The sequence below is a fragment of the Eleutherodactylus coqui genome, chromosome 9 (genome assembly GCF_035609145.1).
Source record: "Eleutherodactylus coqui strain aEleCoq1 chromosome 9, aEleCoq1.hap1, whole genome shotgun sequence".
Classification (NCBI taxonomy): domain Eukaryota; kingdom Metazoa; phylum Chordata; class Amphibia; order Anura; family Eleutherodactylidae; genus Eleutherodactylus; species Eleutherodactylus coqui.
In genome coordinates this window covers 80,480,063-80,552,151 of record NC_089845.1, presented here as the reverse complement: position 1 = coordinate 80,552,151, position 72,089 = coordinate 80,480,063, and positions in this window count along the sequence as shown.

Below are 72,089 nucleotides of genomic sequence, written 5' to 3'. Positions count from 1 at the left end.
CTAGTGGCGTTTGGCCACTTGACTGCTTCTGCGCTGTGAATTCCACTAGCTGAGTCATACGCACCTACGTCTCACTACAGGCGTGCGCTAAATTGTTTCCTGGCTCTGCGTTGCCCGTGACATCACCGCCGTTATCCCGTCTAGAGGGAACCAGTATACATATATACGCTGCCTACAGTATCTGTCTGCTGTCTCAGCTCAGCCTTTCAAAAAATAGAAGCAAAATACTTAAGGACTACTAGTGGCGTTTGGCCACTTGACTGCTTGAGCGCTGTGAATTCAACTAGCTGAGTCATACGCACCTACGTCTCACTACAGGCGTGCGCTAAATTGTTTCCTGGCTCTGCATTGCCCGTGACATCACCGCCGTCATCCCGTCCACAGGGAAACAGTATACATATATACGCTGCCTACAGTATCTGTCTGCTGTCTCAGCTCAGCCTTTCAAAAAATAGAAGCAAAATACTTAAGGCCTACTAGTGGCGTTTGGCCACTTGACTGCTTCAGCGCTGTGAATTCCAATAGCTCAGTCATACACACCTACGTCTCACTACAGGCTTGCACAAAATTCTTTCCTGCCTCTGCTGTGCATTCCGTAAGCGAAGTCAGCCTCCAACCACAGGCCAATAAGCGGCACATTTAATTACAGCGTTCTGTTTCTGCACTACTGGTAATACAGCATGCTGAGGGGTAGGGGTAGGCCTAGAGGACGTGGACGCGGGCGAGGACGCGGAGGCCCAAGTCAGGGTGTGGGCACAGGCCGAGCTCCTGATCCAGGTGTATCGCAGCCGACTGCTGCGGGATTAGGAGAGAGGCACGTTTCTGGCGTCCCCAGATTCATCTCACAATTAATGGGTCCACGCGGTAGACCTTTATTAGAAAATGAGCAGTGTGAGCAGGTCCTGTCGTGGATGGCAGAAAGTGCATCCAGCAATCTATCGACCACCCAGAGTTCTACGCCGTCCACTGCTGCAACTCTGAATCCTCTGGCTGCTGCTCCTCCTTCCTCCCAGCCTCCTCCCTCCATTACAATGACACATTCTGAGGAGCAGGCAGACTCCCAGGAACTGTACTCGGGCCCCTGCCCAGAACGGGCAGCAATGGTTCCTATCCCACCGGAGGAGTGTGTCGTGACCGATGCCCAACCTTTGGAAAGTTCCCGGGGTCCGGGGGAGGAGGCTGGGGACTTCCGGCAACTGTCTCAAGACATTTCAGTGGGTGAGGAGGACGACGACGATGAGACACAGTTGTCTATCACTCAGGTAGTAGTAATTGCAGTAAGTCCGAGGGAGGAGCGCACAGAGGATTCGGAGGAAGAGCAGCAGGACGATGAGGTGACTGACCCCACCTGGTTTGCTAAGCCTACTGAGGACAGGTCTTCAGAGGGGGAGGCAAGTGCAGCAGCAGGGCAGGTTGGAAGAGGCAGTGCGGTGGCCAGGGGTAGAGGCAGGGCCAGACCGAATAATCCACCAACTGTTTCACAAAGCGCCCCCTCGCGCCATGCCACCCTGCAGTGGCCAAGGTGCTCAAAGGTCTGGCAGTTTTTCACTGAGAGTGCAGACGACCGACAAACAGTGGTGTGCAACCTTTGTCGCGCCAAGATCAGCCGGAGAGCCACCACCACCAGCCTCACCACCACCAGCATGCGCAGGCATATGATGGCCAAGCACCTCACAAGGTGGGACGAAGGCCGTTCACCGCCTCCGGTTTGCACCACTGCCTCTCCCCCTGTGCACCAACCTGCCACTGAGATCCAACCCCCCTCTCAGGACACAGGCACGACCGTAGCCCGGCCTGCACCCACACCCTCACCTCCGCTGTCCTCGGCCCCATCCACCAATGTCACTCAGCGCACCGTCCAGCCGTCGCTAGCGCAAGTGTTTGAGCGCAAGCACAAGTACGCTGCCATGCACCCGCACGCTCAAGCGTTAAACGTGCACATAACCAAATTGATCAGCCTGGAGATGCTGCCGTATAGGCTTGTGGAAACGGAGGCTTTCAAAAACATGATGGCGGCGCCGGCCCCGCGCTATTCGGTTCCCAGTCGCCACTACTTTTCCCGATGTGCTGTCCCAGCCCTGCACGACCACGTCTCCCGCAACATTGTACGCGCCCTCACCAACGCGGTTACTGCCAAGGTCCACTTAACAACAGACACGTGGACAAGCACAGGCAGGCAGGGCCACTATATCTCCCTGACGGCACATTGGGTGAATTTAGTGGAGGCTGGGACCGAGTCAGAGCCTGGGACCGCTCACGTCCTACCCACCCCCAGAATTGCGGGTCCCAGCTCGGTGCTGATATCTGCGGCGGTGTATGCTTCCTCCACTAAACCACCCTCCTCCTCCTCCAACGCAGCCTCTGTCTCGCAATCAAGATGTGTCAGCAGCAGCACTTCGCCAGCAGTCGGTGTCGCGCGGCGTGGCAGCACAGCGGTGGCCAAGCGTCAGCAGGCCGTGCTGAAACTACTCAGCTTAGGAGAGAAGAGGCACATGGCCCACAAACTGCTGCAGGGTCTGACAGAGCAGACCGACTGCTGGCTTGCGCCGCTGAGCCTCCAACCGGGCATGGTCGTGTGTGACAACGGCCGTAACCTGGTGGCGGCTCTGCAGCTCGGCAGCCTCACGCACGTGCCATGCCTGGCCCACGTCTTTAATTTGGTGGTTCAGCGCTTTCTGAAAAGCTACCCACGCTTGTCAGACCTGCTCGGAAAGGTGCGCCGGGTCAGCGCACATTTCCGCAAGTCCAACACGGACGCTGCCACCCTGCGCACCCTGCAACATTGGTTTAATCTGCCAGTGCACCGACTGCTGTGCGACGTGCCCACACAGTGGAACTCTACGCTCCACATGTTGGCCAGGCTCTATGAGCAGCGTAGAGCTATTGCGGAATACCAACTCCAACATGGGCGGCGTAGTGGGAGTCAGCCTCCTCAATTATTTACAGAAGAGTGGGCCTGGTTGGCAGACATTTGCCAGGTCCTTGGAAACTTTGAGGAGTCTACCCAGATGGTGAGCGGGGATGCTGCAATCATTAGCGTCACCATTCCTCTGCTATGCCTCTTGAGAAGTTCCCTGCAAAGCATAAAGGCAGACGCTTTGCACTCGGAAACGGAGGCGTGGGAAGACAGTATGTCGCTGGATAGTCAGAGCACCCTCATGTCTATATCTCAGCGCGTTCAGGAGGAGGAGGTGGAGGAGCATGAGGAGGAGGGGGAAGAGACAGCTTGGCCCACTGCTGAGGGTACACATGCTGCTTGCCTGTCATCCTTTCAGCGTGTATGGCCTGAGGAGGAGGAAGAGGAGGAGGAGGAGGATCCTGAAAGTGATCTTCCTAGTGAGGACAGCCATGTGTTGCGTACAGGTACCCTGGCACACATGGCTGACTTCATGTTAGGATGCCTTTCTCGTGACCCTCGCGTTACACGCATTCTGGCCACTACGGATTACTGGGTGTACACACTGCTCGACCCACGGTATAAGGAGAACCTTTCCACTCTCATTCCCGAAGAGGAAAGGGGTTCCAGAATGATGCTATACCACAGGGTGCTGGTGGACAAACTGATGGTAAACTTCCCTTCCGACAGCGCTAGTGGCAGAAGGCGCAGTTCCGAGGGCCAGGTAGCAGGGGAGGCGCAGAGATCAGGCAGCATGTACAGCGCAGGCACGGGAACATTCTCTAAGGCCTTTGCCAGCTTTATGGCTCCCCAGCAAGACTGTGTCACCGCTCCCCAGTCAAGGCTGAGTTGGCGGGAGCACTGTAAAAGGATGGTGAGGGAGTACGTAGCCGATCGCACGACCGTCCTCGGTGACGCCTCTGCCCCCTACAACTACTGGGTGTTGAAGCTGGACACGTGGCCTGAACTCGCGCTGTATGCTCTGGAGGTGCTTGCTTGTCCTGCGGCTAGCGTCTTGTCAGAGAGGGTGTTTAGTGCGGCTGGGGGAATCATCACGGATAAGCGTACCCGCCTGTCAACCGACAGTGCCGACAGGCTTACACTCATCAAGATGAACAAAGCCTGGATTTCCCCAGACTTCTCTTCTCCACCAGTGGACAGCAGCGATACCTAAGCAATACGTAGGCTGCACCCGCGGATGGAAGCATCGTTCTCTATCACCATCAAAAACGGGGACATTTTTGCTTCATCAATCTGTGTATAATATTCCTCCTCCTTCTCCTGCTCCTCCTCCTGAAACCTCACATAATCCCGCCGAACGGGCAATTTTGCTTAGGCCCACAAGGCTCAGTCATATAATTTTTGTAAACAATTTTTATAAGTTTCAATGCTCATTAAAGCGTTGAAACTTGCACCTGAACCAATTTTTATTTTAACCAGGCTGCCTCCAGGCCTAGTTACCAATTAAGCCACATTAACGAAAGCGATTAAAGGGTTTCACCTGCCCTCTTGGTTGGGCATGGGCAATTTTTCTGATGTACATTAGTACTGTTGGTACACCAATTTTTGGGGGTCCTCGCCTACAGTGTAATCCAATTAATTTTTTGCCCACCTGCATTACAGCTGACGTTACATCAGCTGTGTTGGGCACTGCAATGGGATATATTTATGTACCGCCGGTGGGTTCCAGGGAGCCACCCATGCCGTGGGTCCACAGGGAGTTGTTACTGCATGTGTCCACTTCTAAAGAACCCCAGTCTGACTGGGGCATGCAGTGTGGGACCAAGCCCACTTGCATTAAACATGACATTACCTCAGCTATGATGGGCAATGCAATGGGATATATTTATGTACCGCCGGTGGCTTCCTGGCACCCACCCATGCTGTGGGTCCACACGGAGTTGTAACTGCATGTGTCCACTTCTAAAGAACCCCAGTCTGACTGGGATATGCAGTGTGGGCTGAAGCCCACCTGCATTTAATCGGACGTTACCTCAGCTGTGATGGGCACTGCAATGGGATACATTAATGTACAGCGGGTGGGTTCCAGGGAGCCACCCATACTGTGGGTGCACACGGAATTCCCATTGCGGAGTTGTACCTGCCTGTGACAATTTATAAAAAACCGCGGTCTTACTGGGGCATGCAGACACCTTGACAGAATGAATAGTGTGTGACACATAGGTTCCCCATTGCTATGCCCACGTGTGCAGCTCCTGATGGCGGTGGCACAGGATTATATTTCTCATTGCTTCTGTACAGCATTGTGGGCTATCGCCCCGCCCCTTTTAAAGAGGGTCGCTGCCTAGCCATGCCAACCCTCTGCAGTGTGTGCTTGCGGTTCCTCTGGCAGACGCACTTATAAATAGACATGAGGGTGGTGTGGCATGAGTGCAGCTGAAGGCTGCGCAGGGACACTTTGCTGTGCGCTGTGGACACTGCGTCGTGCGGTGTGTGTGGGGGGGGGGGGTTGGTGAGCATGTAACCCAGAAGAAGTGGCAGCGGAGTGTCATACAGGCAGTGATTGTGCTTTGTTGGCGGTAGTGTGGTGCTTAGCTAAGGTATGCATTGCTAATGAGGGCTTTTCAGAAGTAAAAATTGTTGGGAGGGGGGGGGCCCACTCTTGCCGCTATTGTGGCTTAATAGTGGGACCTGGGAACTTGAGATGCAGCCCAACATGTAGCCCCTCGCCTGCCCTATCCGTTGCTGTGTTGTTCCCATCACTTTCTTGAATTGCCCCGATTTTCACAAATGGAAACCTTAGCGAGCATCGGCGATATACAAAAATGCTCAAGTCGCCCATTGACTTCAATGGGGTTCGTTACTCGAAACGAACCCTCGAGCATCGCGATAATTTCGTCCCGAGTAACGAGCACCCGAGCATTTTGGTGCTCGCTCATCTCTAATACTTATGTGTTGGCTGGTTGGGGTGCTTTTAAGACTCCTATGGATTTTTTCCTTTTTATAGGTTTCTACCATACTGTCGATTTCCAAATGAAATATTAACAATTGAATTTAATAACTTATAGATACATTTTTTTTATTTAATATTGCAGTAGAACAATCTCACAATTGTAGATATCAGTTTGAAGCTTCTAGCACTAATATGCAAAAAAAAGTATTTTTTTGTTCCTCCTGAAATTATGTCTTAGGCCTCGGACAGACGGGCATTTTTTCGCGCGATTTACGCATGCGATCTGCGCATAAATAGAACCATTGCTTCGCAATGGCATCAGACACGTGGCCGTTTTTTATGTGGATGTCCGATAAATTATAGGACACGAGGAATTGCAGATCGCGCCTATCTGCGATTTGCGATTCCTTGTGTTCTATTATATGCGCTCAATGGGGCCGGCGGCAGCAGCGCCGACCCTATTGAGAACATATACTACAAAGATCATTCTCCTCTGCCACAGCTGTTACAGAACGATGTTCGCCCATTGAATTCAATGGAGCCGGCAATACAGCTATTGAATGACAGCTGAGAGCTGCCCCTGATTGGTCCCTGCGCTGAGCCAATCAGAGGCAGCACTCACTCACCCATTGATGAATTCATGAATGGGTGAGTGAGAGCTGCCTCTGATTGGTGAGGGCTGTGACCAATCAGAGGCAGCCCATTCAGCAGGCGGGGATTTTAAATCCCCGCCTGCTGAATACTACGCAGAGCAGTTCAGGAGAACTGCCGGCCAGCCACGGCTAAACTCCAGCTGCAGGGACAAGGTGAGTATATATATATTTTTTTATTTTTACACATTTTAGGATAATTTTCAGGGAAGGGCTTATATTTTTAAGCCCTTCCCAAAAATTCATCCCGCGCTCACCGGTAGCCCATTGCTTTCAATGGGCGAACATCGTTCTTCTCTGCCACAGAATGATCTTTGTAGTATATGTTCTCAATGGGGTCGGCGCTGCTGCCGCCGGCCCCATTGAGCGCATATATTAAGACACAAGGAATCGCAGATAGGCGCGATCTGCGATTCCTCGTGTCTGCCCGTTTCGCCGAAACACTGCTAGCTGCAGATTTTTCGGCCCCAGTCACGCGATTTGCGGATTCATAAAGCCCTAGAGGTAACGGCTTTCAGAGAAATGACACTGTCAGTGATGCTATTAATTCCTATGCAGCATAAAAGAGAATATATTCTATTTGGTTTTTCAAAAGAAATATCTTGATAATAAAACATGATATGGGGCAAATAATGTGATGCCAACTTTCAGTAAGCTGACATGCAAAACCTTGAATTATATATATAATCTTAAGAAACTCAACAGAAGACAAAAGAATCCATTGAGTAGCTTTGTTTTATTTAATTTATTTTTCCCTGTTTTACTTGGTAATGTTAGCACAAAATAGATTTTCCAACTGTGAAATTCTTATGGGTTTTAAAAAAGAATGATGCAAACTTCATTCACAGCAGGCAATTTCTAGCAGGTTGGGTACATAATTCACTTTTCTATTTAAGATTTAGTTACCTTTCCTAAAGCTCAACACATGGTAATATGTATAATAAAGGTAAAGGATATTTTTAACATAATTAGAAAAGATGCTGCTGGCAATAATTAATGTTTTGTTAAATATATTAGGTCTCATAGAAAGTTATGTTTAATTATAAAATATAGTTTGACGTATAAAAAAAACAACCCTTTGCGTAATGCATTCAGTATAAAGAGGAGAATGAGAACTTTAAAATACTATACAAGAAAATAGAGTGGTTTATATTTTGATACAGAAAAGTACTCAAATAATATGTGCAGCACTTTCAGGGTAGAAAGCTCAAGGGGATTGTGAGAAATTACTACTTGACAGGAAGATTGCTATTTACAAATAAAGTCCCATAACACATTCTTAGAGTAGCATTGTAACAAAATGAACACAAAATTTGACAGTGCATCAAAAGAAAGTCATGACTCAAGAAAAGTATTTAGCTTCATGGGAAGGAAGAATCATTACCAAGTTATTCCGTTTTTTAAATGAACTACAACTGTGATCTGTTCTTCATGTTCTTGTTCACTCTATTTGCTGTAATAATGTGGTGTGGGGTATTTCAGGTCACTTCCTTGTCCATTTTTTTCCAGTTTTTTGTTTTCTTTTATCTGTGGGTGGCCGTTTCCTTTTGATATACACTTCACTCTTTCTATAGGTAAACAATTTTTAAATGTGGTTCTTCTGTCTAGGAAATCATGAAAAAGAGCTGCATGAGCTCAGCCTGAAACACATAACTATTTCCTAGATGTGTTCCTTAAAATTAGGCTTAAATAAAACTTTCAGTTTTTGAAGATTTGGGTGCTGGATCCTAAAAGTCCTTTGCAATTGTACTGAAGCTGAAATGGAATTTTTGGGGTTCTTCTGCACCAGCACAGAATATCTGGGTGTCAATGTATCCATATGTGGGTGATTTGTTTCAAATTCTCTTAGATTATATTCAACATAATGTAACAGAGAACGTTAATGCTTGGTATTCCTTTAGTAGTTGCTTAAGGTTGGCTTGATAATTTGTTGCGTAAAGTGATGACACCCGCATTAATCTTTTTTTACACTTATACTTCATCAACATTTGATCCTGAGTTTTGTACAGAAAAAAGTTGTAGCTTTATCTCACATATTAATGATAATAATAATTATTATTATCATCAAAATCACCATCTTCTTCCTCATCAATCATCATCATCATGATCATGGTTAAAACTAATGAACTTTAGTAGTGGAATTGAAAGTTTCACAGCTACAGTATCCATTTACAGTTTCTAAATTTCATTAACTAATATACCCTCTATTTGTCATCTGTTATTGCAGAGCTGAGCATTTAGTAACACTCCCCTACAATAAACTGTGCAGCAGAGCAATCAGTTATAGCAGTAACTACAACATCTTTCTAAGAGAACACCTTATGTGAAGTTAATGTACTCTGACTTTATTGAAGGTTATATTTTTTTATATTGTATCTATGTATTATGTCATTTTTTTATTTTTCCAATGAGAAATCTCATGGTAAGGAAAGTATCAATGTTAGCTTGAACCTAATGTTAAAAATATGTTCACAGAAGATCTGAAACTCTGAAAAACATATTTACTTTTTATAGTGAATTTACTGAAATATACTGAAATGTTTTGAAATTGTAATAAGACAGTGGATAATTAAGCATAAGAACAAAGTGCCCACATACTGAAAATAATTTGTACCCTACATTAACCCCTTAACGACTGCCCCATCGGGAAACTACGTCCTCAGAAAGTGGGCATTAATCCTAGAGGACGTAGTTTTATGCATCCTCTTTCGATTGATGCCCATTGGCCTGAGGACGTGACAGCTCCATGCTGTCGGTGCCCGCAGGTAGCCGACAGCATGGAGCTGTCATCCCAGGATGCGGGCAGTCCCCCCCGGCATTGCGATCGGCGCTATCCAATCGATAGCGCCGATCGCAAAAAAGTAAACAAAACTGTGTAAAAAAGTAGTAATTCAGCTGCTCTGATGGATCAGATCCATCACCGCAGCTGAAAATACTCACACGGCTTGTCGGCGGTGTCCCCCAGAGATCTGGTCCTCCCGGACCCGCCGGCGGCCTTCTGCGCATGCGCGCCAGGCGATGACGTCACGCGCAGAAGCCCGGGTGTCCCCGTCAAATTTAAAATCTCCTGGCTCCCGGCTCGTGAAGGTAGCCGGGAACCAGGAGGTGTTACCGGGGACCGCTGTGAGCGGTCCGCGGGCCCGCGATCGCCGCTATCCATTGGATACCGGCGATCGCGAAAAAGTTGAAAAAGTAAAAGAAAAGTGAAGTTTCCCCTCCCCTCATGGAACAGATCCATGATTGGAGGTGAAAATACTCACCCCCAGTCCTCTGCGATGTCCCGATGTCCCGGGACCCGAAATCCCTGTCTGCGCATACGCGCCCGGGCTCAAGCCTCGGGAAGTTCAAAATTCCTCTGCTCCTGGCTGCCATGTGTAGCCAAGAGCAGAGGGATGTCACTGGGGACATGATCACTGTCATCCAACAGTAAAAATAAAAAAAGGGTAAAAAGTAAAAAAAAAAGTTTAAAAAAGCTTGCGTTTCATCTCCCCCCACGGATCATATCCATGAGGGAGGATGAAATGACGTACCTAAGGCCCGCGGATTTATCCGCGGACCTTACTCCAGCTTCTGCGCACGTGCCCGTTGCCAATATGGCAGGCGCATGCGCAAAAGCCGTGGTAATTTAAAATCTCCCTGCTCCTGGCTACAAAACTTAGCCAAGAGCCTGGAGATTTCACGGGGTGCCGCGGTGAGCGGTTCCTGGTCACGTGTTCGCCGTTATCCAATGGATAATGGTGATCACGTAAGAGTAAAAAAAAGTGAAGGTTCATCTCCCCTCACCGATGCAATCGGTGAGAGGAGATGAAACTTTTTACCGGAGGCCTCCGTATTTGCACCCCGACGCAATCTTCTTCCGTGAACTTTCCCGTATTCTGCGCATGCGACCACCGGCAAAACACCGGACACATGCGAAGGAGTCGGGGAGCCCAGGAAACTTAAAATCTCCTTGCTCTCAGCGACCATCGGGGGGATACATGGTTTTATTGCCCCATGTACCCATCCCAACCAGCCTCCGTAATTACCCCTGTCTTTGGAAATACCACACAGTTCACATTATTACTTTTATCTAAGATTTGGGGAACGCCGAAAAGGGCGTGGAGGGGGGGGGGGGGGGGATATTTTTAGGGAGTCAATTTTTATTCCGTACAAATGAGCAATGGGGCCTGGGATTTATTCAGTTGAGCCCTGCAATCCAACGGGTGTTCCCTCCTTTATAGGCCTTGCCATGTTTCCTGTAAGTAGATTAGGGCCACAATGGGTATGTTTCTGAACACGGGACAAACGGGGGTATCCATTTTGGGGTGAAGGTCTTCATTCCTATGTACACTGTACAAAAATAAACAGTTTTTAAATTGACAAAATTGCCAAAAAAAATGAAAATCGTAATTTTTTCCTTCTGCTTTGCTTAAAGGGGTTGTCTCGCGGCGAAAGCGAATTTTTTTTTTTAAATGGACCCCTGCATTATGCCCTGTGAAAAACAAAGCATTTGTTAGTTTTTAAAAAGCACATTGTGCTTACCTGCATCAGCGTTCTGCTGCTTCTTCATTTCTTCTTTTAAGATGGCGCCGCTGGTCTTCTCCCACGGTGCACCGCGGGTCTTCTCCCATGGTGCACCGTGGATTTTCTTCTCCTTCCTTGCGTTCCATTGCCGATTCCAGCCTCCTGATTGGCTGGAATCGGCACACGTGATGGGGCGGAGCTACGATGACGACGCGGTGACCAGCTCTCCGGCACAAGCGGCCCCATTCACCAGGCAGAAGACCGCACAGCGCAAGCGCGTCTAAAAACGCCAGAAGACAGCGAAATTAGACGGAGCCATGGAGACGAGGACACCAGCAACGGAGCAGGTAAGTGAATAACTTCTGTATGGCTCATATTTAATGCACGATGTATATTACAAAGTGCATTAATATGGCCACACAGAAGTGTATAACCCCACTTGCTGCCGCGAGACAACCCCTTTAAATTTATTCAAATACTGTGGAGTCAAAATACGCAATACACCCCTAGATGAATTCATTAAGGGGTCTAGTTTTTAAAATGGGGTCATTTGTGGGGGTTCTTTATAGTTTTGGACGCTCAATGGCTCTATAAGTGGGCAATGGGGCCTGGAATTTATTCCGTTGTACCCTAAAATCCAACGGGTGCTCCTTCCATTATAGGCCTAGCCATGTGTCCTTTAAGTAGATTAGGGCCACAAGAGGTATGGTTCTGAACACGGGACAAACAGGGGTATCAATTTTGGGGTGAAAGTCTTCATTCCTATGTGTGCTGTACAAAAAAAACTGTTTTTAAATTGATACAACTGCCAAAAAAATGAAAATTGTAATTTTTTTCCTACTGCTTTGCTTAGATTTATTCAAAAACTGTAGTGTTAAAATACACAGTACACCCCTAGATAAATTCGTTAGGGGGTCTACTTTTCAAAATGGGGTCATTTGTGGGGGTCTCTGTCGTTTTGGCCGCTCAAGGGCTCTACAAGTGGGCAATGGGGCCTAAATCACCTTCATGCTAAATTTCTGTTCTGAAAGCCACCGACTACTCCTTTCATTTTGGGCCCCGTTGTGCATCCAGACAAAAGATTTGGGCCACAATGGGTATGTCTCTGAACACGGGAGAAACAGGGGTATCCATTTTGGGGTGCAAGTCTTCATTCATGTGTGTGCTGTACCAAAAAAACAGTTTTTAAAATGACAGAATTGCCAAAAAAACGAAAATCACAATTTTTTCCTTTTGCTTTGCTTCAATTCATTCAAAAACTGTGGGGTCAAAATGTGCAGTACACCCCTAGATAAATTCGTTAAGGGGTCTAGTTTTCAAAATGGGGTCACTTGTGGGGGTTCTCTTTGGTTTTGGCCACTCAAGAGCTCTACAAATGTGCTATGGGGCCTAAAACGCCTTCAAGGAAAATCTATGTTCTGAAAGCCACCGACTACTCCTTTCGTTTTGGGCCCCGTTGTGCATCCAGACATAAGATTAAGGCCACAATGGGTATGTCTCTGAACACGGGAGAAACAGGGCTATCCATTTTGGGGTGAAAGGCTTCATTCATGTGTGTGCTGTACAAAAAAAGCAGTTTTTAAAATGACAGAATTGACAAAAAAACGAAAATCACAATTTTTTCCTTTTGCTTGGCTTGAATTCATTCAAAAACTGTGGGGTCAAAATGGGCAGTGCACCCCTAGATAAATTCGTTAAGGGGTCTAGTTTTCAAAATGGGGTCACTTGTGGGGGTTCTCTTTGGTTTTGGGCACTCAAGAGCTCTACAAATGTGCTATGGGGCCTAAAACGCCTTCAAGGAAAATCTATGTTCTGAAAGCCACCGACTACTCCTTTCGTTTTGGGCCCCGTTGTGCATCCAGACATAAGATTAGGGCCACAATGGGTATGTCTCTGAACACGGGAGAAACAGGGCTATCCATTTTGGGGTGAAAGGCTTCATTCATGTGTGTGCTGTACAAAAAAAGCAGTTTTTAAAATGACAGAATTGACAAAAAAACGAAAATCACAATTTTTTCCTTTTGCTTGGCTTGAATTCATTCAAAAACTGTGGGGTCAAAATGGGCAGTGCACCCCTAGATAAATTCGTTAAGGGGTCTAGTTTTCAAAATGGGGTCACTTGTGGGGGTTCTCTTTGGTTTTGGGCACTCAAGAGCTCTACAAAACTGCTATGGGGCCTAAAACGCCTTCAAGCAAAATTTATGTTCTGAAAGACACCGACTGCTCCTTTCATTTTGGGTCCCGTTGTGCATCCAGACATAAGATTAGGGCCACAATGGGTATATTTCTGAACACGGGAGAAACGGGGGTATCCATTTTGGGGTGTAAATCCTCATTTTCATGGGTTCTATAGGAAAAAAATATATCTTTAAAATGACATATTTGCAAAAATATGAAATTTTATTTTTTCTCCCCTAAATTGAACTAATTCCTGAAAAAAACTGGTGGGGTCAAAATACTCATGACACCTCTCAGTGAATACATTAAGGGGTGTAGTTTTTTAAATGGGGTCATTTGTGGGGGTATCTATTATTCTGACACTTATGAGCCTTTGCAAACTTGGCTTGGTGCAGGAAAACAAAGTGCTCCTCAAAATGCTGAAAAGTAATGTTAAATTTGTACGTCCTCTAAATGGCTAAAAAAAACACAAAAGTTTTTCAAGTGTGCATTCAGAATAAAGCAAACAGATGGAAATACATATCTTATCAAAAATTTGTACAGTATGTTTGGACATATTTGAGATATTACGGTTGAAAATGTGAAAAAATGACAATTTTTTCAACATTTTTCCAATATTGGTACTTTTAATAAATATACACAAATTATATCGGTCTCTTTTTACAACCTAAATGAAGTACAACATGTGGCGAAAAAACTGTCAGAATCACTTGAATATGTAAAGCCTTTACGGAGTTATGCTACGTTGAACGACGCATGTCAGATTTCCAAAATTTGGCTCCGTCACTAAGGCGCAAACAGGCTTCGTCACTAAGGGGTTAAAGGGAGCCTGTCATTAGGTTTCAGTGCTATTAACCAAAACCATATTGTAATATATCTTTATAAAGATTCCCAAGTATAATCTGAAGAATTATGCTGTAGAAAAACAACTTTCAAAGTGCTGCACACTGTATGCAAATTATTTGAAGAGAGACATTTTGGTAAAGCTGAGATGTAAAAAAAATCAGGCAGTCAACAACATGACTTTCCAGACTTGATTAACATTTCCCATGCCATGCTTTGTCATTCAAAGTCCACTGAGTATCTCACACATTCGCCATTGCACTGTACTTCCACAACCTGCTAAGTGATGTCCACCAGCTTTATTTGTGTACTGAGCAATGCTTTGGTTTATCAGCCAGGTAATATAGGGGTATACAGAAACATTTTTATTTCATATATTGCAATGTGGTTAGTTAATAGCGCTCAAAACTAGTGACAGGTTCCCATTAACCTTCTTATATCACAAGCAATTTTGGCTATGAAGACCAACAGTAATATTTGTTTTTGCTTTTCCACGGTTCCCACTTTTTTGCATTAACATTTGTATGTAGCTTTTTTGGGACAAGCCACATTTTTGTAGGAGCCAATTTGGGGCACATATAATATTAGCAGTTATTTTATATATTCTTAGAGAAAAACAAAAAATGTACTGCAACAAAATAATGTGTTAAATGCATTATTTAGTGTGAATCTTGACCCCAAATTAACCATATTATTTCAAATGCTAAATATGCTGCAGATGTTGAAAAATGTGGATGTTGGGGGCGGAGCCTGACCGCAGAGAGAGATGGCCGCACGGTAAAGCTGCTCCATCGCAGAGGCAGTTATACAAGCACCCCGCTGCAGCTATCATCTTCCGACATGGGGAAACTCAGTAAGGAAAGGAGCGGAGACCCCTCGGGAATCTTTTTGATAACTTCACCCTTAGATCATTTGCACAACTACATGTTATGTACCTGTTCCCTCACAGAGATATCTATAAATATCTTCAGTTAAGGCACTTACTTTCTTCACTGCCTCCTCAGAACAAAAGTCCACTCACAAGCTATGAAGCATACTTTTATGGCAAGAAGAAACCAAGTAAGGGTATAACTAAAGCCTATGAGGGCCTGGTGGTGACCCCGCATCTCTCCAAGCTGCCATGTATGGAGAGATGGGAACAAGAACTGCAATGTTCATTCAGTAATGAGCAGTGGTCCCTAGCGACCCAACTCAATTCTAAATTCTAAATTGAAACTAACAGAAAACTTCTATATAGGTGGTATTTAACCCCACATCGACTGGCAAAAATATCAGCACAAAATTCTAACATATGCTGGAGATGTAATAAAGAAATTGATTCCCTTCTACATGTGTGGTGGTCATGCAGCGCCATCAGGCCCCTATGGAAGCAAATACATTATGGAATTTGCTCAATCATTCAAACTGATCTTGAGTGGGAGCCAGGCACAGCATTACTCTCATTGGGGCTTAAGAGATGTGATCATGGGGATCTTCTGGTTGTCTCGCACCTCCTTACTGCTACAAGGATAGCTATAGCTAGAGAGTGGAGAAGGACTAAAATTCCAGGCATATCTATAATCTTCTCCATGACTCAATACAACTGTGTAATGGAGCATATGATTGCGTCCAAACTAGAATGCCTTGAGAAATATAAAAAACTGTGGCAGAATTGAAGTCCTCGGGCTATACTTGTTAAATCCTCATACTCAACCCAGCTAGCCATTTAGAAACCACCGATTATAATCCTATCTTACTTAATTGAGTTAAATGAGTGGTGAGGCTGGACGCACCCCAACCCCTGACACACACAATTTATTTTTCTTTTTTGGCACTCGGATTCTGACATATGTCAGATCTCAGCTCACATCTTAGGCTGTTAAGGGTGACTAGTTGTTGTCGCCCCTGTTTTCTTGCTCTCCCTACCCCAATTTTGTTCTACTCTTCAATACAGTAAGACCCAAAGGAATGCGCTAACTCTTGGTTGGCATCCCGCAGAGCATGAAGAGCAGAGTGTAATTTTTGAACCCCTACTGTTTCTACCAAGTTTAGAAAGTTTATTGAAATAAAATCTATGAGAACAATTTGTTAAAAACCTATGCGATAGAAACTAACAGCAAGGATTTGATTATTTAGATTATAGATGTATTTTACATCCTTCTCTTTTTCCCTGTGTTATGGCGTTATGCGCTCAGCTCATATCTATCATAGTGTGCTTCGTTCAATAACTATGTAAATCTGAGACAATTGAATTGCATTTACTGTATTTTTGAACTCTACTCCTATTGAAAACTTTAATAAAGTACTTGTTAAAGAGATGGAATGGAAGCCCAAGGTTTATACAGCATAAGCCCTCAGTCACACTAGTGTTTTTTTGCGCACGAATAGGTGCAAAAAGATCGCCCCTCACGTGTGACAAAACGTCACTTGAACAGGGGAAGGGAGGTAATAGGGCGGGGGAGGTGAGTAGGAGTAGGGGGTAGGGATCTAAGGTAAAGGATCAAATCCAATTCGCCTTTAATTTAGTGTCAGAGTATACATCAGAGTTGGAAGAAGATTATAAAGTAGTCTCTCATCACCTATGGAACCTCTCTAGGGCCTAGAGTCCAACCAGGGCCTCCAAGTCTCCTCGAATTGTCCCACCCTGTCCTGCCTATAATCAAACAGTTTTTGATAAAAACAGTGTTCTGAGAGAATCTGCGATATATCTGTTGATGAAGGAGTAGAGTTTGAATTCCAATTCCCAGCAATCAGCAGTTTGGTGGCTAGGAGGCTATGTATAATTAATTTTCTAATATTGGATGGGATATGATCAACCCCTATCAGGAAAACCGCCATTTCAGGAGATAGAGGAACTCTATATCTAGTCACCCTCTGCATCAAAGAGGATAGATCCTGCCAGGCGCCCCGTATATATGGGCAACTCCAGAAGATGTGAAGGAGAGATCCTCGACCCCCACAGCCCTTCCAACATCTGTCGGACAACTCTTGGAAGAAATCCGAGAGCCTGACCGGGGATCTATACCATCTTGTGATCACTTTATTATGAACCTCCAGTAAAGTTGCACATGAAGAGGCTTTCATTAACCATCTGTGTGCCAAGTTCTATTGGTTTGATGAAAAGGAGCGCCCAAGTTCCTTTTCCCAGTTCAGGATGTGTACTTTCTTATTTGCATTAAAGGGGTTGTCCCGCGCCGAAACGGTTTTTTTTTTTTTTCAACCCCCCCCCCCGTTCGGCGCGAGACAACCCCGATGCAGGGGTTAAAAAAGAACACCGGAGAGTGCTTACCTGAATCCCCGCGCTCCGGTGACTTCTTCCTTACCTGCTGAAGATGGCCGCCGGGATCTTCACCCTCGGTGGACCGCAGGGCTTCTGTGCGGTCCATTGCCGATTCCAGCCTCCTGATTGGCTGGAATCGGCACGTGACGGGGCGGAGCTACAAGGAGCCGGCATCCAGCACGAGCGGCTTCATTGAGGAAAGAAGAAGACCCGGACTGCGCAAGTGCGGCTAATTTGGCCATTAGACGGCGAAAATTAGTCGGCTCCATGGAAACGAGGACGCTAGCAACAGAGCAGGTAAGTGAAAAACTTCTTATAACTTCTGTATGGCTCATAATTAATGCACAATGTACATTACAAAGTGCATTAATATGGCCATACAGAAGTGTATAGACCCACTTGCTGCCGCGGGACAACCCCTTTAATATCAAATTCTCCTTCACCACAGAATGTCTCATATATGGTTTTGAGATTTAATTTATAAGGGGAGGAATCAAATATGAATTTGTATAAATATACCGGTAGTGATAGTTTTAAGGATGGAAGGGATGTCCGTATGCTACATATTTGGGAGTAAAGAAAAATTTCACAATCTGGGGGATCATATTCTACTTGTAGATCTTTAAAGGATTTTAACTTGTTACCATCAGCTATGTCTGATACCCAAACAATACCCTTATTTTTCCATCTGCAGGTCTGTAGATTGGAGGTTGTTTTTTACTGTATTTACTCTGTCTGAGTAAGGTCGCCTTCACATGTAGTGTAAATGATGGGGAATTTCTGCAACTGATTTTGCTGCAGAAATTCTACAGCATTTAGTCTATGTCTACATGGGACAGATTTTCTGTGTGAAATCCACTGTATTTACAGTAGCATCAAGGTGGATGAGATTTTCAAAGTCTCACCCACATGCTGTAGAAAACAATCTGCACAAAACCACATCTGAAATTGACACATGGTGCGGAATTTAAACCTCTTATGTCAGTTCCTTGTATATAGTGATCAACTTTGATTACCAGATAAATGATGTTAAAAAGCAAATATCAGCTGTTTCTATAGTTTTTGAAATGAGAGGGATAACGTTGATCTTTATTACAGCTGTTGGTTCACTCCTGTTCATGCAGACACAGCAGAGGTTCACGTACAAGCATTATGATTCTCATGGTTCGTCAAGGGGTTAAAGCTCTCCTGTTAGCAGCTAAATTGATGATCTTAATAGTTTGCTGAGGAGTGAATGTTAAAAGCAAACATGAAACATGTCCATCCCCATACCATTATTTTCTATTAGAGCATTCTCACTACAGAGTTGCACCATTTCATCACTGTCCCTGATCATACCCCACAAGCCAAGATTTCTAGAAACATCAATTTTAATATTTCATACTTCACAAATACATAAACCATGAAACATAAAGAGGTTCTATAACCTTCTACAAGGACATTTTATAAAGATAAATCCTCTTTCGGACACTTACAGTAAATTAAGTCAATGGAGATCATCGAACAAAGTGAGAGACATTTCAAACAGTACTTTCATACATATACATCTTTCATAGTTGCAAGAAAAAGTAAAGTAACCCTTTGAAATCACCTGAATTTCTGCATTTATTACTAATAAAATGTGCTTTGATTGTTACCTAAATCACAGTTATAGACAAATACAATCTAATAAACCAATAAAACGCAAGCTGTGAGGGGCGTGACTTGCCAATGCAGGAGTAAGCCGCGCTTCTGCCGAGCTCCCGGCTCCCCTATAGCACTGACCTGCTAAAAAGCCTGATCCCCGGCACAAAAACCCATCCTGCCCGACAATGGGAAAGAGGAGACCCTCCAGCAAGCCCCGATCAACGGGAGAAGACGATCCGCCAACTATCCAGCGATTCTTCGGAGCGCGAGGTGCGGCGGCTCCCTCCCCCGAGATGGCGCCGGACCATGTGCGCTCCCTCTCTGTTCCCTGCAGTGGCAGCAGCATGGAGCCCCGCGGACGAGCGGCTCTCAACACGGACGGACCCGGCGGTCTCCTGGAGCCAGATAAGTGCCCTCACATGCAGGGAGGACTCTCACCCCAGACAGGCAGCGCAGGTCTCTCCCCTAGTCCCCGCAGCTCCCCTAGTCTCCACAGCCCTGATAAGGAACACAAGACCCGAGACAGTCGTGGCCCCCCGGTGGTCAGTGAGAGAACTGCAGCAGGCACACACTCACCCTCACTGGAACCCAGACAGAGTGTGAAGAATAAAGACTCCAATAGAAAAACACAGGGATCACAAAATATGACCCCCTACGCCGAGAGGTGTAGTAGTCCTGCCCGCCAGGGAAATCCCAGGGGACACTCAAAAACTGCAGCAGTCCACACGACTAGTCCCCCATCATACAGCGACTCCTCGTCAGATGAGGAATGGGATTGGAAAGTGCACTTAAGATCCCTCCCGACCAAGAGAGACTTCCAACGCCTAGAAAATTCGCAAAAGGAATCGCTGTCCCTCATCCAACAAGAACTTAAAAGCATGGGAAACCTCATAAATGTCGTAGAGGAGACGCAAGACGAAGTCCTCTCAACACTCGAGATGCACAGTCAGATCATAAATGCGCAAGCTCAGCAAATGGCGGATATGATGTCCCACCTCGACGACCTCGAAAACCGCCATAGACGCAACAACCTACGCCTGAGAGGCCTCTCAGAGGAAATCGCCCACTCACAATTGGAAGACTGGGCCCGCAACTTCTTCAATTCCCTACTACAGCGCCCAATCGAAATCGATCAGATACACAGAACCCTCGACCAGACGACCCAGGGAAACCAAGAGACATAGTATGCCGCATCCATTTTTTTAGGAACAAAGAGGCCATCCTGAAAAGCGCTCGAGACAGGAAAGATCCCCTCATCCACAACGGCACCCCCATAGCGATCTACCTGGACCTGGCTAGACGCACCCTCCAGCTTCATAGGGCCGTCAGACCGATCCTCGATTTACTGCGCGCCAACAAGATACTCTACAGATGGGGGTACCCCTTCCAGCTATCCGCCTCAAAGAACGGGAAGACAGCGATCTTTCGGTCCCCAGCTGATCTCCCAAAATTCCTCGGCACCCTGGAACTGCCAATGGTCGCGATCCCAGGCTGGCCACTCATCCCAGCACTACCCATCACAGCGCCCAGAACACCCTGGCAGGAGGCTAGGACAAGGCGCCCGAAGAGCAGAAGCCAACCGGCAAGAGGATATTAGATACATGGAGGAGCTGAGAGCCAAAGACGACGACAAATGGTCCAAATACTACGCCCTATGGGAGGTATGGATGACGTTCCGTGGTTCCCCCAGGTTCGAACTATGGCTTGAACATGGGGTCCTGCCCACTTAAACAAACACACAAACCCCGATAGGGGCATTCCTCCAAGACGCTACCTTTCTCTTACCCTATCTTTTCTCTTCCTTTCGCTCTCCACTCACTTCCACTCCCCCCCCCCTAACCCACCCCCCTTCTAGACTTAACCTCGGTCACTCTTTCCTGCTCCCCGTCCCCCTTACCCCACAGTGCTCCTCCCCTTTACACTACATCACCTAGGAGCCGAAGCTCACCCTGAACGGCTCCGGCTCCTACGTATTCCTTAAGGCATCAACATTAGAGATGAGCGAACGTACTCGTTACGAGTACTTACGCACCCGAGCACCGCCATTTTCGAGTACAGCAGTACTCGCGCGTAAAGATTCGGGGGGCGCCGTGGCGGCACGGGGGGTAGCAGTGGGGAGTGGGGGGGGAGAGGGAGAGAGAGAGGGCTCCCCCCTGTTCCCCGCTGCTCCCCCCCGCACCGCCGCGCCTCTCCCCGCCCCCCGGCGCCCCCCGAATCTTTACGCCCGAGTACTGAAGTACTCGAAAATGGCGGTACTCGGGTGCGTAAGTACTCATTACGAGTACGTTCGCTCATCTCTAATCAACATCCAACAAGTGACGCACATAGTTTAATAAACCCAAGTTAGGTGTATCGACGTTTCTTGGCTATCAACCTTAAACTCTGAAGCCTAGCAATAATTAACTAAGCAGCAGAACCTGAGGAGACACGGTTGTCTCATATACACCTGCCCACACACACGGTTCTCTTGTTGGGTCACCGAAGTGACCATCGTAAATGCTACCAGTACTTTTCCAGACGAACATGTTATTTAGACTTCGAGGCTTGTTATTTTGAATGTCACCTTATTGGTTTTCTTATTGTAAAAATCTCAATAAACATATTTTGAAGTAAAACGCAAGCTGTTTTACTGAACATGTCTTTTATTCATAGTTTTTGTATTCAGAGTCCATAGTAATGACTTAGAAGTACAGTAAAGAGTAAGCACAACAAAAGCCAGTATATTTCACATTGTTCATGTCGGAGCCTATGTCAAGTAGATGTAAGATAGTATTTTTTTAGAAACTTTGTAAACTTATTTTAATGTTGCTTAAAGTTACAATACTACTACTCTGACTTAGGCCTTATTCCCACGAGCGCTGTCGGCGCGCACAGAACGCGCTTCTATAGGAACCAACGTGTTGCTATAGAAGCATTCACATGAAAGAATGTTAGATGCGATAAATGTGTGCACCTAACAAAGATAGAACATCTAAGCTCCGTGGTGCATGCAAAGATAGGACCTGACTAGAGATGAGCAAGCCTACTCTGCCACGCCCCTTTTTTGCCCGAACACCGAGGTTTTCAAGTACTTTTGTACTCGGGCGAAAAGATTCGGGGGGCGCCGTGGGTGAGTGGGGGGTTGCAGCGGGGAGTGGATGGGAGAGGGAGAGAGGGCTCCCCCCTGTTCCCCGCTGCTACCCCCCGTGCCGCCACGCCGCTCCCCGAATCTTTTCACACGAGTACTGAAGTACTCGAAAGTCGCGGTGCTCGATCGAGTAAATACCCGAAATGAGTAGATTAGCTCATCTCTAGACCTGACCTATCTGTGGTGCGTGCTTTCCATGGACTCCTTTCGGAGCTGGAAAGCATGCACCATGTACCCCAGATCGTGTGAATGAGCTACTTCAAGTAGCTGGAATTAACCCATTCACTCTCAGATCTCTGTGCTTTAGCTCCTTATATCAAAGTTAACTAAGAGTCTGAGAGCTGAAATATTGAGGCATGAAATTGCCATAACCACTTGCTAGCTTAGTTGAGGAAAGGCATAGTTCGGTGAGCACAAAGTACTCTTATTGCAGAAAATGGAGTTGAAGATGCCTACAATGGTGCAGTCAGCATTGGCATTCTTTTCTGTGAAATACAAAAAGTAGCTCCACCTGGATTCAAGGAAACACCATGTCAATATGACAATGGGTGGAAGAGAAATTGGTCACAATCATGTAGCCATATTAGACATCTCTTCAATATTACTCTCTAAAGTGTTCAATAATTTCCAAAGTGCATCTGTGACCAAAATGCTGTCTTATTATGTCTTTGGGCTGAACCATTTTATACTTAGAAAATATATACTGCAATTTACATTGTCATCCTTTTGAATTTCATCTTTGTATCTTTATCAAAATATTGGCTCATAAATATCCTACCTATAAAAAAAACTTCACTCTGTAAGGTAACTGCTACTTCCTTTAAAGAAACTGCTCCTCCCTGTGAAGTAACTGCTACTCAAATAGTCCTGTTTGTGTTATTACCTTTAGTTTCTTTGGCTCCACTTACTACATTAGCAAAATCGAAGGACATTTCTTGAACTTGTAACCCTCTAACAGCTGTAGTGTATCTGAAGGGAACCAGCCACCACCTGCAATACAACATTAAGTACGAATTACAGAACCATATCTTACTTGTATAGGTTACTATAGACTAAAATATATTCTCCTTTTTAGTCTGGATTGTCCTAAATTGAGAGAGCATGGCCCAACAATAGTTACCTATTTCCATATGTTAGAAAATAATGCTACACAGTTTTGTTGTAAGAAAGTTTCCTTTAGTGACAATCAAACATTTATAACTAGTCAACAGGAAATTGAAGAATTTCACATTGTCTAACGAATGAGTGACATCTTTGATTAGGTTTGGCATATACCGTATTTAGCTAGTTTTATGTCATGCCAGAAGGAAAAAGATGAACTGCAATATTTTTATAGGAATTATGAAGCACTGAATATATTTCTAAATGTTAACTGCAGAATATATAAAACATGGTAACTATTTTAACATTGAAAGCGGAACGATGTTTTAAAATAAATTCTGATTTGTCAACAAAATGATCTGATTTGTTATTAATAAGTTGCTACTTTAAATCTTTTCACAGTGAAGGTACATTAAATACAAGGCTTGTGTTCTACATAACATGAAACTCCTCTAAACTTACACATTGGGTTTTTTAGTTTACTGCCAGAGTTATTTAATTCCCAAGGGATGTTATTGCTGTATCCTGGTAAATTCTTGTCACAATGCATTATAATCAATGGACACTGAGTCTACTAGTTAGCCAATCTGCAATATTCTTTAGGGGATGTAATATAAAAACAACTCAGGTTTCCTTTTAGCCAGGAGCTAACAATTTATACTGCTTACAGGTGGCACTTTAATCTTTGTGTTTACACTATGTATGTCTGTTTTTTTTTTTATTATTCAGTCCTATTTTTTGCAAATTGCCTTTTCATTAAAGTGATTTTCTTTGCGCATTTCAAACATGTAGCCAAATACCATAAAGATTGGTGCAAATGATAATATACTGGGTGCAAAAACAAATAGAAGAAGAAATGAGAAATGAAACCTGAGAACAACAGCTAAAAAATACAGTAACGTTGAATAATCAGTCAAATAACACAAAAGGTCCTAGAATGAAGAATGTACATGTAAAAAAAAAAAGGAACTGCAAGGATAAAAAACAAGACATTGGTTAAAGACAACTCTTTTTACATTGAAACCCTAAGATTTAGAAACTCGGAGGGATTAACTGTCATTGCTGTTAAACTGCAGCCAACCACACAAGCATAGTATTACATAATAGCAATTCAAATTAATGGCCAACAATGTAATACATGGGCAGGTTCTCTCTTATGTGTGTGTATATATATATATATATATATATATATATATATATATATATATATATATATGTCACATGCATCCCTTCCTATTTGAAAATATTGACTTGGTTCAAAGATGGTGCCCTTCTTCTCCTTCAAAACAGCTGGCACCAGCATTGTATGGAGAGATCAACTATATGTCCTGTAGCGTTAAGGGGTTAACCCTTAGATGCATGGTATCAGTCTCAGAAAGGTTTGTTAATTAGATTGCCAAGCGATTTTAGTTAAAGGGAAAGCTATTGAGTAGAGATGAGCGAGTATACTCGCTAAGGCACATTACTCGAGTGAGTAGTGTCTTAGCCGAGTATCTCCCCGCTCGTCTCTAAAGATTCGGGGGCCGGTGGGGGGCGGGGAGCGGCAGGGGAGAGCGGGGAGGAACGGAGGGGAGATCTCTCTCTCCCTCTCTCCCCCCTAGCTCCCCCCTGCTTACCGCCGCAACTCACCTGTCACCCGTGCTGGCCCCCGAATCTTTAGAGACAAGCGGGGAGATACTCGGCTAAGGCACTACTCTCTCGAGTAATGTGCCTTAGCGAGTATACTCGCTCATCTCTACTTTTGAGAGATCATTAAATTGTGAAATGATACATAAGTGATTCACAGCATAGGTGAATACGATCTACTAAAAGCTTGTTAAAGAATGTTTTTGCTAGACAAATTAATCTTATAATAAGGGTAGCTATAAAATTGCCACTGATGAGCAGCAAACCAGTATTTAAAGGTGTTGGTGTCTCTAGAGACTGGCAGTTGTGTATAAGCCCTCTTTTCTATGGGCAATGTCTTTTTACGCTGGCCGCATCATGGCCGAAAATCGCATGGGTAGGAAAAAGCCATGATCTAGCATTTTCTCGTCCTTTGACATGGCCGGGTGCAGCGTATATATACCGCAGCCCGGAATTCCTTTGGTCGGCATAAATTCTCGAAATTACTTATAATGCCTAAATAGAGGCACCTGTCATGTTTTTGCAGCGTTTACCACTGCTAAACTCCCTCCCCCTCCCTTTTTTGGCAGCTCCCTTAGGAGACCAGCATATTTCAGCCAATTATAGGGCATACCTATCTTTTCCGGATGTGTATAAAATTGCCACCGTATTCAGTCGCAGATGTTCTATCGCTTCTGCCGGGATGCGGCTAAAAATCGGCCATCTAAATAAATGCGTTGATAACCAATGCTTCAGCTGAGTGCTGCCTCTGATTGGTTACAGCACTCAGCCAATCACAGGCAGCACCTGGCCATTCATAGAATTCAATGAAGGGCCAAGCATCATAGAATTCAATAAATGGCCAAGCACTGTCTTTGGCTGAGTGCTGTGACCTATCACAGGCAGCACTCAGCTGTCGTCCAATGAATGGCTGAGAGCTGCCTGTAATTAGCTGAGTGCTCAGCCAATCAAATGCAGCCCTTTCAGCAGGTGGGGATTTTAAATCCCCACCTGCTGAAAGAGCTTCAGAGCAGTGCAGGGAGAAGACAGGCTAGACGCGCCTGAGCCCCGGCAGCTGAGGAGAGGTGAGTATATATATTTTTTATTTTTAACACATTCTAGGGATGATTTTCAGGGAAGGGCTTATATTTAAAGCCCTTCCCCGAAAATCCCTGCAAGGCTTGCCAGCAGCCCATTGCTTTCAATGGGACTGCAGAAGTGCTGGTCCCATTGAAAGCAATGGGAGAATATTGTGATCCTCTGTGGCAGGGGATTCTTCACTCCCCGTGTGGAGTCCCCTTGGCGCTGATCACTGTAACAGCGCTGTCAGTGCTCAGTGACAAGGGAACTTCCAATGGGGAATATTTACATGGCAACGGCAGAGAGGTGAGTATATATATATAATTTTTTTTTTCTTTTTACACAAACAGGGATGATTTTCAGGGAAGGGCTTAAATTTAAAGCCCTTCCCCGAAAATCACTGCAGGGGTTGCTGGCAGCCCATTGCTCGCAATGGGACCGCTTGCAGCAGCTTCGGCCCCATTGAAGGCAATGGGCACGGACCTGCATTCACATGTGTTTGTGCACGTACGTGGGTGTGCACTTTTGTGCACACCTATGTATGGCATACGCACATGTATGTATTAATGTTGCAAACATGGAACTTGTCCCTTTAGGCCTTGTTCAGATGAGCATTTTTTTGCGCACAAATCGCTGCACAAAAATATTGCATTTATTAGAACTAATGGTTTCCTATTGAAGCGTTCACATGAACGATTTTGAGACGCACAAAATACTCGCTTCTGCAAAAGATAGGACATGTATGGCTACAATGCATGCATCTAAGGTGCGTGCTGTGAGAAAAGATAGGACCTGAATTATCTGTGGTGCATGTTGCGCAGGAGTTCTCAGTGACTCCTGTGGGAGTTGGATTAACACACGGCATGCACCACGGATCATGTGAACAAGCAAATTATGTGCAAATGTAGATTGCGCCTTCTGCTTCCTTCATGCGATTTTTCCACATGCAAGCGGCAATCTTTTTGTGTGGCTATTTGTGGGCAAATAAAAAACGTTCGTCTGAACGAGGCCTTACTTGGTGTTAGATGAATGGCAGCAGACTCAAGTTTTTTACATGCACTTGAAAATGCAAAAACAAAAACCCTAAAAACAAATGTGTTAGGCCTTATTCAGACGAGCGTGCTTATGTGCATACGTACGTCCGCATAAAACCACGCATCTATTAGAACAATCAGTTCCCTGTGGTGTGTTCACATGTCCCTGTTTTACAGGCGTGCAAACGCATGTACCTGCAAAACATAGGACATGCGTACACCATAGGTCTGTGGTGCGCGTCAATATTCCCCTCGGGGAGTCTCCTTGTCACTGAACACTGTGACAGCACTGACACTGTGTTCAGTGACAAAGGGACTCTCCGCGGGGAGTAAAGAATCCCCCGGCACAGCTGTGGCAGAGGATTGAGGTGTTCTGCCACTGCTTTCAATGGGGCTGCCGCTGCTGCCTGCGGACCCATGGAAAGCAATAGGATGACGGCACCCCCACAGCGATTTTTCAGGGAAGGGCTTTAAATATAAGCTGTTCCCTGAAAATCATTCATAGCTTGTGTGAGAAATAAAAAAATATATATATTCACCTCTCCACCGCTGGCAGGGCTCAGGTGCATCTAGTCACTTGGGTCCCGGCAGTGTAATGAAGTTCTTTCAGCACGCAGGGTAGGACAGAAACTTTCTCGTTCTATGGTATTGAAAAAGTTAAAAAACACAGAAAATTAGAGGTAGATCAAAATCAAATTTAAAGAGAGAAGCTTTTTGGATCATGACTAGAGATGAGTGAGCGTACTCAGCCACGCCCCTTTTTTGCCGGCGGGCACCGTGGGTGAGTGGGGGGCTGCAGCGGGGAGTGGGAGGGAGAGGGAGAGAGAGAGGGCTCCCCCATGTTCCCCGTTGCTACCCCCACGCCGCCACACCTCCCCCGCCCCCGAATCTTTTCACCCGAGTACTGAAGTACTCGAAAATCGCGGTGCTCGATCGAGTAATTACTCTAAACGATTATACTCGCTCATCTCTAATCATGACCCTTCGGACTCGTTTTCCCGAAGGGCTCAATGTAAAATCAGATCTTCTATACATCTATTAATACACTATTCATTGGTGTTTTTTGTGGGGGGGGTTTGTGTGTGTGTGTGTATTTTTTCTTGTACTTAATCTTTGATTGCTTAAAGGCTCTCATTATAAATGATCTAGATGTTAAAAGCATGCCAAGTTTCTAAATCATGGGTGAGAATAAGATTATCATGTTATTATCACATATACAGTACACTGAGGCAAATAAGCTTTAAATGGTTGGAAGGGGCAGGAGAGTCCCTTTACCCTATACAAATGTTATATTACATATATGTTGTTAAATGTTCTAATTACCGGTAAAACAGTTTATGATGTGACATATTTTATTTATACATTTATGCCAATAAAACTTATTTAAACATAGTTTTCTAAAATTTAAATGGTAATAGCACTTGTATTCTCTTAATGGCAACTTTATTTTGCAAGTCCCATAAAAAACATAAATCTCTTAATATTAAAAAAAGCAACACATCAAGCTCACAAATTACCAGACTACAGAAGGTGAGAAACAACACTTTTGCATTTTATACTCTTCATTCTGAGTGTAATTAACCTTGTAAAAATGTTACTTTGCATAAGACTGAGACAGATTAATTCATTGAGTAGAAATTCAAACCACATTTTCCAGAGCTAAAACTGACAGCAAAATACATCAAATGGAAACGTGAAATATAATTTAATGGCCAATTAAAACTATCTTATTTGATTTACAGTTTTTATTTTCCATCTCTTTATAGAGGCAATCAAATATGAATGCATAGCTGTTATGTGGGTAAATAGTTTTATTGTCTCTTAATAAAATTAACATACAAAGTATTTGTCATAGTACAAAGCAATAATAACCACAGTTTTTGTAATGAATTTTATAAAGTTTAGATTAGTAATTACCGCTTTATATGTTAAGATAAAGTTTCAAACTGCTGACCGGTAACTGAACTGAAATATATCTATTCCAGTAGAATTTTGTACCTACCCTATTCAGTCATTTTTTCCCAATCTCAAACAGTGCAAACACTAACGCCAGTGATTGACCGCACATGATCTGCTGTGCCTGGAAGCAAGTGGCGACTAGGGGAACCAGAGAGGTGGGGGACTGCTTCCGGCGGATGTGGCAGGTGAGTATAGGCTTATTTATTGTTTTAGAAACAGTCGCTGAGGCTGTTACAAACATTTTGGCTCCTGGACTATCAGGGTAATTCTAAATATTCTAAGTACAGCACCAATCGGGCCCACCCCACTTGCCCCGTTGCTGGCGGTAAGAAGAGACACCACACAGGGATCTGGTATCATTCCTCACACGGGACATGGCTGCGCTGTGCCCACGTGCTTTATTACAGATTACATGAGATCTTATACCCTTTGTCCCATCCCCACCAGGGGGTGATGGGCTCATAACCATATATGGGAAGTCCGGATTTCCGCCTTAGACAGTGAGGCGCCTCTGGCTTGTACAGAAAATCACGTATTTAATTAACTCCAGTGCAAAGAATCACCCACTCAATTCTAAGAAGTCCGGATTTCCGGCCTGGGACAGTAAAAATTATGTACATAGTGGAACATCTTGATATGGGCTTCTGGGAAAACGGCCAAGTACACACGTCCTTCATGTCTGGTTCGGTATCATCTCTGAATTTCTAGAACATCTCTCTCAGCCTTCTAAAGCCTTGGAATATCTGATGTAAGGCGACATATAAGTTTTTTCTCATTTGGTATTGAATAAAACTTGCATATAGATATAAAAGTATAAAGAACATATGGCAATATATACATATACCCTCACAGGACAACCCAATTACGTTTTATTATAAAGGCTGTGGATAGGAAATATACAGTATTAATAGGTTCATTAACATAAGAACAGACAGAGCTTTGTGTGGTACAGAGAGTTAATGCTGCAGAAATGCAATCCTAAGCTCTCGCTCACGACCTTAAGGTTGAGAGTTCAATCACCGGGTGGTTCAGGTAGCCAGATCAAGGTTGACCCAGTCTTCCATCCTTCTGAGGTTGGTAAAATGAGTACCCAGCTTGGTGGAGGGTAATAAATGTGAGGGTTTCAGGACTGAATATGAATTTGTCTTGTATATGTGAAGGTCTCGGGCCTAAATATGATTTTATCTACCACTTCTTGACACACCTAACAGGATTTCTGAAAAGTTGTACAATCTGAGATAACATCTCTAAACAACAATGTATGTTTATGTGAAAACAAGTTTATCAGTCATAAATTTCGCACTGCGTCATGTTACTATTTAAGTTGTGACCTATGTAATAAAGGTAGATTGCTTTGCACATAGACCTGTCTGTGTCACTGCTTTCTCACGGTGGCTGCCATAATCACCTCTGATTTGGAGCCTCACAGCATATTGACGAAACGATTGAATTTCCCTAATTATAAATAAATTACCTGAGGGCTTAGTCACACGGTTGCATCCGGGCGCCGATACGCCCGTCTTCTTGCAGTATAAGTAAGTAAGTGCGGAGAAAGAACATATGACCGGCTCCATTGCCGGTTATGTGTTCTTTCTTCCGGCGCCACAGAGAGCCGTCTGTACCTGCAGTGCGTCCGTCTTCTTCATGCAGGAAGACGGGCGCATCGGTGCCCGGATGCGCCCGTGTGACTAAGCCCTGAGAGTGCTGCGGAATAAGTTGGTGTTATACAAAAAGCAAGATTTATTTTATTTATTTTAATTTCAGATGTAGGATGTATTGAATGAAGGTTCAATGTTCCATGCGACAGTGTGCTGCGCTATGTGCATAGCACAGCTACTCTGGTGCAATGTAAATGAGTGGCATGCTATACGGAAAGCATAGGTGGGCTAGGATATCAATATAGCACCTCATGACAATTCTTTTTAGGGCTTTTTCACATGAGTGTATGCAATTTCAGTGTATGAAAATTGCACAATTTTCACTGCATGTATGAGATATATGCGTATTTGGTGTGTATGCATTTTTTCCATGTGTATTCAAAGCGTTTTTCATGCATCCTGAAAAAAATGCAAGAAGGGCCAATTGATTTACATTTTTTTCAATAGCATAACATTTTTTTAAATTTACAATGGGTGATTTTGGTTTGTAATGCAGACCAAAATAGGTTATGCTGCAATTTTTTTCAATAGTATGAAAAATGCATGTCAGAATACCACAAATGAAAACCAATCGTGTATCTTGTTGTCTGTTTTACATCTGAAAAAAGGATGTAATACAGATGCAAAATATGCCTGTGTGAATCAATTGTTAGGATTGCCACCTATTATATTATGATACCTATTGGTATCATACTGATAACAGCATAAGGCCTCATTCACACGAGTATGTGCTGATGCGTACATAGATGCACACAAAAGCGGCGTGCCCACATATGTGCACAAACTTGCGTGAATACAGATCTGTGCAGCATTGCTTTCAATAGGGCTGCGGCTGCTGCCGGCGGCCCCATTGAAAGCAATGGTCTGCCAGCAACCCCTGCAGCGATTTTCAGAGAAGGGCTTTAAATATAAGCCATTCCCTTAAAATCATCCCTAGCTGGTGTAAAAAAAAAATAATAAAAAAAATACTCACCTCTCCGACACTGTTAGGGCTCTGCGCATCTTGTTTGCTCTGTCCCTGGCAATGCAATGAAGTTCTTTCAGTAGGCGGGGATTTAAAATGTGGGGGATACTGTTTGTTTACTAATTCTGCATGAATATTGATTGGTTAAGGAATCTGGGGGCACGCCCATAGGGCAGGATCTAGCTGCCTATATAGCCTGGGCTCTAACAAGATGACACATATGCCCTGACCTACCATCAAGGCCAGAGGCCCTGTTTCTAGCTTTTGTTTTTATGTTTTTTATGTGCATATTAGGATAAACAGCTATACTTTTAGGGATTTCGCTTTATTTACAAGCAGGACAATATTTCTATACTACTTGATTGTCGGTTGCTATTGTGCACAGCTAGCAGCATAATGTCAACCTGACTAGGCAGGAATAGGATTGCTCATCTCCAGCACAAAAACAGACTATTTGCTAGTGGGAGATGATTAGCCAGTCAATCTGATAGCTCACTCCCTATTCTGGAATTGTTACTTTCATTAGCCTAAAAAATTGGGCATTGCACTTTATGATACAGTATATTTATTCAATCTGCTTCCTTTAGTATCCTAGGATGTAATTCATCTGGACCTTGAGACTTGATTTCATTTAAGTTAGCTAAGTGTTCCCTCACCATCTCTCTGCTTGCAGGCTATCTGTAAGCAGAGAGATGGTGAGGGAACACTTGGCTAACTTAAATGAATTCAAGTCTCAAGGTCCAGATGAATTACATCCTAGGATACTAAAGTAAGCAGCGGAGGTAATTGCTGAACCACTAGCCATAATCTTTGAAAATTCCCGGAGGACAGAAGTCCCAGAAAATTGGAAAAGGGCAAATGTTGTCCCTATCTTCAAAAAAGGGAAGAAGGTGGATCCAGGAAAATACAGACCTGTGAGCCTGACTTCTATACCGGGAAAGCTCTTTGAACAAATTATTAAACAGCATGTATGCAAGTACTTGGATGAAAATGGAGTAATTAACCAGAGCCAGCATGGGTTTGTAACAAACAAGTCATGCCAGACTAATCTAATTTCCTCCTATGATAGTATCATTGACTGGGTTGATCAGGGAAATGCGGTATATATAGTTTTTCTTTACCTTAGTAAAGCATTTGACAAAGTATCTCATACTACAATTATTGAAAAAATGACCAAATATGGGATTGACAAGGCAACTGTTAGGTGGATTCAGAACTGGCTGAGTGATTGTACTCAAAGAGTGGTCATAAATGGCTGCACATTCAAGTGGAAGAATGTATCAAGTGGGGTACCACAAGGCTCTGTCCTAGGCCCAGTGTTGTTCAACATTTTTATAAATGATCTGGAGAAGGGAATTGATAGGAAACTGATCATATTTGCTGATGACACAAAGCTAGGAGGATTAGCTAACACTAGGGAAGAGAGAGAGAGCATTCAAAAAGATCTAGAGAAGCTTGCAGTGGGCAGCGACTAACAGAATGGTATTTAACAAGGATAAATGCAAAGTCGTACATCTGGACAAGAAAAATGAAAAAAGCACATACAGAATGGGAGGAATTGAGCTAAGCAGCAGCACATGTGAAAAAGACTTGGGTATACTAATAGATCATAGACTGAACATGACTCAACAATGTGATGCAGCAGCCAAATAGGCAAACACAATTCTGGGATGTATTAAGAGAAGCATAGAGTCTAGATCATGTGAGGTCATTATCCCCCTTTACTCTTTCTTAGTCAGATCTCATCTGGAATGCTGTGTCCAGTTCTGGGCACCCCACTTTAAAAAAGACATAGACAAACTGGAGCAAGTTCAGAGAAGAGTTACCAAGATGGTAAGCGGTCTGCAAATCATGTCCTATGAAGAAAAGTTAAAAGAACTGGGAATGTTTAGCTTGCAAAAAAGAAGGCTGAGAGGAGACACATTTTAGATATTAGAAAAAACTTTCTGACAGTGAGGGTGATCAATGAGTGGAACAGGTTACCACGGGAGGTGGTGAATTCTCCTTCAATGGAAGTGTTCAAACAAAGGCTGGACAAATATCTGTCTGGGATGATTTAGTAAATCCTGCACTGAGCATGGGGATGGAACAGATGACCCTGGACGTCCCTTGCAACTCTACCATTCTATGATTCTATGAATCTCAGACATTTTTGGACAACTTGGTCCGAGGGATCTGGGTGATGCCAGAATTATCATTGGGGAAATTACTCCCATATAGACGTTTTACTGTGGGTCTCTTTTTTGTTCCTCATGACCCGCAAGCATTGGGCGGTGAAACGCATTAAAATTATAAACATCTAAGAGCTTGAAGTACAAACATCAGAGCTTCAATAACAACTATATTATGCTTTATCATCTGAAAAAACACCCAGAGGTTAAAGCATAAACATCAGTGCTCCATCCCAGTAAAAACAAAAGTAAACATTGTACAGTACCAAAGGTCTGTTTTTAGTTGGAGTTTAGTGATATCAAACATCCAACTAAAGTAGGCATGAGTAATTTGCAAACTCCATTCAATATACCGCATTGGTGTGTGCACCACATATAACCCTCCATAGACTGGATAAAATTTATCTTTTGGCACCGAATATAATCGGTGACTAATTTGCCAGCCTGGGTCTCTTTTTTGTCTTTGGGATCACATCTGATGTGGTTCTTGTTATCTGCTAGTATGTCTGACTGTTAATTGTGTGTTTGTGTGTGTTCTTGTTTGCCTAATCTGAGAGGATTGCAATACTGTTCCTCTCCCTCCTGTGGCATCTGTGCCCTATAGTGTACATGTTTTTAACAAAATAGTTATTAAAAAAGTATTTTAAGTTTTAACCTAAGTCTATTCTGTGAAGGGCGATTAACTTAACCACAGACTTTTTACTGCCTCTGTGAATTCATTAACTATGTTATTCCAAGCAGACACCAGTTGTCCTACAGTATATGTACAATGGACTTGGCAGACATCCTACATATGTTTTGGAGTTGCAGGTCTACTGGTCACCTTAGATGTTATACAGACTGTGTTTAAAGTTATGGTTCTCTTAAACCCTTTAGTGTGTGTGTTGGGCTGTTCAACTGATTTACAGAATTATAAAGATGGGAAAGAGGCAATCGGAAGGTTCCTGCATATGGCTAGAGAATTTCTGGTGATGTACTGGCTTCCCAGCGTTCCTCCATCTTGTAAGAAATTTATAGAAGATGTTAATCGCAAAAAAGGGTGTATCTTAAGAGGAGGTATTCTGCATATTTTGAAAATTGTGGGTGCCATGGTTAGACATCCCCGGTGTGGTCTCCCCATCTCTGGCTATGGTCATCTGCTGGGTGTTGTGTCCCTGGTGCCATTCCCTTGAGCAGCCTTTATATCATTATTAGTTAATGGGTGAGTATGACGAGCAGGGGTGCCTCATATGGGAATGTGGTTTGATATTGTATTTTGTTATAAGAGGTGTACCTATATACACCCTATATTTTGTGTTGGTGTAAGGGATAGGGGTAGGTAGGGGTTTATATTGTATTGTTTGGTTCATTTTAAAACGTTCAATAAAAGAAAACTGCCTGATTAAAACAAGAATAACCATCTTTAACCCAATGACATCATTTATGGACATACAGTTTAAGGTAATTCGAAACTGGAACAGGCATTCACAAAACAAGCATCCTGTGTACCAGATAACAGAGCACAAGGCCACTGTGCATAAAAGCCTGTCTATTTTCAAGATACAATATAGAAATAGAAACTTGATATTGTCATCAAAAGAACTCATTTAGTGTTCATCTTTGACTTCCACAACAATTCTTCCATTTGCCTTTTATTGTTAGCTTGTATTGGTGTTGATGTACTGGACAGCTAGTTCAGCACACCAATTAGTTTGAATTGAAAAGACTTACCAGTGCGTATTTGCACATATGCTTCTCAGTACAGCTTTAATTAGTTTTATTTTGACAGCCACTGAACTAATTGGATGCCAGAATTCATAAAATGTATACATACATCATATGTTTTAAAATAGTTTTCACACTTCTGCCTGCATCCAGCATTACCAACCACACATATTTGGAAGGGTTTTACTTTTCACTGTAGAGGAAGAAAACCTTATATTCTCAGAATAGAAAATTTGCTAAATGTTTTTTGGATATGAAGACATGATAGATATATCTAACTGAATTAAGCACTTATAATTGTTGTAGTGGATTTTGGTGAACATACTGTATTATCTTAGTAAAATTATAAATTGAGAAAGTAGCTATGCTGGTTATGCAATATCAAGGTCTAGCTAACTAATATTTTCCATGTAAACAGTGCTTGCATGATATGTCTAGTAAAAATGATATATTTATTATTTTCTTACCCATAATTGATAGGAATTGATAGTTTCCATGTGCATCTATATAGTTTTGAAGCTCTATGATATGTGACATGATGGTACATATATCTTGATAACCCAGTTGACAAAAGCACTGCATTACACATAATTATTTTATATCCTGTAAATTCAAAAATTGCAGCAAAAGGCAATACTTACTGACACGGAGGTACTTGGTGAGGTACGCATACTAATTCCAACAGCATATAAAACAGGCACATGCTATAAGGAGGAAATTGCACAAGTGCAAAATACTGGAGAACAACCACTCAGACAACTATCATACATTGATTGGGGGTCTGCTTAGTGTAATATTTGCTGAGATTGCATCAGTATTTTGCACTTGTGCAATCTTCTCCATATAGCTTTTTGACTGTTCTGTATGCTGCTGGGAATTGATGTTTATACCCGCCCATGTATCCCTGTATTAGTAAGTATGGCTTTCTGTTGTGATCTTTGAATAGATTTCATCCCCTTTTTATTGCTCTATATCCTGTATAGCATGAATAGAAAAGCTTTGTACTAATATAAAATCCCGCACTCAATATTTCTGTCCTCCTCTCTTTCTACTGCCCCTATCCAGACCCTATCCTACGTCTCATATTCCATTCAGGTGTGTCCTGTTATCCTGCCTTATGTTGATTTTCAGTCTTCCCAGAGAGTCTCTAGCATCCTCTATTAGGTACCAGGTTGTATACTGAAAGGGCGTCCCTATCTTTCTAATTTCTTGGTCAGTGTAGTGTGACTGGAGGAAGATCTGCCATTTTTTGAAAAATGTTTTTGCTGCTTTCTCTTTGTGTCTCTCTGACTCATTCCATGCTTAATAGGAATTTAGGTTGGGCTACCAGTTCTGTTATTCCTGGGATTGTTTGCAGAAGCCAATGCTTGAGCAGAAGTCTTTTCACTATTAGAAGAACTATGTGGATGAATCTAGGGAATTTTAGAGGAGTAGATCTATCCAGCCCTGTTCTCTCATCATTGTGGAATATTGCAGTTTGTATCTCCCTGGGTATTACTATTCTCCATTGATCCTGTATATACTTTAGGAGTTTTTTCCAGAAATCCTGCACCTGAGCACAACCCCATATGCCATGAAGTAGATCTGTGGCTGGTGTTCCACATTTTGGGCACTGTGTAATGCGCTCTGGGAATGAAGGAGATGCTGGAATAGCAAAGCCATATATGGCATGATTCATAATTTTGAAGAAGGTTTCCCTACAGGTCTCACTGATCAGGCAGGCTCTGATTTTTGACCAACCCTTCAGGATCTTTTCTCCTATATCTGTGTCTTGTGTTATTTTTTCCCAACTGGAAAATATTTCGTGTTTTTTGATTTTCAGGAATTTGTTTGTTATTGCCCTTTGTAGTGAAGATAATGAAGATCTTCCTGTTGGCTGTGCTATTATGGAGTCAAAGTCTGTTTTGCCCGCCTCTCTACTGAGATCTCTAAGCCTAGTCTTCCAAAACTGAATTGCCTGCAATCTGTAGGAATTGTGTCTCTGGTGTGTTATACTAAGTCTTGAGCTCAGATGGATTAAGCCATCTGCTTTCTCTCTCGTGCATGAAGTGCTGGGCTACCACTTAACCTTTTTCTTGCCACACTTTAAAGACTCTGTCATCATGACCTCTGGGGAATTCTGGATGGCCTATTAACGGCATAGACTTGGACAACAAGTAGGAAGTCCAAAGAGTTTCCTTGCTTCCTTCCATATCACTATCGTGTCTCTTAGTAGCATGGATCGCTTAATTGCTGGTGGAAGGTTGGAGAAACGTGTATGCTAACATGCTGTAAGGTTCCGCAGGGCGGCTAGGTTGGATTCAAAGAGTCTGCTGGAATATACATCTGTGACTCTCATCCAATCTACTATATACAGTATCTTGTTAAGCACGCACTCCCACATTTCTATGGGCCAGTGGTCCGCAACCAGTTGATTGGGAGGCTAGTGCCCCCCCCCCACCCCCGATATGTGGCTTGTTATAGTAGCCTTAGGTTATGGCCGTATGCAATGGCTACAGTATTGAATTCACTTCAACAATATTATCAACATACCCTATACCTAGAAAAGTGGCAATTTAATGGTATAAATATGAGTTTCAAATTTCAAAGTAAAATATCAATCTGCAGATTTAAATTTAATGATTATGTTAATATTTCTTGCTTGAATATGGCTCTCAACCATCACTCAAAGTCGAGGCTCACAAGATATAAAAGGTTAGGGACATCTGCTGCTATGCGTAATAGTTAACTTTGCAGTTTGTGTACCGTAAATTTAGGAGTCTCTTGAGCTTTCACTTCATTATACTGCTCAACCTACAGGCATAGAATTCTTGACAAAGTGCAAAGAAATTTTCCTCGAGCCAAAAAACATTAAAATGTTTCATTATACTAACTGCATATTCAAAAACAATCTAAAGGATTACCAAGATGCTCCTATATACTCGTAATTTGAGTTTCACCTATGCTATCTTCTTCTATGTCCCAGATTGAGATAAATTTTAAACTGAACTAAATGGTGGAGTGAAAGGACAGCTTAGAAAACACCTAAATCTACAGAAGCAGCAAGTTAGCTGTTACCTATAGCAACCTGTGGAAAATCTTATGAGAAAATCCTATTCATCTTCTGCGTCTTCTGTAAACATAAGTTGAGCTTGGCAGAGGGGAAATATCACCATCAACTTGGTAGTCATGGGATCTTTGGTGAACTTGCCTGTGCATAGTTTATGTTGATAGAGAAAGCAAAGGGGTGGAGCAAAACCCAGTAGTGTCAGATGTTTGATTCCCAGATATGTGACCAGGATTCAAAAAGTCTTGAGGGTTATAAAAAATAGACAATGGAGGTGCAACCAAACAGGTGGATCCACCAATGGTGGGTGGACTAGATATGCAAAAATAGAAAGAAAATGGTATCTTGGCACCACTCTTCAATAAACGTCATAGGACAATAGGATGAAATATTGATCAACCCCTTCACCAGTCAAACTGGGTAGTAATAAACAAAGGATAGATTAAATAATTGCAACATACAGTGTGTATATTGCAAGAGAGAAGGAGGGCAAAAAAAGCAGGGTAACAAACAACAACAAAAATTTTATAACATGAGCAAGTAAATAAATAAATAAATAATATGAATAAATAAATAAACAAATAATAGATAGCAAACAGCTATGTAACATTGCATAATAAAACAGGAACGCATAACATAAATGATGCAAAGACAAAAGTTAGAATAAAATTATAATAGCAAACAGTAGGTGGCGTATTGCAATAAGACAAAAGTGAAATAAAATACAGTAAAATACATGAATAATAAGATAACATGAATACAATAATGATATACTATATTTCTGAGAGTAAAAACAAAATAGTCTATTGTCAAAGATAGTTGCGGAATGGTGGATGGCAATAGTTTTGTAATATATATATGAGTTTGTGTGTGTAAAAATAAATAAATAAATAAAAAATTCCTTTAAATTAAAAAAAATGATAATGAATTCAAAAAGTGGGAGAGAGAAGTATATCATATGTACATACATGCGCACAACCATGCTCATGAACATAGACATATACACATACACAAAAGCTAACAATAAAAAAAGAGAATAACTTCAAGTAATTTGGATGATACCAAATGAATATATTATGACCACTGATTTGGGGGTGAGAGGATGGGTGTAGTGGAAGGATGGACATACCATAACTTTTGGAACTGCAGGAATATGGACCTTAAAAGTGCTGATGGCACTCAGAGAGGGAGAAGCGGGGAGAGCAGCAAATAAATAAGCTATAGAAACAACAGCTGTGTGGGGTGACTGTTTGGGGAAAACTGGATGATGACATTGTAAAATTCTTTATTTGTTGACAAACAATTGACATTGTTTATTTTTTCACATTTATTTACTTGTCCATATTTTGTTGTTGTTTGTTTCCTCTCTTTCTTATGTCCTCCTCCTCTCTCACAATATGCACACTGTATGTTACAATTATTTAATCTATCCTTTGTTTATTAGTGCTACCCAGGATGACTGATGAAAGGGTTCACCCTGAAACGCATATCTTCTGCTGGCTTTTAAAGTCATTTAATAAAAGAGAAGTTGGATATTTCATCCTATTGTCCTACGACTGTTATTAGAGAGCGGCACCAAAATGCTATTTTTTTGTTTTCACATATCTAGTCTATGTTGAGGCCAAAAGAGTTGTGTTCTTTTTGCGCTACTGACAATGCTGATATTTCACATTAGACATTTTTATGTTAAAAAATGCAGCACCTTATGGAAGTGATTTAGGATACTGTGACAGACACGGTGATTTTATTATTTTATTATTTCTAGAAAGCTTTATGGTACTGGTTCGTAGCTGTGGAAACAATGGCACTGTTCATTATGAATTTTATTTATTTAAGGCCTCATGTCCACGGGCAAAAGAAGAATTAAAATCCGCAGCGGATTTTAACTCTTCTCCCGCACGCGGATCCGCACCCCATAGGGATGCATTGACCACCCGCGGGGTAGATAAATACCCGCGGATCGTCAATAAAAGTGATTTTTAAAAAATGGAGCATGAAAAAATCTGGACCATGCTCCATTTTCATGCGGGGCTCCTGTGGGGACGGCTCCCGCGGGCTTCTATTGAAGCCTATGGAAGCCGTCCAGATCCGCGGGAGACCTAAAATAGGAATTTAAAAGAATTAACTCACCCGCAGCGGACCGGGAAGGTCTTCTCTTCCTCACGGCCGTATCTTTCTTGCTTCGGCTCGGCGGATGTGCCCGGCGCATGCGCGCGGCACGCCGCCGACGTGCTGCCGGCGTGACGAGCTCATCCGCCGGCCGAAAAAAAAGATATGGCCGTGAGGAAGAGAAGACCTTCCCGGTCCGCTGCGGGTGAGTTAATTCTTTTAAATTCCTATTTTAAGCGCTCATGTCCGCGGGGCAGGAGGGACCCGCTGTAGATTCTCCATGTAGAATCCGTAGCGGGCCTGATTTTCCCCGTGGACATGAGGCCTTAAAGAACAAATTTAAATAGAATTTTTCCATTCACCAATTATATAACACTTACTATTCTTATGATGTCTTGTTTATTTCACCTTCTATAAAGGCTGAATTACTACAGTAAGAAAATTGCCTTGCTCTTCATCAAAAGCTTCTTTAGAGCTGGGTCACAGTTATTTCTATATACTTTATGCACAGTGAATGAAAGGCAGAATAAGTGCAATAGTTCAGTTTTATGCTTGACCAGTAAAACAACAGCAAACAGAATAACAAGATCAAGAGACAGGAAAAATGCAATAGCCAAGGAATTATGAAAAGCCCCAAAATTGGCAATATAGAATCAGATATAAAACAAGATATTTCAGAAATAACAGGAATAAAGTATAGTCACAAACGACTAGGCAGCATGGAAAGAAACAGGTCCCCTTTAACAATTCTGGGCATTTGATCCCACATAATGGAGATCTTGCACTCCCCAAAACATAACCCCCGCTGTTTGAGTAAAGCAAGATGGATGCTCACATTTATCAGTTATGCTTCAGACCATACTGCTTGATATATAGTCTGCAAATGTAACTATTCTAACTTTATAAGTATAGAGCATTCCATTCAAACCTCCCAAATTTCAGTCAATTAGTATGATAAAATTATGATAAATGATGGATTGTGAAAAGCATTAGATGACAGAAACACTCAAAGAATTTTGGGCCTCATTTAACAAACTTGTCTAATAAAACTTTGCTGCCCCTGATAACCAATCACAGAATAGCTTTCATTTTATCAGGATATGAACAGAGAAGCTGTGCTGTGATTGTTTGGTGTGGGCAATGAAGTATTTTACTTTTAGATTTGGATAAATGAGGGCCCCTGTCTAATTAATTTTATTTCGCTTTGAAGTTCTTCCTCACCACACAGGACCATACTGCAACTCTGCAACAGCGCGCACAAGCAGTTATATGGTATGTGGAGACAAAATTAATGATTTCAGTGCGACAACATTTCCAACAAGTGTACAGAGGAGATGCAACTGATGGGAAAAATAATACAGTGTGGTTCCAAATGTTTCTCACATCTGGAAGGATACTAATACAGTCTGAAGGAGCTTGTTGAAGAGTTTTCAATGAGAAAGTCAAAGGAATTCAAATGAGTATTCAGAAAAGCCCAGGAAAATCAATTCACCAAGCATCAAGACAAATTCCATGTACAACCAACGACAATGCCTCGAGTATTGCATAAGTGACTTGACATGTATCCTTTTGAAGTGCAAATTGTCCAACGACTGAAGCCAGACAACAAGTCGTATGGACAGGAATGTTGTACCGAAATGCTTGATTGTATCAACACCAACATTCACTTTCTTAGAAACATCTTCTCAAATAAGGTCACATTTCATCTGCCAGAATATGTCAATCATCATAATTTGTGGATTTGGAGAACTGAAAATCCCCATACCTACAGAGAACATGTCAGAGATAGCCCTAAATTGAATGTTTGGTGTGGTATAATGCAGGATAGGATTAACAGACCATTTTTTCTGTGAATGTACTGTAACTGGCCCATTTATCCTAACATGTTTGAACAGTTCATGTATCCCCAAGTAGCCAATCTAGAACCTAATATCAACTCCCAGCAAGATGGGGCAGATGAAGTAAGTATGTTCAGAGTTCTCTCAAAAAAGTACCGTATATTCACAACTACAGTAAATGATCACCTAAATGTGTAAACCCATACAATTCCCCTATAGTACACAACATGCAACATATACATTACACACATAATACAAAATCTATAACATAGACATTGCACACATAATACAGACATATGGGAGCATATTACATGCAGCCGCACAGAGTACACAGACTTAGTTCCCTACAGAAGGCTTGTGCAGGGAGCTCAGGAGAGCAGAAAAACATTTAACCAGCCACAAGAGGGGACAGAGACTCCTGTATTTCATCTTGACCCAGTAGCTAGCCTCTGTCTCCCTCTCCCCTTCAATCTGGCCCAACAACTCACAGCTGCATTAAGTTACAAGCTGAGCAGCAAAGAAGGCAGCAGAGGAAGTGGGATGCATGACTGCAACAAGGTCAGAGGGTCCACGCAACAGAGAGACTCCTGGCTGTATTAAGAAGCAGCAGTGTGCTCTGGAAAAGCAAAGGAGCTGGTGGGAAAGCCTGTTCTCCTCTTCTGCTAGGACAGTGCTCTCAGCAAGGAGAGAGGTCTGAATGAAGTGCAGCTTCTCCAAAGTGCAATGCTAGTACAGGGGCCAACTTCTGTGGCAGGGGTCCATGGGACTATTCATAAGCTCCCCAGTGGGCCAGTCCAAGCCTGAACTAATTTGAACAAGTCTCATTCCTTTATAACACTACCAAGTTGTACCTTGGGAGGCAGCTATCTTTTTGTCCTGCTTTGGTGGTATTTATCACAGGTGGAACTATAACAAATATATCTCAGTTAAGAGAATTATATTTTGTTACATAGGATTTACTAGCCATTTCACAGTGTAACATCTATAATCCATGAGAAATATAATATTAAATGCCTTTTTTAGGGTGGGTAAGTTTGATATTGGCTTTTTGTACTTATTAAACTAATGTTATATTCCTATAAATTTGACTGACATTATGTAGGTTTTATGGGATTCATCTGCACTATCCAGAGATAGATAATTACTAGAGATGAGCGAGCACCAAAATGCTCGAGTGCTCGTTACTCGAGTCGAACTTTCAGTGATGCTCGAGAGTTCGTTTCGAGTAACGAACCCCATTGAAGTCAATGGGCGACTCGAGCATTTTTGTATATGACTGGTGCTCCGCTAAGGTTTTTATTTAAGAAAATCTTAGTTAATCACCAAAGTCATGTAAAAAACACAGAAATGGATAGGGCAGGCGAGGAGCAACATGCAGGGCTGCATTTCGGGCTCCGAGGTCTCACTATTAAGCCACAATAGTGGCAAGAGTGAGACACCCCCCCCCCCCCGCACTGTCAGCATAAGGATCGTTCTCCTCTGCCACAGCTGTAACAGCTGTGGCAGAGCAGAACGATGTTAGCCCATTGAGCCAATACAGCCGGCTCCATTGAAAGCAATGGGCTGCCGGCTAGCGCGGGATGAATTTTCGGGAAGGGCTTAAAAATATAAGTCCTTACCTGAAATTCATCCATAAATGTGTAAAAAGTAAAAAAAAATATATACTCACCTTGTCCCGGCAGAACGATGTTAGCCCATTGAATTCAATGGAGCCGGCAATACAGCCGGCTCCATTGAAAGCAATGGCCTGCCGGCGATCGCACAATGCATTTTCGGGAAGGGCTTAAATATATAAGCCCTTCCCTGCAATTCATCCAGAAATGTGTAAAAATAAAAAAAATATATATACTCACCTGGTCCCGGCAGACGGAGTTCAGCCGCGGCCAGCCGGCAGTTCTCCTAAACTGCTCTCTGTAATATTCAGCAGCCGGGGATTTAAATTACCCGCCTGCTGAATGAGCTGCCTCTGATTGGTCACAGCCTGACCAATCAGAGGCAGCTCTGACTCACACCCATTCATGAATTCATGAATGGGTGAGTGAGTGCTGCCTCTGATTGGCTCAGCGCAGCTCTCAGCTGAATGACAGCTGAGCTGAGCCAATCAGTGGCAGCACTCACTCACCCATTCATGAATTCATGAATGGGTGTGAGTGAGAGCTGCCTCTGATTGGTGCTCGTCTCGAGTAACGAGCATCTCGAGCACCCTAATACTTGAACGAGCATCAAGCTCGGACGAGTATGCTCGCTCATCTCTAATAATTACTTATTAATAATTCTATACATATCAATAATGATTTTCTCTAATATTTTCACTCACATGTTTCATTTTAAAATAATAAAAAAATATGTATTTACTATAGAAAGTATTTGTATTTCACGCATAATTTATAGTTTAGCCACTCTTATATAAAAGTATCACTTAAATGAGCTGCTCAGAAGCCACTTCCTGGCTTAAGACATCATTACATGCTGAAGATTAAGACTTATTTTTTGCATATAGTATTTTTGCAATGGTAAAAAAGCATGATTTGCCATAATAGACAGATGAACAAAAGCCCTTGGAACACTTCCTTTCCGGCAATATAAACCAAAATCTCTTGTAGCAAAAACAAATTGAGGAAAAGCTATTATTGCAGTGCCATAAATGTTAATCATTGCTTTCAAAATTACTGTATCAAGTTAATAACAGAGATGACTTTTAAAATAAAAGTTTGGCTTGAGGATTTAACACACTCATGACAATTTTCTTCAAAATTACACTCTTATAGATACTTTAAAGATTAAAGGATTTAAAAATTACACAGCATAAACTTTTGTAGGTTTTCTATTAAAAAACACGAAAAGGTCAGCTTTCCTTCCTGTTCATGTACTATTAATAATAGAGATATTTTATTTTAAAATAGGAAAATGTACAGTTAGTGTGGACATTTTGTCTATTAATACATTTCATTATTATCCTAACATATAATTTCATTGACTTGATGTTACAAGGTTGTAAAAGGTTTGCCATGGTTATTTTTTAAAGGGCTATTATCACCACAGAGGATGATCCCTTCATGCGTCATTGTCCCAATTCAATTGGTAGTCAGCTACCTGCATGGTGAGAGGAGGATGCATCTATATGCACTCCTCAGTCAGTAAGTAACGGCCATTTTCTGTGATTATTGTCCCAATTCATTCATACTCCGAGATGAGAATACACCTTCAATGTTTAAATGTCAAAAGTACTAGACTTTGCTCATGATTGCTTAGTCCTTCTATGATATTAATTTGACAACCTTTGTAACTTGAAAATATTGCAATTTAAAACCATATTCACTGGAATGAAGAACCCTATGATTTGGTTACTGCACCAATTTTTGGTTACTGGTGTCAAAATACCTTTCCAGGGGATCAACGTCTTAGGTAAGATCTAGAGTTGATAGAATTTTTGAGGTACAAAATTAACAGAGAATCCTATCATAGTGATGCAAGTTCTACTAAAAAAATCAGTAGAAAAGGCACATTTTAAAGACTCATTTATTTTAGGATTAAATAATATAGTCATTGTGAGATCTACAATTTGAATCATCTGAATAGTGTGAGTGCTCAGATAATATGCAGTGCTTAATTTAGGCCCAGATAAAACTATTCACTGAATTGATCCCTTAAAATATAGCTTTTATTAATTACAATACCTAAAATCAGAAGGCTTCAAGACTAACAACATAAATTAAGTGACAAACTAACTATTATAACCCACTATGGCCGCCTGCACACGGGCAGAAATCCCGCGGCGGGATTTCCCGCGGGATTTCCGCCGCTCAAAGCCTGCATAGGAGTGCATTACAATACGCACTCCTATGCAGACGGCCGCGGTTTGGCCACGCGAAATGTCGCGCGGCAAACAAACCGCGGCATGTCCTATTTTTGTGCGGGGCTCGCAGAGCCTCGCACAGATACATCACTCACCCGGCCGCCGGCTCCGGTCTGCGCATGCGCCGGCACATGAAAGACCGGGGCCGCCGGGCGCGGGTGAGTACGCGCTGGTCTCTGCAGGCGCTCGGGTCGGGTCCCGCGGCGAGAATTCTCACCGCCGGATCCGACCCGCTCGTCTGCAGGCGGCCTTAGTCTGTTCATTGGTGGGACCCACCAGAATTCACATAAGAGATCCCGACCTTCCAAGTATAGGTCAAATAAGAGGTGTATGGTCTCCATTTTCATGTAACAAAACCAAAGGGACCCCAGGTTCCAGTCTCCTTTGGCTAAAATTGTAGTCACATGAAGTGTAGTGAGGAACTACAAAGGCCACAAGACCCAGTATAGTGTCCTCAAACAGCAAATGAAGTGGGTAATTATAAAGCACTTGTGTTCAAATCCCTATAAATAATATAGCAGGGATAAGTGTAGGTCTTAGTTGGTTAATGTCCCCAACTTTATAGTGGCAGGGAACAAAGACGGATGTAAATCTTTGTTAATGAAAGTCTCTGATTCCCCACACTAACTCTGAATGGGCATCACAATACAGAACTGACTATATCCCAATGATGATATTTTTTTTGTGGTATAAGTCAGTAAAACAGTATTGTTATGATCAAATTCTTGTAACACCATTAGGATTCTAGAAAAGTTGGTTTAAGAATGATTTTAGAAATTATGATGCAGATGGTTCTATAGGGTCCTAAAGAAATCTAGTTTAGGATAATTCTCACACATTATGGTTCAGCAGGTTTGACACGTTTCAGTCATACTACAAACTCATCAGGAACCTTTATCCTGTTGAACATCTTTATCCATAAAGGGCCGGCTCTATAGATGGATCACTTTAGACCCCAAAGACTCATTAAGTATTTTCAAGCTAGAGCCCAAATGAAATGTCAAAGTTCTTAATAAATGTCCATAAAGATAGAGGACAATCCCCCTCTGCTAGGTTCAGGTTCTTATTGCCAGTCCAAGTACAGACACTCCATTGGGAGCTTTTTCAATTTTCAGGTTAAAACTTAAGGAGTAGCAATAACCACTGACATAAGATTTTTGCTTCTGTAATGAGCAGCATCGCCAGCCTATTTTAATGCATTAGACTGGATATAATAATCCCAGCTAGTTACTTGCTGCATGAACAGAGTTTTTGTGGTCAAAGAACCAAAATAATAAACAAGAGCCCTAACATAGTCTCCAGCCTTAAAGGTAGGCTGGAGACATCTTATTTGACCTATACTTGGAAGGTCGGGATCTCTTATGTGAATTCTGGTGGGTCCCACCAATGAATGGACATAGTAGGTTTTAATAGTGATTTTTTTTTCACTTAATTTATGTTGTTAGTCTTGAAGCCTTCTGATTTTAAGTATTGTAATTAATAAAAGTTATATTTTAAGGGATCAATTCAGTGAAGGCATATTTAACTCTCTTCTGAATCCTCTGCCTCGGTGACATAAGCCCAGATACAACATACAAATTCTGTGGGACTGTAAAGGCCCCCATACACATTAGACTTAAGCCCTCAAAAACTCACTGATTTTGATGAAGCCAGAAAACTCCCAAATATGTATGGGGCCCCCTCAATTTTCACCTGACAAATTAAGTTGGGTGCATTTATTTTCAACATCCGATCCTTTTGCTTACCCTAAAAATAACCCACTACCAAAGGAGTCTGGTTGTGGCTTTTACCTAAAAACACATGATGCTCTAAAGAACCAAGTGTTCATGCTTTTATGTGTCATCCTGTTTACTGTTTATAGATTGGCAGAAAAAAAGCCCACTGATAAAACACTGATGGCCTAGCCTAGGGATTGGCCACTATTGTTCAAAGGCGATGTCTAGCTAATTCAAACTTAAAATTAAAGAATTACCTAGAATGATAAAAACTTTTATTTTTCCAAGGCTCAGAATAGGGTAAAATAATAATACAAATCATAATTCCCTTACTGATCCAGTGATGACGGTTCCAGGCTCTCTTGCCGATCTCCACTTTCTGGTCCCTCTAGACTGCTGACTGCTGCATCCTAACACAGACAAGTGACTGCAGCAGCCAATCACTGTCCAAATTAGTAACCTTCTACAGCCAGTGATTAGCTGAGGTGGTCTAAAATTCAAAGAATAGAATTGCATACACTTCTCGAATTTGCAAATGTTTGTGAATACTTTTATTACCTCAGGTCCCGTTCACACTGGTAGACTTAACCACCAGTCCGTTTGTAAATGCCTTTCTATTATTTGATGCCAGACTTTGATGTTCTCACCCTTAAAGGGGTTGTCCCGCGCCGAAACGGGTTTTTTTTTTTTTCAACCCCCCCCCCCCCCCCCCGTTCGGCGCGAGACAACCCCGATGCAGGGACGTAAAAAAAAACAACCGCTCAGCGCTTACCTTAATCCCCGCGCTCCGGTGACTTCTATACTTACTGGTGAAGATGGCCGCCGGGATCCTCTTCCTCCGTGGACCGCAGCTCTTCTGTGCGGTCCATTGCCGATTCCAGCCTCCTGATTGGCTGGAATCGGCATGTGACGGGGCGGAGCTACACGGAGCTACACGGAGCCCCATTGAAGAAAGCAGAAGACCCGGACTGCGCAAGAGCGTCTAATTTGGCCATTAGACCATTTTAGATGGCGAAAATTAGGCGGGCTCCATGGAGACGAGGACGCCAGCAGCGGAGCAGGTAAGTGAAAAACTTTTTATAACTTCTGTATGGCTCATAATTAATGCACAATGTACATTACAAAGTGCATTATTATGGCCATACAGAAGTGTATAGACCCACTTGCTGCCGCGGGACAACCCCTTTAACTTGATAAAGGGCTGTACAGCCTGAAATGTTGCTTGGATGCACTATGAACATCTGATACATCTGTAATAAAAGCATTCAAAAACTTTGCAAATTCAAAAGGTTTGTGCAAGCCTATTCCTTGAATTTTCATTACTTCTGGAAGTCATGACAGTGCAACCTGAGGACTCTGCATCATGTTGGTATCAATTGAGGTAGTGCTGCTGATCTGTGTCTTAAATAGCTGAGGAGATCCTATGTTTGTGTTGAGAGGTACCAGGGACTAGAGATTGGCAAGGGACCTGGGAAGTGCCAGAGTGGGAGCGTCAGTGGGTCAGTAAAGTGAATATGATTTTTTTTTATTATACCATTGTTAGCCTCAATTTTTTTTTTAAAGATCAGTCTGAGAACTTGAAAGAAATATAAACATGTAATCTACTAATTATTTTCTCTATCTTTATTTGTGAAAGGTTCACTCATAAAATAGTCATTCCAGGACAAATCACCCAAAGGGGTAACACCTGACAATCTTAGATTTTTATGAAACTTTGCACATTTGTTACTTGTATTTTCAGGACATTACCTAGAAAAAACTGTACAATTGGCTCGACACCAGTGGTTGCAAACTTTTTAACCATGATGGAACCCCCCAAGGATGTTTTTCTTATCCAGAGAAACTCTCCTATCAGGCACACTTTCAACATCATTATATGGATAAGGCCCTTGGCATATGAGTGCACTTGGGGGCGTCTGCTGTCCGTGTTAATTCAAGGGCAGCACACGACCCCATTTTATCCTATGGGGCTATTTAGATTGACATTTTTTCATGCGGACAAAAAACTCATTGCATGCCCCTTTGTGTATGTATCATGAATGAAAAATAGGACATGTTAATGCATGTCAATATTCTATGTCGAAGTAGATCATACAGCACAAGAACAGGTGTCCATGTGCTGTCCGATGTGAATTGCACCCAAGAGGTTCAGGGTCAACTCGGACACATGGGAAGTATTCATCCAGTCTAAAATGCATGCATTTCTCTTACTTGCTTTTATCCTGCCGCATAAAAGCAAGCATGTGAAGTGCATGTATCAGGACAATAATAGCACAATGTGCATTGGAGATATCTCTGCATAATAGGGCCAAAAAAATCATAAAATGACTACAACTTGTATGATGTTCTAAGCATTCACAAAAGATCTTGAAAACAACCCTCTATTTCATGCACTTATAGTGGGGCTTCCTGGCAGTGAATGCCTGAACGGGTTCCAAGAACCCCCAGTTAAAAAACACTGCTTTATGCTATTCTGTTTGTTCAAATTAATGTACAGCTATATATTTTTATGCTAAGACTTTAAAGCTTATGTTTTGTAGTAACATTTTAATTATCATGCAATACTAAACATGGGCTACAAAAAAGAAGCTTAGAAAAACTCTAGCAAAATCAATTAGAAAAACGTAGCATGAATAATAAAATGTTTACAAATTTTACTGGAAAAATTTAGATTTTCTTAGGGAAACGTACCTAGGCAAAATACACATGCACATTGTTCAGTCCTTGTAGCACACAGAAATGTCAAGTAAGTAGGCATGATAAACATAAATCCCATACTCCACAGTTTTCTATACTCGTATACTATACATAATCTCAGTTACAATAATGTTTTATAAAATGCTTTTGTTCAATATTAAAAAATGATCTGCCACAACATTTGCATAAATATTTTATCATTGTAATAAATGCAATGTGTACAATAGTGCTAAATGAGGCACTCTCCCTAAGTGAAAAATATACTGCACAGATCGTAGACTTTTTATAATAGAGACGCTTAGTCCAAACAACAACAACGAAACAAAGATGGCAATTACTGAATGTGGTAGAAAAGATAAAATGTTAAAATTGTGAAAAGTAGTGAAATTGGAATCAGTCCCCAATGATTTGTGATGAAAGCTGACGACTTTATTTTTGTATGTAACAGTGAGAATTCAAGAACAAAAATGTATTGGCACAAAAATAACCCACATTTTCTACAAAGTCAAAATATAATTTCCAATAAAGGTACATGAACTTTCGATTGCTCCTCTGTATGGCTCCTATTTCAGAGGCATGGGAAAGGTTTTTCTGTATATAGGAGTCATAGCTACTATGAAAGATTATGGCCATACACACAGAATCTTACCGTGCCTGTATGGCACTGCATAGAAGCTGTATGACTCCATACTAAAGGAACCAAATGAGTTTGTCTACAGGATGTTGAGAAAATATGAATTGACAATTCCTCTACAACACTGATGTCAACTCTACACATTCATCACTAAAATTTTTGTTTTTCAGGGAAGAGCTTATATGTAAAGCTCTACCCTGAAAAACAATTTAGGGGTGCCGACAGACCATTGTCTTCAATGGAGCCGCCGGCAGCCGCCGTGGCTCAATTGAAGACAATGCATGCATTCCCTATGGTACACACATGTCCTATCTTTGCAGGCACACGCACCTGTAAAGCACTGACATGTGAACACACCATAGGGAATGCATTGTTTCTAATAGAAGCGTGTTTTTGTGCGCACGTATGCACACACAAAAACACGCTTGTGTGAAGCCACCCTAAGGCACAGGAAGGGAAGGGGAGGGAAATAACCTGGGGAAAAGAGGAAGGTATATGAGTGCTAATATTGGATCTTATTTCTGCAGTTCTAGAATGGTGACATTGGAATGTTTTCTGAGGTAGGGAGAGTCTGAAAGAAATATACAATTTTTGGTAGGATAATCATTTTATATAAGACTATATGCCCCATCCACAAAGCTTCAGTTTTAGAGAACAGCGTCAGTTCTTCCTTAATAATATTCAATAGTGCTGGTATGTTTTCTTCTACTAGTTGGGGTAACAGAAGTTGATGCTTAGATAAGGGATACTCCTCTCAGCCCACTGAAAAGGGGACTCAGATTGGATAGCCTTCTGCAGGTCATCCTTGATAAAGCATCCTAATATTTGTGATTTGTTAGCATTCATTTTACAGTAGAAAATTTTCCCAAAGTCTGCCAGGATTTGAAAGGATGCTCTCAGAGACTAAAGAGGGCCTGTAATGGTTATTATAATATCATCAGCGAAAAGGCCTATCTTATGCTGTCTGTGGCCTGCAGATACACCCCAAACTCAGGGATTGGATTGAATTGCCTCTGCTAATGGTTCCATTATCAAAGTAATGAGAAGGAGTGATAAGGCGTATCCCTGTCCAGTTCCATTAGATATCTCAAATGGGCTAGACAACATCATATTAAACAGTATTCTAGCCGAGGGAGAGAAATATAAGGCTTGTATAGCCTTCATAGTGTTCCCATCAAAGCCAAATGTATGTAGGGTCGAAAATACAAAACCCTAATAGATTCTATCAAATACCTTCTCCGCATCCAGGGTTCAAAGAAGAGCTTGTGCTTGATCTCATTCCACTATGGTCATCAAATCTATTGCATGTCTCATGCCATCCGGGGCTTGTCTACCTTTCATAAAACCTACCTGAACTGAATGGATCAGACTCGGGAGTATATTTAAGTAACCTCAAAGCAATTATTTTGGAGTAAAATTTTGTGTCACTGTGTAAGATTGGCTGGGCAGTTTGGAGGCCTACCCTATTTAGAGATTGTCACTATCGTGATTTGTAACATATATGAAAGGAGGTTACTGGTCTGAACAGCTTCATTAAAAATGTTTACTAGGAAGGCTACGAGAACAAGGACAAAATTTTGGTAATATTCATTTGAGAATCCATCTAAGGCTTTGCCAGGTTTGGCATTTTTATAACTTTACAAACCTCAGCAAGGGAGATGGGTCCATTAAGTTCCTTAAGATCCCTTCTGGAACTTTTGAGTAAATTAATAGTCTTAAGAAAGTCATTAATATCTCTAAAGGGTGGTTATTAGATGGATCATTCCCAGATTGTAGAGACCCTTATAGTAGGAGTTAAACTCATCTTCTATCTCTTGGAGGTGTATGATTCTCTGTCGTTGGCTCTTCGAACAGATGAAAGGGATTCTACATTTCAAGTGGGTTTGTTTGACCCTACGAGTATTAATTTTGTTTTTAATTGATGCGAGAGACATTAAAAATATATAATTTCTCCAAGAACTGGCTTGGTATCTGGAAGGAGTACTTTGTAAAGTTATGTGTATGAGAGCGTGATCTGACCTTGGTATAGGGCCTATCTCTGGTGATTTGACTCTTTGTAGGGACCATATCTATGATACAAAGATTATTTATGGATAATGATTTATGCCTATTAGAGTAAAAGGAATATTCTCTTGAGGACAAATTGAAACACCAGAAAGTGTCAAAGAGTTCCTCCTTGTGTAGGCAAGATAGCAGAGTTCTGGGATTGCGCACCATTATATTTGAAGTGTCTAATGTTTTGTCTGGAATCATATTAAAGTCTCCACATGGAATCAAAAAGACTTCTTGGACTTTCCTAACTTTCCTCAGTACTCTGCGTAGGGAACAAGTTTTGGAGATATAAGCTTGCTAAAGTTATTATAACTAGATTGACCTGATGTTTGCTAAGTGAACATAAAATGTTTGTGAAAATGGTTGTTGTTAATCTCCCCCTCTTGCCCCTATCTCTTTCCATGCCGCTTTTCTCTCTCTCTCCATGCTGCTTCTTTCCTCCCTCTCCATGCCACTTCTCCCCCCTTCTCCATGCCGCTTCTCTCCCTCTCCATGCCGCTTCTCTCTCCCCCTCTACATGCCACTTCTCCCCCCCTCTCCATGCTGCTTCCCCCCTCTTTATGCCACTTCTATCCCCCCACACCATGCCACTTTTCTCTCCTCCCCTCTCCATGGCACTTCTCCCCCCTTCTCTATGCCGCTTCTCTCTCCCCCTCTACATGCTGCTTATCCCCCCTCTCCATGCTGCTTCCTCCTCTTTATGCCACTTCTATCCCCCCTCACCATGCCGCTTTTCTCTCCTCCCCTCTCCATGCTGCTTCCCTTTCAACCTCTGTCCATGCTGCTTCTCTCACCCCCTCTCCATGCCGCTTCTCTCTCCCCTCTCCCTCTCTCTCCATGCCACTTCTCTCTCCCCTGGTGTTAAAGCACTTTTTTCTCCCCTGTCCTCCTGCACACAGGACCTCCGACACATCCTATATATCTTTGGAATCGTGTCACCCCTAGGCATCCTGTTGTCCTATCCAGCCGAACTGACGAAGGGGTTCTTCCCCGAAACGCGTATTCCATTGCTGGTTTTTAATTTCTGAAAAAATAATAAAAAAGAAGTGCTTTCACCATCACACATTGGACTTTGATCTACATCTTCTAGTAGCTTAGAGTGTTGCGCCTCCATACCAGTTCTTTTCACATCCTTTTTACTTCTCTCTCCCCTTCCCTTTCTCTGATGCCACTTCTCTCCCCTCCCTCTCTCTCATGCCACTTCTCCATCCCTCTCCATGCCTTTTCTCCCTCCCCTCTCTATACCAATTCTCTCCCCCTCCATGCTGCTTCTCTCTCCCCCCCTCTCCCTCTCTCTCTATGCCACATCTCTCTCCCCCTCCATCCATGACACTTCTCTCTCCCCTCTCCATGCCACTTCTCTCCCCCCTCTCCTTCTCTCTCCATGCCACATATCTATCCACCCTCTCCATGCCACTTTTCTGTGTGTGTGCATGTATCTGTGTCAGTGTCGATGTGCCTGTGTCAGTGTGTCTGTGTTTGTGTCAGTGTGTCTGTGTCAGTGTATGTGTCTGTATGTGTTTGTGTATATGTGTATGTGTGTGTGTGTGTGTGCATTGCTTGAATCTCCCTCCTGTGGGCATCGCTTGAATCTCCTTTCTATGGGTGTCGGCTGAATCTCCCTTCTGTAGCTGTTGCTTGAATCTCCTTCTGTGGGCATCACTTAAATCTCCGTGCTGTGGCCGTCTTCCTCCTGTGAGGTTTGTTCGTCTGAACTTCCACTGTATGTTGCGAGACTATGAACAATGCTTAGCAATGCTTAAATCTGGAAGCACCACTGTACTTTAACATGGGGAACTTTGACGGGGCCCGACTGGTCACTCAGTGCATTTAGCTCAAATTTCAGGATTTTACGACCGTGGTGGGGATCCCACAAAATGAAAGACAACAAAATCATCCTCCTAAGGAGAGACAAAGTGCACAAAGTGTGGTGCAAGAAAAAGCCTGTAGGCTTATTTATATTAGATATTGTTGAGTTTACAAATTAGAATGATGTATCTGCCCTTTGTGTCTTTTAATCAGTCAATCAGGTGGAAGATTAAAGAAACTTTAATGACAATTAGGACTCCTGCAGTCTTTGTATCTGCATTGGCCATGAAGATGTTGGGGAAGCATTTTATTTATTTATGGGGATTAAGGAGTGAAAAATGCTTCTCCTGTAGGCATATAAGATTGTAATGGAAAGTTAGGGTTTCATTCGAGACTCACGCATTTTTAAATGGGCTGTTTAGACCATTAGTATTAATTAGCAAAATCTTAATAGACATTGCTATATGGGTAGGAATGCTTTGCATAGAGAAGCAATATCCAGTGCCCCATGCCTAGACAGAACTCTAAAACTGTTGGTAAAAGAAAAGTGGCACTCATGTGGAATAAACATTACAAAACAGAAATATCAAAACATGATATTAGAATGAGAGAATAAGCAGCCATTGCAGAGCATTTTCAGCTGTACTGTACTTGCGATAATCCTCATATTAGTAGGAAAACGTGACCCTTTTAGGTGACCTACAGTGTACACTGGGTGATCCATTCAGGTGAAAGATGCTGCGGAGATGAATGGTATTTTGAGTGGGAAGAAGCAGCCGTCGGGTGCAAATTCCAAGACTTTAGGAGGGAGAGACCTTCTTCTGGTTTATTAATCACATGAGATTTTCCAGCTTTGGAGACCAGTAATTTTGTCACGAACCTCCATCTGTATGTAATTTTGTGGTTGCGTAAAGATATCGTGATGGGGGGAATTTCTTTCTCAGCTGAATTTTCATCTGAAAGAGATCTGTTAAAAAGCATATTCCTCTCTAAGGATCTTGCGGCTTGCATCAGCACGTCTTTGATGGGATAGAAGTGGACTCTCACAGTGACGTACCTGGGAATTTCTTTTTGAGAAGCCCTTGGGTTTAGGGAGTGTATGGGCTCTGTCTAGCAGTAGGTCTTCTGGCTGACAAGTAGTGAGTACTGATGTTATCAGGCCCTGTAGATAGCCGATTAGCTCTGAATTTTGGATTTTCTCTGAAATGCCCCTGAATTTTATATCAGCAATTTTTAACTATAGACTACATCATTGTGGGCCTGTGTTATCTCTCCCATTTTAAACACAATGTGATCCACTCTCCCATGTCATCTATGGTGGTATTTTTGCAGTGATGATAGATAAATCCTGCTGTAAAAACCCTCTGAGGGCTAGCATCATTTCTTTCATGAAAACTACATAGGCAATGTTTATGGAGCTAGGCATATCTTTTTTTTAAACAATTTATTTTTTATTGAAAGTTTTTTTAGACAAAACAGAGAGATTGCGACAGTTGGCCACACAGGGCCTATCGTGATGTACAGGTGTGGGCAATAACAAAATATATTGCTTTATTACAGTTTTGCATCTCAGATTCGCTTATTCTTTCTCTGGGTTTCATAACTTATGGGGAGTAGGGATTTGTGTAGAAGGGGGGTGGGAGGGGGGTAGGGAAAACATGAAACAACAAAATAGGCATGGCGAGCACGCTGTTTATCTGTGCATCGAGTTGGGAGGAGGGGGCGTGACTCCTTTCATATGGTGAAGCTTACTTATCTTGTTTTGTTATAGGGTTTAATTCGTTTCTATTTCCCAGTGCCCGATCCACGGCGTCCAAAGGGCTGTGAACTCATCCCTATTTCCGGTCTCCCATGCCAATATCTCCTCGAAGCGGAATATTTGCGCTACCCTCTCTAACCATTGGGATAGGTTAGGTATTTGTTTTCCCCTCCAATATAGAGGGATGAGTAACTTGGCGGCCCCTAGGAGGATAGTGGGCAGGTTTTGGTTGGAGGGTTTGAAATTGTCATTGGGTAGCCATAACAGGACCTCTTCTGGTTTGAAGCAAAGTGATGTATGGCAAATTTTGTTTATGTGGTCTGTGACCGTCTTCCAGAAGGGTCTGATTTCCTGGCAGTCCCACCATATGTGGAGTGCGCTACCTTTCTCTTTTTCGCATCTCCAACATTTATCTGATGCCTCAGGGTTAGTTTTGGATATGGTCACCGGGGTTCTGTACCATCTAGATAGAGTTTTATAGGAATTTTCCTGTATGCGCACACACCTGGAGAATCCGTGTGAGTGTTTTAAGACCTTTTGTGTCTCTTCTCTAGTTAGGCTCAGTCCCAATTCCCTCTCCCATTCCCTGAGAAACCAAGGTTTCTCGGATGCGGTTTGAAGGAGAATTCCCTTGTAAATTGGTGTGATCAGTTTCTTTGGGCGCGAGGGGAGAGAGGTGTATGTTTCGAACCATATTGGATCTCTGAGCTTGCCATAAATGGATTTTTGTAGTTTCAGTATTAGTTTATAGAGCCCTGCCTTACCCAGGAAATCTAGGTCAAGGTGTGCGAATTTCTCATCAGCCTGAGCTTGGCTTGTAAGTTTTGGGCCTTCTATTAAGTCGTACAGTGTGAGGCCTCTAAGCTTGTCCCAGGTTCCCTCTGTTTTTTGCGTTTTGTTAGTTAGTATAGCTGAGATTGCGGTTGCAGGGGTCATCGGGGGTAGTGAACCTTTCTCCGCCAGTTCCAGCCTTTTATGTTCGGGATACCGATCCCTCCTTGGGGGCGTTTCTGGACTAGGTAGGAGAATGCCAGTCGCGGTTTGCGTTTGTCCCAGATAAATTCCTTAAACATTTTGTGTAGTTGTGAGAAGAAAAATTCGGGGACCCCTATGGGTACAGCATTTAATACATAAAAGATTGATGGTAGTATATATGCGGAAATCAAGTTTTTCCTTCCCAGCCATGAGATTAATGGTGAATTATATTGTTTCAGATGGGCTTTAGTTTTTGAGATCAGGGGGATGTAGTTAGTATTGAATAGGAGGCTAGGGTTGGAGGTGAGTGATATGCCTAGGTATTTAATATTCGCGGTTGGCCATCGGAATTCGAAATTCTTTTTTAAGTAATTTATGGTGTGGGGGGGGGGGCGTGGAAATATTGAGGGCTTCTGATTTATCATAATTGATTTTGAAGTTGGATAGTCTGCCAAAGAGATCAAAAGTCTCCATGAGCACGGGAAGCGTCTTCCTCGGGTTAGTCGTAAATACTAGCAGGTCATCTGCGAAGGCTGCAGTGGTATGAACGAAGTCTCCTATACTAATGCCGTTGAAGTCTGGGTTTTGTCTAATTTTTTGGAGTAGCGTCTCCATCACCAAGACAAACAATGTGGGGGAGAGTGGGCAGCCTTGTCTAGTGCCATTTTTTACAGGGAAGGGTTTTGATAGTGTGCCGTTTATCTGGATTCTTGCTGTGGGGTTTGAGTATAGTGTGAGAATGGCACTAATAAGGGTCCTGGGAAGCCAAATTTTGCGAGGGTGTGTCTCATAAAGTCCCAATTGACCCTGTCGAAGGCCTTCTCGGTGTCGGTAGATATCAGCAACAGCGGTATCTTATTTGTTTTAGCGTAGTGTGTGACATGTATAGCTCGTGTAGTGTTATGTTTTCCTTCTCTTCCTGTGACGAATCCCATTTGATCGGGGGCGATCAGTTTGGGTAGGTAAGGTGCTATTCTCTGAGCAATTAATTTTGCCCAGAGCTTTATATCTGTGTTTAGTAAGGATATAGGGCGATCATTGGTGCTAAGGGCCGCATCTTTGCCTTCCTTGGGTATTAGTGTAATATATGCCTCTAGGGCTTGCTTCGGGAGGGAAGCGCCAGTAAGGAGAGAGTTGCAAAGTTTAGTCAGGTAAGGAACGAGGGTCTTTGCAAATTTTTTGTAATAGATTATTGGGAGCCCGTCTGGGCCTGGGCTTTTCCCGTTGGGGATGGAAGTTAGAACCCTGGTGACCTCTTCCTCTGTAAATGGTAGCGTAATTGACATGGCTTCTTCCTCGGTTAGACTTGGAAGGTTTAGATGATTTAGAAATGTTTGGGTGGTGTCAGGAGTCGTGTTTGGGTCTGTCGGGAGGTTGTATAAATTGGTATAGAATGTTTCAAACTCTTTGGTCACTTCCTCATTAGAAGTCACCGTATTTCCTGAGGGGGTCTTTATTTGCGAGATATAGGTTTTTTCCTTCTGTTTTTTAATAAGCCTCATCATTGCCTTAGAGCCCCTGTCCCCGTGTATTTTGTATTTGGATGTGTTCGCGTTTTTGCTATTTTTACGTTTAGGACTTGTTTGAGTTTCTCTCTTAAGGCCCTTAGCTTTTTTAGTGTTTCGTTGTTGGTTTTGCTTTTATGTAGGGTTTCTAGTTCAGATATTTGGGCCAGGAGCTTATTGGCTTCCTCATTTCTTTGCCGTTTAACTTTAGTCCCCAATGATATTAGTTCTCCTCTTATGAAAGCCTTGTGATATCTCTTGTGAATCATTAATTTTAAAATATTCCTCTAGCTTTTCCGTCAAGAGGGTGCAGTGTTCTCCACCGCTTATGAGGGTACAGTTGAGACGCCAATTCCAGTCCCTTCTCGGCAAGCTATCTATTTTAACTGTAGTAGAGACAGGGGCATGGTCGGAGACAGTGATTGGTCCTATATCAACAGCACTAACTGCATGAATGTGTTTACCCGAGATAAGGATATAGTCTATCCTGTGATATGTGGAGTGAATGTGAGAGAAGTACGAGAACTCTCTCGTGTCTGGATTTAGTGTTCTCCAGGTGTCTTGCAGGTTTAAATCTGAAAGGAGATATCTCAGTCTGCGTATTTGTTTCCTGGGGATTGACTCCGAGGTCGAGGTGGTGTCTAGTGAGTGATTTAGTGCTAAATTGAAATCTCCACCCACCACGCACAGGCCGGCAGCAAAGTCTTTGAATTTGGTAAGTGCTTGTATTAGCCATGGGATTTGATTTTTGTTGGGTACATATAAGTTAGCTAGGGATACTTTGCTTTGTGCTATTGTACCTTTCAGGAAGATGTATCTACCTTGTGCGTCTATTTCTGTTTGTTCAAGGATAAAGGGTATATTTTTATCTATAGCTATCGATACCCCCCTAGAGGCCGAAGTGTGTGTACTATGAAACCATTGGTTGAATTTGGCTGTGGGAAGGTAAGGGATTCGGTCATGGCGGAAGTGGGTTTCTTGAAGGAGTACCACTTCTGCTTTTGTTTTTTTTCAGTAGTGCGAGGGATTGGGCTCTTTTTTGTGGGGTGTTCCAGCCTCTTACATTAAAGGAAGTAATTTTAACGTCCGCCATGGATCGGTACCGGGAAACTCGCTAATTTTTGCTGGGTCGCTCTCTCCCTCTCCAGTTCAGTTCCTGTGCTCATGCCTAGTAAACATATACAAAAACATATAAGAACAATTAACACCACATAAAGTGGTAAAGCGAGGAAATTTAAGTTGTACAGGGTGGGTGAGGGGGCCGTGTCCATAAGGGTTCCGTGCCTGCTCCTCTATCGGGCTCCGTGGTGGGACAAAGTTCCCATGGCTCCCCTCCCCCTCTGCAATGATGGGGGGTGGTTGGGCGCTCACTCTTAAAGGTGGGGGCCACCACCGGGACCCCAAAATTGGTTTTATAATTGTAATCTGTTATTACCTGGGCCACTAAAGTGGTCCAGGTTAAGTATATGGATAGATTTACAACAGACTGTTCTAGGGTCTATACCCTAGGGATGAAGAAATTAACTAACAGCGACAGATAACAGCAACATCATCAATAACAGCATCATTAACAACAACATCAAAGGCAATGGCAGTTATACGAGAGAAGTAACTATATCATGGCTTGGTATCGGGGATTGGCCCCTTTACCTGGTCTTCTGGCCCCGGGGCGCGTTTTCTGTGGTCTTCCAGCCTTTTCTTCTGCGTGTGCTGCTTATCAGGGGGAAAAGAAGTAGAGGATGATAGCAATAGCAGTCTCAGGGGGAAAAGAAGGCAGCCATGTTAGAAGCTAGTTCATACCTAGCATAAAGTTAAGTCCCGGAAGTGTGGCCAGGGGAAGAGACTATTGCTTGTGTAGCAGCAGTTCAGCGTCAATACCACGGGCCTCAAGGGATGGGGCGATTGTGTCTTAGGGAGTGAGTGAAGCATATACGGGGGTGGGTGGGGGGGTGGAGGGCACCTTCCCCCATTGCCAGTTGCAAACATAGTCTCAAGTTCAAAGTGGAAGTGGAGGCATCGGGGGTTGGTGGCCTCTCTATGGTTGGGCCCTCCACTAAATATGAACATGGGACCCTGTTGTGCGGGTACCCAATGCGTAAAGGGCATCCCTTGTCCGAGTGGCGTTCATCTTAAGACTCTGTTTTATGTTGCTGTGGAAAGGGTGATTGTGGGCTGGGGTTGGGGGTGGAGCTGTGGTGGTGTCGGGGTCTGTTACCTGGCCCTTGAGTCCTGGCGAAGAGTGAAAAAGAAGCTGGTGCCTATGTCTCTGCCAGTGGTCTCTTCTTGTGTTTCGGTGTTCTCGGTGCTCGTCCCAGTGACCAGCTTTCGGGCTTTTTCAGTGGAGGGAGTTGATGTTGGAGCTGGAGCGGTACCCACGATGGTATGTCTAATGGGGTCATCTCGAGTTTCTCCCATGCTTTCCCAAGGTCCTCCGGAGTTTTGATTGTTATTTGCTGGCCGTCTTTATATGTGGAGAGGCAGAACGGGAATAGCCATCTCACTGGAAGTTTTTTTGCGCGCAGAGCCTCGGTCAGTGGCTTCAGTAGGCGTCTTTTTGCCAGGGTGCTGGGCGCAATATCTTGGAAAAGGAGGACAGTGTTGCTCTCGTAGGTCACCTCTTTCATCTCTCTGGCACGTAGTAGTATAGCGGCAGTATCTGTATAGCTTAGCAATCCACAGATTACGTCTCTGGGTGGTTCTGATGGTGAGGGTCTGGGCCGCAGAGCCCTGTGCATGCGTTCGATGACTATTTTGTCCGCTCTTTCTTCTCCCAGTAGGGATTGGAAGATCTGCGTGGCCACCGACTCCAGCGCCTCTGTAGCAATGGATTCTGGCAAGCCTCTGAAGCGTATGTTCTTTCGTCGGCTTCTGTTCTCCTGGTCTTCTATCTGGAGCATAGCTTGGTTTAAATGATCTTGTTGCGCTTTCATATTTGCTTGTAGAGCTAGGTTATGGTGTATCAAGTCCTGCTGCGTGCCCTCCAAGTCTTCTACTCTATGACCAATGTGTTGTACTTCTGTTTTAATGTCTGCAAGTTCTTTCATTACAGGCGAGATAGTTTGCGCGAGTAGCTTCCTGAGGAATGCGCGGGATATCGGACCTCTATCTGTGTCTGCATTGCGGTCTGAGGCCGCTGAGGCACTATCTACGTCAGAGTCCTCTGAGTTTTGTTCGGTAATGCTTTCTTAGTGCGCTCTCTGATTATGCGCTGCTGGTGAACTATGTTTTTTCTTTAAGTATTTGTCCATTTCTGCCTGGTTTTTGCTGGGTCTTGGTGTATCTACGTGCTCTTTGTTCCTGTCTTTTCCGATTTTAACCATTTTCTTGAGGAGGCTTGTGGCGGTTTGCCTTTGTGCTGTTATCTCTTTATAATGCGTTCTATTGTAGCTACATATGCTCTGTTGTGCTATGGATGCGAGGGTAGACGGGGGTCCCGGTGCTTCCCGTTACATTTTATTCTGTTAGATGTGCATCTTGGTTCTAGTTCGCCAGTTGTAGCTGCGGTATTAGATTAGAACTCCACCAGGAGTTTGCAGCATGGATGAGTGGAGTGAGGAGGGAAGGGGAGGGGGGGAGAGAATGCCCCCTTATGCAGCTGTGCAGGCTTGTAATGCGCACTAAGTTGGTGCTTGGGGCTCCCTTTTATTGGGAGATCTTTGGGGGCTTCCCTCTGTGTACTAGGGTCACACAGGTATCAGCAGGGCTCTGTTTTTCTGGGAGCACAGGCCCACTCTCCCCCTCTGGTGGATCTCACCTCTCCCCTCCGGCGTTTCTGCCTCCTCCCTGCGTTTCTGGTCTCCTGCAGGTGGGCTTCTGTCGTCTCTGTCTCCCGGCCGGAGGTTGCCACAGGTTGGTGGGTGATCTAGCTGCCAGATCCTGCCGATTCCGGTCCGCCGCCGCCACTTCCGGTCGGCCGGGGCCTAAACTTTAGCCCGGAGATCCGCCTGGTAAAGTAGGCCGCGGCGGTGTTATTGCTGCTAGGAGGCTCGGGGAGGTCTCGTTTTAAAGCTTAGCCTCCCGCGGTGCCAGTGGTGCTAATTTCGGGCCTGGCTGTGGTCTCTATCTGGCGGGATTGCCCTCGGTGTGCAGCACACTCTGGAGCCTCTAAAATGGCGCCCGCTCCCGCTCCTGGCTAGGCCACGCCCCCTAGGCATATCTTTAATAGGGTCACAACCCTGTATGGGGAACAAAGTGCCTGTTTTGTATGAGTTTTCTCTTCTGCTTCTTTGCTTCTCAGGGCGCAAAGTAGGGGAGTTCTGTGTCTCCAAAAATGGCATCCGTCAGAGACAGGGACCCCTGAGGAGAAAAGATTGTCCCTCCTGTAGGAACTCCTGGAAAGGGTGGTGATGCTTTCTTTGTCAAACCGGCTGGCCGCTGAAAAGTAGGTGACTGGTGCTGCAGAGATGAGCTTTCCCCATGCTGTGGAGGAGGGCTGCCAATGCTCCATGGAGAAGACACAGCTGATCCCTATCCAACACTCCTCTGTGAAGAGGAGTCAGACATGTGACCAGCGCCATCTTCCCCGAAGTCCCGCTGGGAGCTGCATGAGGAGAAGAAATCCATCAGTCTCTTCGGCATTTTCTTAGCCACATGCTTCCTAGTCATGCTGAGGGTCACGAGGGTGAGTTATCAGTGGTTTACAGGGTCACAGCGGGTGTTGCTTAGTGTTGCTTGGAGGAACACTTCCAATAACTTTCTTTATAAGCTACAGAACATACCATATTTTTTGTGTATAAGATGCACCCCCTACTTTCCCACCCAAAATTAGGAAAAAAAGATTTTAAACATAAAACAGTAGATACTACTGTTCTATGTTTAAATCCCACTATAGGTCCTTGTTATACTAACTGGACCGTCCTCTCCGTGCTGCCCAACAGGTCTCTGCAGCTCTTCACAGCACCCCTGCTGTCTCATGAGAGGTTGCTGCTCTTTACAGGTTGCTATGGGGACCAAGCGCAGGAGACAAAAGACCGGCCAGGCAGTGCTGAGAGGAGACGGCTGGTAAGTAGACTGTGCTATATGTATGTATGTATGTACTGTATATGTGCTGTGTGACTAATGTATATGTGTGTGTAGTGTTTATTTGTGAGGGTGCAGGCATACTCACCTAGCCGCATTGCTGCCCTGCTTCTCCATGCTGCTGCTCTGCCTCACCACTCCGGTAGTGTGACAGACCCCTAAGGGCTCCCGCACACCCGTGAGCGGTACCTTGCAGCCAACATTCATGTAAGTTTTTGTTGGATCGTTTCCAACAAAAATTTACATTCTGTGTATAAGATGCTGTGCGGTTTTTGAGCAAAATATTTGTCAAAAAACCACGTCTTATACATGGAGAAATACGGTAATTACTAATTTTATTTGGGCAGCCAGAATACATTTCTCAGTTATGGGCTAAAGGAGGTATGGAAATCCCCATTATCGAAAAATATTACCATTCAATTGTCTTGTCTCAACTGGTGGTCTGGTTACCCTTCTCTTAAATGGCTAGCCATAGAGAGAGAGGCTACTGGATTTCCCCTTTTCTCTTTATTACTCCCACTGGGTAGTCCCCTCATTAAAGCCAATACTTACTTGTTTACTATGAACGCTTCTATGAAATCCTGGAAGTATCTGATTTCCACCATCCTAAGAGCTTAAATTCCTTAAGCACCTCCAACTTTGCTTTTTGCAAACTATACTACTAGAGCTAGATAACTGTAACTGGGAGACAGTTGGCTTATGACAGATCAAATAACTATCCTTTATGGTATAGGATTTCTAGTTCCTGGTTTAGAAATTCCAGATTTCCAATAAAGATTTTTACAAATACCTACAAATCTGGCATATCCGTCAAACCTGGAGCCTAGATGTCTCTGTATTTCCTTCTTGTGCCTCCTTATTGTTCAGAAACAATAACAATAAAATAAAGAGGTTATTTCTTTTCTAGTAACATGCACTCACAATCCCAGGATAAACCTAGTTATCTCTTTAAGTGGGAATCGGACATCAACCAAGCTCTTCCAATAGAGGACTGGAACAGTGCTATACACAGGATTTAAAAAAAGTCTCTATGGGTGTCAGCCTTTGGAAAAAGATTGTGTTACATTGGTGTAAGACCCCTTCCCAAATTGCAAAAAAATAAGCCTTCCTATTCTCCTTTATGTTGCAAAAGGTTGTAGGTCACCTGAAAATTACCTACATGTCTGGGGGTCTTGTCCCCTAGTATAAAATTTTTAGGTTTCCACATTTGACTTCATAAATAAAGCTCTAGCCCTTTTATTTTATCAGCTAGTAAGACATCCCAACTGCCCTCCGCTTTGTGACAGGTCACATCATATTGGGTACCAGGCTACTTAGAAGTTTTTCTCCCCACTTACCCTCCAAGAATTGACTTCAATTTGATTTTAACATAGAGAGAATGCTGGCTTCACGTCTTAATGCTATTATACATATATCTTAAATTGGGACTGCTGGAATAAAGACTCTACCTCTGCGGCTTCCATTAATATGATCCCAGAGGTCACTTCTATGGGCTGAGTGTAATATTTATATAGCCTTTTTAAGCTGATGGATGTAATTATTCACTCTTATGGTAGCCATGGGAATTGTTTTATGCTGTTCGTATTTTGTAATTTGTCTTGTTTCTCATTTTCTCATGTTTATTTTGACTTGATTTTTCATGGCCATTATCTATGCTATTTACACTTTATTGTTGCTTGTTCTTCTGGGAAGGCTTTATGTTTATACCAATGTTTGTAAAGTGCTGTGTTACTTTAAAATCTTGTACGGTTTATATTCTTTAAAAATTCTCAATAAGAATTAAAATTTTAAAAAAATCCAAAGTGTAAAGAAAATTCCTATACAAAGTGTTTTATAATGAAAAAGCTAAAAATATTAACTAAAATTCTATATAAATGGTATTGCATTAACCACAACAACCTTTACTATAATGTTTATGTGTAATTTTATCCTCACCATGAAATCTGTCGAAAGAAATGACAGAATTGAAAATAAATGAATAACAGTTCATTAATAACTTATATGTTCTTTAAATGCTTACCAGTGAAAATTACAACTTGGCACAAAAAGAATAAGCTGTTCAAATATTATATCAAATAAAAAAAGGCTATGGTTCTGAGAATGTAGCAAAACAAAAAAATTTAAAGTGTCTTATTTTTTTCTTTTGTTGTTGAGCAAAAGAAGTAAAACATTTATAAAAAAAAACATACATTTTAAAAGACCTACAGAATACAGTTGTCTTATATATTTTATGTTCTATGCAGTAAAAAACACCTACCCCCTCCCCAAGGAAAAAAAGGAATGGCAGAATTGCTGTTTATTTTCTTAAAGCAGTTGTCCGCTTACTAGATAACATCCCTTCATTACGGCTGACTGTAGTAAAATAACAAAATGAGCATTACTCACTCCTCCAGTGCTGCAGCCCCACTGGCGTGGACACTTGCTGCAACAGCTGATATCAATGGAAGCTGAGACTGCAATCAGAGACTGCAGTGTCACATTCCTGAACTCCAGGCACAGTGGCGCTGAGGATATGAGCACTAATGCCAAGAGAACGACTGGTGTTGCTGCAGACTCTAATTGGCTGAAGCGGTCACACATGACGGCGCGGGGGAGTGGTGAGTAGCGGCAGTCAGCAGGAGGGAGCGGGGGGGAGAGAGGGAGAGAGAGATCTGCCCTTCATTCCGCTCCGCTCTCCCCCGCAGCTCCCTGCCCGCCGCCGGCACCCGAACCTTTCGTGGCGAGCGGGCTCGAGCATATACTCGAGCAATTGCCTTTAGCGAGTATACTCGCTCATCTCTAATATATATACGGGAGATTGATAAAAATATGGAAACCCCCGACCAGTGGAACCTTGCTACACGGGCAGATGTTCACTTCTGCACTGTAGCATCCGTGTCATATTAACTCCATTTAAAATTATATAATTTATAATCCCATGTAACTTAAGGTATGCATTTTGTATGGTATTTCCATATTTTTGGCTGGCTATATATATATACAGTAATCCAGAAAAGGCATGCCCTAATGTGCCTAATGTGGCAGAAAGGTTTATACCATATGGCTACCAGAATGTGTTGATGAGAGAACAAAAAAAAAGATGTGTCTTTAAGGGTTAACAAAAATAAGAACTGATCATGCCTCTTTTTAGTAATAAAGTGTATTAAAAAACATGTTGTATCCCATCCAAGCCCAACAGGATTGAGAAGTCAGATAAACTGAACCCATTTACAGTTTTTAAAATGGAACTAATGTAATTTGTGAAAGTCTGCAACTATGTGTTTTATGGGATGGGTACAGTTGTATCTACTATACTGGTTTGTCTATGTTGAATTAATAGTATGCAATTTCCAGTTATTTCTTCTTATTGTTTTAGCCTTGCTATGTTTTAAGCCACAGAGAATATTTGACAGCTAAGTCATGATGATGTGCTAGTTTATCCCTTAATTGGCTTATAGAGTCTGGTCTTGTAAGCTAACCAATGTCCTGTGTCTTGTAATGTTGATCAATTTTTGTGATGTATGAGTCAACTTCAAAGGCTTGATAAAATTCTGCTGGCATGCACATAGGATTAAGAAAGAGATCACTCCTGTTCAATGAGGTCAGGTTGTGCTTGGAATTTAAAACAATGTAATATTAATGTCTATGTAATTGCAGTATTTGTCAAAGTAAATGTTGCCAGTAAACACCAAGACACTTGGACATATTGGTTTATGTGCTAATGATTAGCTTAGGAAAAATAAATAATACTGTTTGATTCAACTAATATAAGTAAATCAGTTTCCTTGGTAATTTTATTTTGGCCAGTGAAATGAAAAAGCATATTTCATTAGTCAATTTTGACTAGTTTTGATTGCATCTGGAATGCTGAAATTAATTTTAGACATTTGAAACCTAAAAAATAATTGACGTAAAGCTCTCTGACTATTATGGCTGCACTAAAGCATCTACATTATGGCTGCAACACCCGTAACCCATGTATTTCCATTGTACAGTACTGAACCTAGATCACCATAGTATTTCATTTTGGTTTAATAGAAGGGAAGTACATGTATTTTTACCATAATATGGACACTAAACGCACACGTATCACCACCTGAAAAATGATCAGGAGTAACATTTGCAGAAAGATACAAGATACAAATACTAACAGGTGAGATTCAGAGTGGATATCAACCAGACTAGATTGAAAACTGCCCTCCAATATATGTTTTGGTCTTGCTTCTTCTAAGGGCTCCTTCACATGGCATACACCTCAGCACAATGCATTTGTGCTATGAATGCGGTTGATTTGCGCGTGCATCTGTGCATTTTACTATACATTTTGGCGCATGCAAGGCATGTTCACATAGGCATGGGACACACCCCGCCCTTATTTAAAAGGTTATTTAGTCTAAAAGGGGCCAGATATGTCCTTTTTCCCTGCGGTTTTGGACTGTATTTTGTGCGTCCCCTTGAGAATTGTGTGCGCATTTGCATAACCCCATAGACTTCTATGTGATCCTTTGGTGCGCACAAAATAGAGCAGGTTCGCACACGTGCAAAAAAGGAAATATAAATGAACTTATTGAATCAATGGGTTCTATTCTCTGCGTATTGTGCATGCAAATTTTGCATACGCAAATCCATGCCCAAATATGCTCATGTTGAATCATCAGGTAGTATCAATCCAGAATGCAGAGGCAATATCCTTGCTGTACAAGGCTTTAGCTCTTTCCAAACAGGTAGCCGTCCCCAAGGTCTAGGCTCGCACAAAGGAAAGGACTTCATTGGCTCTGGGAAATCGAAGGGCAGATACAGTGGCCAAAGCGGTAGCCCTAATGCCACTAGATACAACAGACATCCATCTAGTTCTAACAGGATCAAGTGTGGATATATCTTTGTTGTCCCTTTTGCAGGACCAAGCCCCTAGGGGGGAAAAGGAGGAGGGGCAGTGTAAAGGAGTTTGGAGGAAAGGTAAACACCAGTGCCTCTCTCAAGCTCTCTACTTTATAATGTCACATTTGAGCCGTGGACCAACGCATCAGTCAAAGGAGGTAATGTGTGTTATAATGTCCTCTGCTAGGATTGCCTCAGGGTTCAACAATGCTATGATCAGGTTTGTGTGGGGTTGCATGATAAGCGCCTGACACAACCCAGGTAAAGTTGCCAAAGTACTTTCTCGCTGCACTCCAATGCCAGACTACCCATTTCAGTGACTGCAAATTGTCTGCATACAGTTACTTAAGGTAGATGTTTGGGAGTTTGTCTTGGTTTGCATAGACCTGTAAAAATGTCAGTGCCAAGGCTAAGAAATTACTGAACGAAGTGATCTGTAGATGTGTTGTACCAGAGGTCATAGAAAGTGATAGAGGTACCAATTTTACTGGCCAGATACTTTAAGAAATTCTACAAGGGTTAGGAATCACTCAAGTATTCCACACTCCATGACACCCGCAGAGTAGTGAGAATGTAGAGAGACTGAATAGGCTTATATTTTCCTCAACAGTTCTACAACCAACATCTCCTTCGTGAGTGTCTTGCATCAGGAATTAACTGCTACTCACTCATAAACGTGTGTTCTCCAGACTCAAAAGAGGAGTTACACAGCTTACTTGCAGATGATTGGGTGATCCTCAAAAGGCATTTGAGGAAAAGCCTAGAGTCTAGATTTGATGGACCATACCAGATACAGCTGACAACTGCTACTTCAGTCAAGCTATAATGGAAAGATACCTGGATACACGCTAGTCATTGCAAAAAAGTGTTAGCCCCAAAACCTGAAAAATGCTCAGAAAATTGCTTCTATTGCTCTGGATAATCCTTAATGTAAAAGGATTTTCTGTGATTGCCATTATCCATTGGATAGCAGCAATCATGGCCTTGGGGACCAGTCACAGCGGTCCCCGGTGACATCTCCTGCTTACTGTCCACCTTCCAGGAGATTTCAAATGTCCTGCATTGATCCGGTCTTCTGCACATGCATCACCATTTTTCCTTTGGCCCGCTTGCGCAGAACACGTCCGAAGGTCCTTTTCGGACCAGATTGTTGCGGGACATCACGAAGGACAAGGGTGAGTACTTTCAGCCCCTCTCATGGATGCAAAGCTTTTTATGTACTTTATTGCGATCGATGCTATACATTGAATAGTGCTGATCATCGCATTGCCAGGGGGGGGGCTTCCCATGGCCCCCTTGACAGCTCCAGGTTGTCAGGTACCTCCGGGAACCGACAGCATGGAGCTGTCACATCCTCAGCCTATTGGCTTTAGTCCTCAAAGGAAGCATTTTTTTTACTTCCCTGAGGATTAAAGCCCACAAAGCCAGGACGTAAAAAGACAATGGGGCTGTCACTAAGGGGTTAAATATATTGGGGGATGTATTATGAAAATTATTCGAGACATATTTCAAATACTGTTGTTGTTTGCCGTTACTTACATCATATTTAGGTTGTTTAATACAGAAATAAGCATGGCTGTTAGATCCCTACTACATGAGAATTCATCCCATCTGAATCAATTGAATGATAATATCTTGATTTACCAATTTCAGAATCAGAAGTATATATATTTGAAAGAGGATTGTTTTAAAAGAAGAGCTCAAGGGTTGGAAGAATGATTCAAAGAGTTTATAGCAGCAAATCTATTATGGATATCGGCTGAAGATATGACCTGATGATTTAGAATAGGATTCAGCATTTACAGGACATAAAAGTGAGATTCGTGTACTTCTATAATTCAAGATGGGGTGAAAGGCAGTCTGCATGTCAGAAATACTGCAGTGCTCTTTTGATTTATAATATACTGGAACAATATCTACCTACTTCACCTATCATAGATCAAAGAATTTAAGAGATATTTTGTTGCATAGCCATTACTCAGGAATACATCCAGAGAGAATTTTAGAATCAATGGGTCCAAATTGCGACTGTAAACCCTTTGAAAGATGTTGGGGGTGACATGATTCGACGGTCGTGGATTCAACCGCAGCACATTGGGTGAAAATCTGTAGGAGCAGTTACTGATCAATTGCCACTAAGGACTTCGCCTTTACATTGAATGTTTCATATTCCAGTACATTTGTAAAACAGTATATTTGGAATGTGGATAACTATAATATGCTTCTCCATATAAGAGGGTTCTTTTAGGCATAGTTGCCAATCTTGTCAATACGCACATTGACTTTCAACTATTGAGTGTTGTTTTTCCCCTGTTGGTATTTCTGACTTGTACTTTGTTAAATGTTACATGTACCATATTTTTCTTCCTCCTAAAGCCGGGGAAAAAAGTCGCTGCGTCTTATAAAGTAAATGTGTTGAAATTTGTCACATCGGCATTTGCTTGCACAATCGCGCTAACAAAATTGCGGTAGCACAAACAAACTAGCAATTGTGTGAACAAATGTGCGATCATTTACAAGTTTTCTCTCCTCCCCACTGCCACCCACATGTGCTGCTGATTGGTGGTAAGTGCTGACAGGAACTGTTGCAGCTTCCCCGCCTCCACCAATCAGCTTCTTCACTTCCTCCTGCTGAGCAAGCGCTGCCATGACACGGAGCTCCGCTGTTTCAGACCTTGACTGCTCCTTCTGTTCCGTCACCCGGCACTACTCCCTAGGTGAGTTAAAATATTTTTTCCCTATTTTCCCCCCTCTAAAACAGGGAGTGCGCTTTATTATCTGTTGGGTTCAATAAAGCGAAAAATACAATACTTCTAATAATCTGTATATTATGTGTGAACTGCATATTTGGGCTTGACCTTATTGCATTCATTGCCTTGTGACTGTTGTTTACATTTTCAAATTTTTTATCCTTTACCTTTTCATGAATGTAATAAAGATCTTTTG